We start from the raw sequence: 72,089 nt of genomic DNA, 5'->3' as shown, positions 1-72,089 counted from the left end.
TCCAATTACTACTCAAGCTACCGTTCAGATTACTACCCAAGCCGCAGCTCTGATTCCTACCCAAGCTACAGTTCCAATTCGTACCCGAGCTACAGCTCAGATTCCTACCCAAGCTACAGTTCAGATTACTATCCATGCTACAGTTCAGATTCCTACCCAAGCTACAGCTCCGATTCCTACCCAAGCTACAGTTCAGACTACTACCCACGATACAGCTCCGATTCCTACCCAAGCTACAGTTCAAATTACTACCCAAGCTACAGTTCCGACTACCCAAGCCGCAGCTCTGATTCCTACCCAAACTACAGTTCACATACATACACAAACAACGGCTGCAATAACTACCCAGGCCGCAGTTCGGATTCCTACCCACACTACAGCTCCCATTCCTACCCAAGCTACAGCTCCGATTACTACCCAAGCCCCAGTGCAGATTACCACCCCAGCCCCAGTTCGGATTACCACCCAAACTACAGTTCAAGCTACTATCCCGACTCTAGCCAAGGGGTTTATAACAGTAAGTAATTTTCAGTGTCGGAAATAGTTTCCAACATAATTTTTATATTTTACCCCCCAGAAATGTTACAAATCCGAGCATGAAAACGGGCATACCTTGCTTTTCCCAATGAGAGTGTAAACATTAAATTCAAAATATCGACATGGCAGCTCCATTTTATTAATCAATATTTAACATGTTTAGATTGATTTATTAACTAGTACAAATCATGTTTAGATCTATTTATTAATTGTACATAACATGTGCAGATCCATTTATGTTGTTTTCTTTTATTAATGATGGTCGTCAAATATCTTCGATTATGTAAGTCATAGCTATTAAATAAACTAAAATATTCGGGTTGTATTCGGACTATTAATGTTTGTTGTTGCTTTATCAGGGAACTCGAGCTCCGGATTTGGAATGGTGGGCGTTTTGCAACACGCTCAAGATACGTTACAAGACGCTCAGGAAACAGTTGACGCTATTGAGGAGCAATTACAACTGAAGTAGATGATCATCTATCACTTAAGGAAAGGAATGCTGTACTTCCTGAATAAATATCTAAGCAAATAATTATGTATTTTTTTAAATTATCCCTTCCCTTGACGTGGTAATTCACTTGACGGGACAAGGAGAGAGTTTTAACATTTGTGTTATCTCACCAGCATGGCTTTGCTGGATGGGTCAGTCCTGTATCGTTTTTTAAAGAGTAAAGGGTGATAGAACTTTCTATAATGATCTTCTTTATATACAGTTATCCTAAATTGGAAGGCTTTCTTGGTGGACTAGTAATTGCTTCTGTTTATCTCATGATGTACAAATGTCGCGGATCTTTTTTTTTATCGCAGTTCTCTATCCCTCTTACACTTGTTTTGACTTCCTAGTTTAGAATCGAATACTTTCCATTTTCCGCCAGATTTTGTTAAATATTCACGAATTCAAAGAGAGCGGATTAGGAATTAAACAAACATTAGGGTGATCGCACACTAAAATGGTAGATATAACGTTACAATAAGTACACCCCATACACTTTAGATAAATGAAATGGGGTATAACGTCCCAGAGTTCTGCTCCGACTGGGCTAATGAGAAAGGGCATACGCCATATAGAGTGCTATAGGGGGAGGTTCTGTCCGGACAGCGGCGCTATGGCATACTCTTATATCGAATTTCAACTGCCAATGTGTATACGAGGCCTCAGTGCCATCCGAACCGTATACGCTGTCCCTTGCCAGGAACCACGTCGGAATATTCCGATGAACTTTCTTGGCCAGCGCAGGAATCCAACACGGGACCTCCAGGTTAGTGAGCCACTGTCATTTTTATAATATAAAAAAGGAGAAGTACCCAATTTGATTTTAAAACGACCAGCTGTCGATTTCATAGTATCATGCAGACTTTTTGTCAATGATTCTTTGTACGTGCTCGTCCATATACGTACAAGACTGGAACTCAGTGTCCTCCGAACCAAGATAAAAGAGGTGAGGACGTGTACCATCAAATTATAGTACTATTGAATATATAGTCTATTATTACCAAGTGGAGGAGGGGGGGGGGGCAGTCCAAATTCAGTGTAATATACCTGTGATGACAGACGTCTCTGAATTTTAGAGTTAGCCCAACTTTCAGTTGAGGCGTGGCCTTTCTCTATAGGAATACTTATATAGATCTCTAGCCAGAAGATCATATAAAATCAGTAAACCGTCTTACAAGCTATAATATTTGATGAAAACATAAGTAATTTATTTCTGATTAATAATATACTATTCAAAAAAAGTAGGGGATATTTGATTTTGGGGGCATAATACTAAAATATGCAAATGACTACGAAAAAAGTCACTATAGAACCTAACAGAAGAAACATCTCCAGTTACATGTGACGCCCAAACGCACCAATAGCTACCGCATGGAATGCAGGTGATGCTTGGGATCATCATGGGGGTCCAACCCAAGATTTGCACGACTCTGACTTTGAATGTTACAGTCATTGTGGCATTGAATTCCAGGGTGGAAACATCAGTTTAATTGTTTTAGTGACCAGAAAACAAATTTTGATATGCGTCGGCTTACCAAAAATGAAAGGTTACGTGCCCTTGGCATGCTACAGATCGGCACAACACAGGCGGTTGTGGCGCGGACGATGAATGTTTCTCAGTCTGTCATAAGCAGGCTATGGTCCAGATACCGTGATACACAATCTGTACAGGACAGACCACGCTCAGGTCGACAACTCAAGCCCAGGATCGATTTATCCGTACCTTGGCCTTGAGAAATCGTGTCATTACAGCAAATCAGATCAGCGCTCGTCTTCAAACAGACACTGGTGTGAGAGTGAGTGGCCAGACGATTCGGAATCGACTGCATAGGGGTCACCTTCGCACCCAACGTCCTCGCGTGATCCCTTGTTTGAGAGATCATCACATTCAGGCAAGACGTCGTTGGTGTAGGGATCGTCAACACTGGGATAATCGACGCTGGAGCAATGTGATGTTTTCAGATGAGTCAAGGTTCATTGTTGATTTTTTGGACAGACGTAGGAGGGTGTGGCGTCGTCGAAACGAGCGCTTCCAAGACGTTAACGTCATCAGACATGATCGATTTGGGGGTGGTTCTGTTATGGTGTGGGGAGGCATCACTGTTGCTGGAAGAACGGCTTTACATGTTGTTACAGGGCGTGTTACAGGCCAGTACTACCGGGACAACATCTTGGCAGTCCATGTTGTGCCGTTCGCACGACGTCATGGCCGCCGTTTCATCTTCCAGGATGACAACGCAAGATGTCACAGGGCCAGGATCGTTACAGGTTACCTCCAACAACAGAACTTCACCACATTACCTTGGCCAGCATTGAGTCCCGACCTCTCCCCCATCGAGCATGTCTGGGACATGCTTGGACAGAGGTTACGTCAACGTCAACAACGTCCTGCCAATGTCCAAGAACTTGCTGCTGCGTTGCAACAGGAATGGGACAATCTGGACCCAAATGACCTTAGACGTCTCATTAGGAGTATGCCACGTCGGATCAATGCTTGTTTGGCAAACAGAGGAGGATTTACCCGTTACTGACTTGGTTGTGATGCTGTGGTAACTTTGCTGTTTGACCCCGGGTATCATTTTACCCTTATAATGGTCAGTCTGTGCCTTACTTAGTCTAACGATCATTTGGAATAAATCGATGAATGTGAACTTCATTTCATTTTGTCATTTGTTTCTTCGTCAGTTTCATTAGGTGACTTTAATAACACTTAAAAATCAAATATCCCCTACTTTTTTTGAATAGTATATGTTTAATACAAGGTGCAGTTATGTGTAAATAGTTTAAGGTGATCACAAAAAATTCAAAGATATTTTTTGAGTTCAGTATTTTTTTTCTGTCCGGATCTGAACAGCAGTGTTGTAAAGATATTAGACAGTGCAAAATCTAATTAAATATTAGGATTAGATCCAGTTGGAAATAATAACAGCAGTATTTTAAAAATATAATAAGGGTACAACTGTTATATTAGGAAGGAATCGAATTGACAATAATAACATCTATTCGTGATTCATAGAATATGGCGGTGGAGGCGATTTTCTAGTTGGACCCATGTCGATCCATCTCTGTCTGAAAAAAATAAAAAATAAAATTATCTTTTCATAATTGTCTTCGTCACCAGTTCACATATTATGAAAAAAAACCAACAATAAGTCAAATTGAATGGAATGTCTTTTAAAGTCTCGTAAACAATATTGTTCGGCCGTTTTGAGAGAAATGGTATTTAATCTAAACTGCTTATATTTTTTTATGTACACAGTGCGGGGTGGGGGATGGGTTTTCGTACGACCCGAACAACTAGGTACATTTTCCTTGACAGTCCACACCTGCCAAGTCAGGTCTTGACTTGAACAATCCGAAAGGTTTTTGTCGGCCCAAACCCGGTTTTCGATCAAGACCGCTCGAAAACCCAAACCCCTGTATTACAGTGGATGTATACGTATTCTATAGACCACCAGATGAGCTGGTGAATTATAGTGTAGGTGTTTATGCACATGGTTAAAGGAAATGAACAAACCTTCTGTGTCTGAGAAAAATAAAGGTAGCCAAACAAACTGTAGTTCCCATCAAACACATGGATAGAGCCAAAAGCACAAACGTTACTGGATTCATAGTTGTATCACACGGTATCTGAGAGGAAATAGCTGCAATACAAAGTGGTGAAAGCTTTTAGAAAAACGTACTTGTATATGTTCTAAATGTAATCTACGCATAGCGATAAATTTTTGATTTTGTCGAGTTTTCTTTTCTCATATTAAATTCCAAAATGTATGTTTACTTTTGTTTCAATTCAACGAGAACATTAAATATATTTAGTAATTTGTTGTTATGGTCTTCTATGATCTACAAACCCAACCTGAATATATGGACCATATTAATAAAGTACGTCGTGGGGAAATGGTCCCAACGTGTATTGACTAACACTCAGGTATTTCAAGTCAATGGTGAGGCGGACTACTAAGGTTAACGTGTATACACATTTATCTGACCCCTCAATGTTGTACACGTAACAACATTAATAATAAAATATCTCCCAGTTAGTCTCAAAACCTTAAAATACTTATATTTAGAATTGGGAAACCGGAATAAATTTTTAGATCATTATTTCTTCCCCTCCAAAGGGGAATATATAATTATTTAAAGAACAAAGGTTGAAATTTATGTGGCCTTACTTGTAGTAAAACCTGTGGTAGAAGTTGGATTAATCGTGGATGGAGTAGTTGTGGTAGTCGTTGTGGTGGTAGTAGTTGTTGTTGGACACTGCCTACTGTCACCTTTAAAATACATTAATTGGGTTATTAGTTAAAGATTTTTACATGATTACTCACCGGCTTACAACTAACCGGGTACCGAGTATGGCGTCATCGCAGCCATCTTGGCACTCCGGCAATGGATAAGCAGTTTTTCCAGAAACAAGCATGTCGATCGAGATGAATTCCTGTAGCCTTTGGCGTCTCCCCACAGAAAAATACCAATAAAACAATCAGATAGTTAACGCTTGGGGTCCAGTTCCTGCTTGAAAAATCAAGAACAATCGAGCCAAAGAAATTTAGAACACTGATTGACGGACAGACACATACACATACAGGGAACAGGGTAATAATATTCATCCATACTCACCAAAACAGTAGCGTTCTTGGCATCCATCGGTACGAATAAGATAATCAACGTAGAAGTAAGTACAGTTTTTCACCATAATGTTGTAGGAATGGTCAAAGCAAGAATCTTGTGTCGATACGCAAGCTGTTCTGTTCACAATTCCTTCACTTGCTGTAGGTAGGCTACCTGTGAAGACAAAGAGGAGCATATAACTATCAAAAAAGGTACAAAAATTGGGGCTTTGTTCTGACTAACCCCAAAGATTATCCCAGGTGTTGGCCGAAATAATTTCTCTGGATTATCCAGCATGTGTTACGAGTTGGAGGACCAGACAAGGAGATAGAATACAACGTATGTCCCACAAGTCAATTTACAAATTAGCCGTAAGAGGATATCTGACAATTCAATAAAGTAATTGAATGTCATTATAAGAGAACACGAGAAAAATAGAAATAGTCCGTACATTCCCTTGTTTTTATTCATTCTATACCTTATAAAAACATGGTAATGCACGGACTTTTTTTCTGTTTTTCTTTCTAGTGGCAGTCAATTCTTTTGATGAATTGTCAGATATCCTCTCACAGTCTCGCACAACAACTTTTGGTCTTCGAAGGAATTATTAGTGAGCAGAAATTCGGCCGTGTATCTGTTATCACTCGTCACTTCAGTCAGTTATATAGAGAGATGACTCGTGTTTTCCTTGTTAATAAAGAATAGTTTAGTTGATTATGTTCATAAACATATATTTAAACCATCTGTATTATAGGAATATGTAAATGTGATGAGAATTATGGAGGTATTGATTGTTCTGTGGATATTAGAGATCCACCTATCATGGAACATCTCTCAGAAGATGGTTATTGTGATTTATCAGATGATGAATGTTCGGAGGTTTCTGTGTTTGGTGGAGTTTTCGTAGAAACTGACAACTCATCTTGCAAGATAAACTCGTTTCAGGTCACGCGCAGATTACTTACTCGTGTAATACATAAATGGTTCATACATTTTAGTCCCATATCTTGTATCTTGATTGTAACTTATTATAACTGCATTGTTTTACAAGTTTAGAGTAGAATTGTATAATTTATGTTATGAAATATTTTAGATTTATATCCATAATATTGTTTGTATTCTTTCACACACACTTCAAATATTTTGAGACATTCGCCGATAAGTTAGACAAAAACTGGTTAAGGGGCTTACACATTAGCTGAGAAGTATAGCAGCATCCCTAAATTCAATTATTCGTACTGTTGGTAAAATTACTGAATTGTTGTTGCGAATGTTTTAGATGAATGAAAATGGTACAAAACAGGATGAAGATGAAATGATTCAACCGACCGATGTTGAAAGTTTAGGAGAAACCATTTGTATTCTTCCAAAAACCAGAAATCGTCGTACAACAGCAGCGAAGCCAGAAATGGAATTTGTCAAAGTTTATAAATTATCAGTAGCTAATAATGGTATAGCTTACAGTAATGAAAGTGTGATGGTTATATTTAACTCTAGATGTCAATACTGTACAATAAATGGTCTAGATGTCAGGTGTTCCTTTACTGTAAGTTAATTTAAACTCTTGATGTTACTATTGTTTTGAACTCATTGTTCCCATAATATAAGTAATTTTTAACTCTGGATGTCATTACTGTACACTCTATAGTCTGAAAGGTATGCGTTCCTTTGGTATAAGTTAGGAACTAGATGTCAAGTGGTCCTTACATAAGTTGTTTTAACTGCAGCATGATGTACAATGCAGGGTCTAGATGACAATTGTTCCTTTACAGAAAGTTTGTTTAAATCCAAATGGTTGTATGCTCTACTGTAATGTACAATACTGTACACGTATTTGTACTTATAGATGACCACACTGTGTAATATGTTTGCAACTGGTTATTTTGAACTGTAGATGTCAATATTCTGTAATATTTAATAATAATAATATAATAATGCATAAAAAGATCTGCCATTGAACTGTATCTATTTACTTTAGTAGTTTATAATATCAAATATCACTAAGGCATAATAAACTTTCCAAAACCTTACTTTAAAAACATATTGTGTTGTGCTTGAAATACAGAAATATATCTATCTGTCTATATATCAATTTATATTTAATGTATTTTAGGATGATTTCTGCATGTCTGGTGGTGTTTGTTATGAAAATGGTGAACCACATCGTAGCCACGAATGTTATATTTGTTCTACTACAAACAATTCAAGATCATGGGTGTTTTCTAAAGGTAAATGTTTTATCCCAATTTACCGCCAGCTGTTTTGATTTTTCGTAGTTTATTTTCTGGTGCCGGAGTTACCCTTTTATTATGACCTTGTGACGCCATAGCGGCTACAGTTTCCAACGAACATAATTATTCGTATTCAATTTGTTCTCCACCCGTATCGTTTAGAATATGTATTTTTAAAAATCGACATCTTATTTTCTATATTTATTCAGTTTGTGTGAGACTATGTATCATCTGTTGTATTGTAATTTTATATATAAATTAATTTAGTGGTGTAAGTGGTACAATCAGATCATCTCGTCATTAATATTTGTCTCTTCATATTTTTTTTCTGAGAATGTGTATCGTCTGGGGTATTTGTTCTGCAGAATTCTTGTTTTGTTTATGAATATTACCCACGAGTTAACTTTAAACAACGACTGGTTTATTACTGTCCATGGAACACCTGATGCAATGAGAAGTCCACATAGCTAACAATCTTTGTATTTAATGAACGATTAACGAATGAAATGAAAATGAATGAAATTTCTGCTCCTACGTGCACACATGGAACTTCGGTTGTTCGTTCCATCCAAAAGACTATACGATGTTCATTGCCAGGCCATTTGCCCTGCGTAACTGACAAGGAGGAACGACACCGGAACATCCCTATGAACTTTCTCGGCTAACGCAAGTATCGAACACAGAACTTCCAGGTTAGCGAGTCAACGTCTTACACGCAGAGACACCGTGACTCCCGTCTTTATTTACTCTGTCGGTGTTGAACAGTAGGACGCTAAACCCCATTTGATGTCTTTTTTTCGTTGTGGAATAAAAATGAACCTGCACGTTTTACCCCAAAACGTTGTTTTTTTCACTGAATGTATGCAAGTGTGTCTTATTTTATTACAGACCCAAAGTGTCACACAGAACAACCGTGCCCACGTTTTTTCTTAGTACGTTTATGCTAAGTATTCTATTTTGAGGCATAAATAGTACACCGATCGTTTATTTATTCATATGTTACAGTAAAAGAAAAATCGCATCATCCACTGATGATTCCAAGACAGTTGTAACCGGACCACCACCACCTTACAGTGCAACAAAGGATTAACAAGAACGCTTGAAAACGGTCTTACAATTTGAACTGCAACCAGATTGTTCACAATTTAATACTATTTTTCTAAAATTGACTAATTGCATAGATTGTAATTATTATCTAATTGAACATTATAATCCAACTGCAGAGGCTGTAATCATTAACTAATTGAACATAATAATCTAATTCGGCGCATCGTAGTACAGCAAAAGCTTAACCCAGTCACAATTAAAACTGATTAGGGAGATCCACCTAATTCAATATTTTATTCAGGCCAAATACCTAAATCTCATTTAAATGGTTAAACCCTCTCACACAATCGGTAATTTTTGTTAAAGCAAATAAATCCCACCGGAATTCCAGGACAAAATCAGCACATATAGAGATATATTCGAGCATGTTACTTTATAATGTTTACGACCTAATTTTGTTGTAATCCTCACTAAGAACACGTTTAAGGATCTAAACCTCTAACTCAATATTATCCATAATCTAAATTTAACACACTAAGTAGAATTTAATATGTGTCCATTAAAATTAATATTAATGTTGTTATCTTTAACAAAGAAAATACATGCTACAAGACAACACGGAAGTAATTATTAATGGCTGATTCGTAAACGACAAAATAATAGTTTCAAAATAAAACAAGGAATAGAATGGACTAAACAGCTGTAAATGACTTTCGTTTAATTTGAACTGCTTACGTATTTTACCGAACATATTAAACTAATATACATGTAGACCCATTTCATCTTCCAAAGAATGAAGCCATTTATCCTTTAATAATTCGACTATTTTATTAAGAAATAAAAGGGAGACATTTATTTAATCAGTAATTATCAGTTCCACCCCGATATAAGAAGAACACGTTTAAGGATCTAAACCTCTAACTCAATATTATCCATAATCCAAATTTAACACACTAATTAGAATTTAATATTTGTCCATTAAAATCAATATTAACGTTGTTATCTTTAACAAAGAAAATACATGCTACAAGACAACACGGAAGTAATTAGTAATGGCTGATTCGTAAACGACAAAATAATAGTTTCCAAATAAAACAAGGAATAGAATGGACTAAACAGCTGTAACTGACTGTCGTTTAATTTGAACTGCTTACGTATTTTACCGAACATATTAAACTATTATACATTTAGACCCATTTTCATCTTCCAAAGAATGAAGCCATACACCCTTTAATATAATTCGACTATTTTAATACGAAATAAAAGGGAGGCATTTCTTTAATCAGTAATTATCAGTTCCACCCCGATATTCATGAGGTGTATTATGGATTTATTTAACAGTGCTTTTAATGTATCCGTGTGGCATAATAATTTATTCAGCGATATACATTATTCATAGCCGCTTTCCTGTCTTAATTTATTTAACCTAAACTAAAATTCTGAAACCATTACTGTGTCGTTATCTGAGAATTGGCCACCATTATTGTAATTATAAAAACAGTAGTACGTTCTTATTTGTGATCATGAAATTTAAGTATTTCACATGTGATTATAAAACCATTAATCCGCCCGTATCTATTATTATGAAACCATTATTCCGTCCATATCTGAATATGAAACCATTATTCCGTCCTTATCTGAATATAAAACCATTATTCCGTCAGTATCTGTGATTATGAGACCAATATTCCGTCCATATCTGATTATGAAACCATTATTCCGTCCTTATCTATGATTATGAAAACATTATCGAGTCCATATCTGAATATAATACCTTTATTCCGTCCGTATCTGTGAATATGAAACCATTGAAATAATGCCCCTTTAAGTAGGCCGTGTTAAATACTAATTTCTAGCCAGCAATTTATATAATTATTTATCTAAATTAAAAGTTTTAACCTGAATGTTTTGATTGTGTTATTCAAGAAATGCATTTTACAATATTCGTTTATTAATATAGAACGATTAATCCGTCCTTACCGCATTAATCCTTGTATGCAACAATGTGATACAACGGGGACAGATGTGACTATCTAATCAGGAACTTCAAGAAAACGGTACGGAACACATTTATAGTCAGGACTTCACCTTGTGTATAAAACTTCAAGGATCATTTGACTCTTTGTTAGTTTAACAATGTTTCTACATCTTTATAACAACCATAATACAATGGTTATATACACATCTCCACACACAGCTATGACATTAAATATAAGTTCCTTATCCCCTAACTTGTCTTTTTGCAGCCGTACGCTCTTCTTTCTAGATCTACTTAGTGATCTCCCTCGGTTCCTACGCCAAGGCGGCTCGATGTCCTTCTAGGAACAGCAATGATGTCTGTTTCCCAGACTCTCAGCCGAGGAGGCTGTGGAAATTTCCTGAGAATACTAAATGATGTCTCTCTACGAACTCAATAACAATAACAAAGTAGATATTTAGCAAGATTCAACTTCTTAGACTAACTCACTGACAGTTATGCCAGTATCTATTTCTGGAAGGGGGCTACTATTGACCAGCCATCTGGTGCACAGTTTGGTACAATTAAACAGAATAACTTTGGCGTAAACGGTGCCCATACGAAACACTTATCCAAAAATGGTAATTGTCCCGCCTTAATATAAGAAAGAGCGAGGTTAAATTTCCCTTTAGACATCATTTGGACGTTTAGGTATTGTGTTGGGATTCTCTTTTCCCAAGAACCTAGGGCTTTTCAGTCTTTAATTTCATTACCTAAGTACTATATAATTTAGTTATGACCCAGAAAACATACAGTGATTTATTGGAGTTCTCTCCCTTTATGAACCCTTTATCCTGAACGTTTTTTAACATTATTTTGTTAAGAGAGAGAGAGAGAAAAGGGGTTTATCGTCCATTCGACACAAACTAGGTCATTTCGGGACTAACATATGGTTTAATTTTATTTCAATAATTCGCTAGCGCGTGGGGTCTTTAGCAGTGGGGGGAAACGGAGGACCCAGAGAAAACCCACGAGATTGGACAGGCGATCCTACTCCTCGTCAAGTACAAACGGGGATTCGAAACCACGCCAGTTGACTCAATGACAGGTCTTATGATACAGCGCGTGCATGCTTACCATTCGGCCACCCCCCCCCCCTTTATTTTGTTAAGAGAAATGAAATGAAATGGGGTTTAACGTCCTACTGTTCTGATCCTAAGACGGGCATACGCTATTCAGTGTGATATGAGGGAAATTTTGCCCGGGCAGCGGCCGTACGGCCTACTCTTATATCGAATTCCGACTGCCAGGGGATCTTTTACGTGCACGCCAATGTGTACACGGGACCTCGGTTTTTCGTCCCATCCGAACGACTAGACAGCTGTCCTTGTCAAGCCCTCCATCCTGCATCACTTACAAGGGAAAACCACGCCGGAAAATCTGAATGAACTTCTTGGCCAATGCAAGGATCGAACACCCGACCTCCAGTCAGCGTATTACCCACTTAGCCACGTGATCCCCCTGTGTTAAGCGAAGGAGGTAAAAACGCCCTTTGTGTCATGGGTTTGCAGTTATCCACCATCGTAAGTGTTTGCACCCTCTCTGAAATTGAAAAAATGTAACGTGGTTTTAATACGGTTTTCAATTCTATCTATACCATTGTCATATCTGTTCAATGCGTACAAATCGACTGTATAGCAGTATGCTGAACACAGCTCTAAATTCCTCATCGCGGGGAGGGGGGGGAGGTGAAAAACCCTGACTCACCCACCCCTCATGTTAATACATAGTAGATTTGTACCGTGGTACCTTTTGCCCGGACAGCGCCACTCTTAAATTTCAAATTGTGTATACGGGACTTCGGTTTGTTATCCCACCCGAATGACTAGGCACTATTCCATGTCAGGTAATCCCTCCTTGCTGCAACACTGATAAGGAGAAATTACAACTTAAAATCCTTAAGATCAATCTCCGCCAATACCGAGAACGATAGAATCCGCCAGATAGACAAACACACAATCCAAAAAATTAAGATGGACCCCCTCCCCCGCCCGTCGGACAGCTGAAATTGTCTATAATTGGAAAACATATATTAATTTGTGGTTTCCTGGCAGCTGGGCCCAATGAACACGGTAAAGGCTGTGACTGGGGGACCGGACATAGACGCCTCTTAGTTCAAGGGGATGGTGGACTACTGAAATGAAACCAATAAACGAATATAGAATGAATGGTTAAGATAAGCTTTTTGTGTTTTGAATAACATAAATTTTCGTCCAATAGCTAAACATCACCGGTGGTGGAATCGGTATAAATGTTTGAGAAATTATCCGAATCTACATGTAGAGATGAAAGAAATTAAACAATTTTGTGGATATGCTCAGTGGTTTCACAAAATAAAACAAAACTATACAGTTATGTGGGACAACAATCACTGGTTTATTATACACAAGCACGACGTTTCGATAAGTATTCTCTTATCGTTATCAAGCACAATATAAAAGAAAATATCAATTAAAAAAAAATATCACAAACTTGTATGTATATATAATTAAAAAACAAGAAACGCAAAAACACAAATATACATGTACAATTAAAATTTTCTGTAAAATTATGTCTCTTTTAACAAGTCAAGTAATTTGCAATACAAACCCGGTTGGGCAAACAATTGATGTAAGAAGAACCAACGGTAATGATTTAATCTAATGTCTTTACGATACTAGCACTCAATCAAAATTGTAAAACAGAAGATCAGTATTGTAAATAAACATTGTTTACACCAGGAACAAGAATGTAAATATTAACATTGTTTACATCAGGAACAAGAATTTAAATATTAACATTGTTTACACCAGGAACAAGAATGTATAACAGAAGATAAATATTGTAAATATTAACATTGTTTACACAAGGAAAAAGAATGTAAAACAGGAAGAGAAGCACAGCATGGCATGTATTATATAGATGAACCATAGGTCAACTCCTTTCAATCAATTATTCTGCATCTCTGCCGAATCTAGAGACTGAATCCCGGGTTTTCTCTCGTGTATATACCCTCAAACAAGAGGGGCCTTGGACTTTATCACGTAAGGAACTGAATCTTACCTATACATTAAAATTAGAACGTTGAATGTCATTATTAAATATGGAGTCTTATATACCAAATGTTATTGCATCGCGGTTTGGTTTTATCTTATGACATACCACACGAGTGATAAATATATTGTCATTAACATGTGGTAGTTAGCGCGTCTCTAATTCAATACAATCACTATCGACAGTAGTCAGTATACCCCTGTAATAAATGTTTATACTAACAATACCATGTGAGGTGTAAGGAATCTAATAGATGTTACTACATTATATGAATAGCATATAGACTTAAGTTTTATAAAATAAATGAATTATGAAGCACTGTATCCCACTATCCGTTTGCTTTGCTGACAAGGGTTTTAAAAATTTGTAGTTATACGTATATTATGTAAACCGATGGCGTGGGTATGCTGCAATACATAGCTATTTCATAATACATTCGAATGATAAATGAACTAAATATAATTTCCTTATAGCAGACTGTATGGAGAAAATAAAATGAAATGGGGTTTAACGTCCTACTATTCGGCTCTGAACTTGGCTAATGAAGATGGGCCTACGCCATAGAGTGTGCAATGTGGGTAATTTTGCCCGGACAACGGCACTACGGCCTACTTTTATATCGAATTCCAACTGTCAAGGGATCTTTTTCGACTTTTCGTCCCACCCGGACGACTAGACAGCTGTCCTTGTCAGGCCCTTCATCCTGTGCCACTGAAAAGCGGACACCATGTCGGAAAATCCCTACGAACTTTCTCGGCCAATGCAGGGATCGAACACCCGACCCCCAGGCTAGCGAACCGGCGTCTTACCCACTGTGATCTTGTATGGAGAAAGTCCGTCTTCATTAGTCCATTTGGTGCAGAAAAGTAGGACGTTGATTATATTTCATTGCTTCAAGACTCATTCTACGTAAATATCCAAGGAATAATATAGCTCGTTCGGTTAGCAATGGTAACGCCATTAACCAAACACTGCAGGGAGCCCTTTTGTTTACTATATAATGGGAACTTTACTACATGATAGATCCAGAATATATTCTACAGGATAAACCCTTTTTGTGCGGACCGCTCAATATCTGATAGTAGTATTATTTGATAAATTCCCCTGAAGATCTATTCCCGCTCCAACTTGACTCCCGGCTACAAAAATGTGATGATTGGTAGTCCATTTCATCCAGAACGGCTTAAACTTATCCGTGTTAGATTCCAATAATAATAGTTCATTTGTAGTCCTGTTTAATACCGTGTTCCCCGGTACCATGATCTCTGTCCGTGTGTTCAAATCCTTACCAATCACAACCCGAATCACAGAGAAGCTTTGTATATCTTCAAAAAGGCCTACAACAGCATCGGCGTAACCACGAACTTAAAAGACTTTTTCGTTAAAATCCTCAATGTTTCTATAATATGCATACTGCGTTCCCTTTTCCACAAATATAATCTCCCCATTTAATGAAACAATTAACCATGTCAGAATAACAGAGAACTTGGTATACAGCTTGGCCATGTTCTGGGGTGACTGACATTGTACCCTCTTTCTTGGTTTGTTCTGGGTTTTTTTTCTAAATGTCCTGAAACTATCAGTCGTGTAACGTTGGATACCAGTCAATAACAGACACATCACAACATAATAATATTGTCTGGCACGTACAGGTAACAAAAACATGTACCGTATTTCTTTATATTGACAAAGACATTTCATCAAAAATCAATTTTAAACAAGAATTAATGACACGGAAAAAATTAATTATTTATTATTTACAAATATTCAGTCAAGCGTAAATTAATAAAATTAAACAAGAATTAATGACACGGAACAAATTAATTATTTATTATTTACAAATATTCAGTCGAGCGTAAATTAATAAAATATATAGTTGTTCTTCGACGGGAAATGTTGACGTCATGCTTCACAGTTTATTTTGTTGCCGCGTAAATTTGGTTTTATTTGGGAGCCGCGGTGGCTCTGGGAGTAAGAACCTAGCTCCCTTATCAGGAATTTTCGGGTAAGCTCCATGTGTTGGCCGATAAAGTTTCATGATATTTTCCGGTGCTGTTTGCCTTCTAATCAATTCGTCAGGCGAACGATCGTAAAACAGGTAAATTCCCGTAATCGGGCCCCGAAAGAGGAATTGTGTCACAAATGGTAGAGAAATCAACTCTTTTGTTGGAAGGAAGTCAAGCCCCTTACTTTCTAACAGCTCTTCATAATTTTGCAGAATCACATCTGATATTCACCACTACCTTCTGAACTAGTAAGTATGTATATACGCCCACATCATGTGGTCGTATATTGTAATTACCCTTCGGTTAGTCGAAACTTTCTTTGTCAGCGAAGTAGAGGCTAGAGTTTTAAATGAGTTTTTCCCATCTTTCAGGAAAAATGTATTATGACAAGACGGGGATACCTATTTCTTTCCAGCAAAATTGGATTACATTTTTTTAGAGTTATATCCGTCTTGTCAGTGCATTAGAGTCTACAGTTTAATCAGATTTTTATGAATCTTTCATCTATCAGGATACTAGTATTACGCCAAGATGAGGACCTTCATGTCTCGTCGTCAGAATCGGAAAAATATTCAGCAAGCTATAAGTTTGTCAGATTTAGAAAATGTTCCAACTTGTTCTCCATTTTTCTTTTGCAAGCTCTTTTGACTTGTCAAATGGTTGGCAGGCCACATCCGGGAATTCCCACGCCCGCCTGCTATGAACAGGCCTAAATAATGAGTTGTATTAGTACAATTGGTTTTATAATTGGTTGGCCTTAGCACCGAACTGTTACTTTTGAACGTCGAAAAAGATCTTGCATAACAGAACCAAAACAGAATCAAAATCTGCATAACAGAACCAAAACAGAATCAAAATCTCTCCGATTTAGTTTCACGACCGGCAACTGTTCCAGTTGTTGTCGATCAAGAGAAAGATTCCCCTGTTGGCGCTACAACTGAGCGTTTTTGTACGTTGAGCCGAGAAGACTGACCTCATCGACCTATGGATTAGGTATATATCATTCCACACTCCGAAGGTTTCCCTGACGTGGTTCATCAGCATCTACTTGTATCTCAATAATCGTAACGCGATTAAATCAAGGACAAAGTTGAATTACCGGATCCCATATGTACCCCCACCCTCCAAAGGACAGACAAGAAAACAACAAAAGAAAACAAGCTACAGTTTTTTAACAAATTCGTTTCAAATTCAGTATGAAGCATCGTGTGAAAGTGCGAACTCTGTTATTCCGCTACTTGTTCCCTCTTTTTCAAACCCTGCAGTTTACGACGGATTCTTGTTAAATTGGTATGAAATCCAGATTAGATTTATTTAAGGATCATACCTAGATGCTTATCAAATTTGTTCAACATGAAAGTTTTCACTTCGGATACAAAGCTGCTGCGTGGGCGTATTCCATACTTTGCGTGGCTATATTTAAATTAAATCATTAACCGGCGACCATGTTTCAATCCGCTTAAATCTCCGCCATCAGAGAGTCTAGAGAGTTGCTTATGGGTTTGCCACATTCTAAAAAATATTTATATAATATTTGAATACAAAATAATGACCTGAAATTGGTAGATTTAGCTCGTGCATAATGCATGTTTAACACGTAAGCGTGCCCTACAATTTATATCAACACTGTCCTCCTAAAGTGGAATACTTGGGCATTCCCGTAAGAACGCATTCCTCTACATTGCCATAGACAAACATATATTGACTATATTTAAACTTTCGCTTCCAGCAGAATAGTCATGTAAAAGGTAGCAAAGTGCATATATAAATAAACACTGTCTTTAATAACCAGCTTTGGTACTCCCGTAAGAAGAATTAATTTCCCTAGATGATGGACATTATCTCAATTAATCCTTATAAGACATACAGGAATAGATTACACTAAAATTAATAGACTTATATAGATATACTACTTCTGAATTTTATTAACATGCTGCGTTTCAATACACATATCTGCTAAATGGCTTCCAACGTGTTCATTTATATATTGCTGCACATTTTCGTTAACTAATCATTATTTGTTTGATAACGATACCTGTATGTGTATTGAAACGTAGCAGGTTAATAAAATTCAGAAGTAGTATAACTAGTATATCCATATAAGTGTGTTAATATTATCTTAATTTCAAAACAACGCACTAAGCGAAATAATTATATTCTCTAAATGGAATAATATGCGGGTCGCCACATTTAAACTCATTGCTCATCCAAAGCGGAATAATGAATATTCTGGTATGATATGCAAATTGCCTAAGTGCTGAACGCTACCTTTACACCCATTGCTCATTCAAATAGTAAGATATGATCAACTACCATGGACTACCATGTATAAATGAGAGTACTTGTTCAGATAAGCCAAACTGTACTTGTTCAAACAAGCCAAGGTCTCTGATTTAAGCTCTCTTGTTTGAACAAGTACGATCGTACCATGGACCAGGTTGGATTAAATTCAAACATCTAATTCACCAAATCAATGCAAAAGCGTTATGTCGATCGGACTTGAATTGACACTGAGCCTTGCATGGGCTTTTTCGAGGAGCGTCACCTCAAAAACAAGAAGAACATGATGTGTAGTGGTTAGTCCAAAAAGTATCAAATAAAAGTGCCCCTCCACCACCACCACAGAGGTATTAAATGACATCGTGTCCCCACCCCAGCCCTAAATCATCGACGCTATATTAAGAGTTATTTAATGGGATCGTGCAAAAATTAAAAACACCATAGACCACTAGATTAGGTTGATTGGTTACCATATTAGACAATTATTTATACCTCACAGATAAAGTTCTCAGTGGTGCTGCATGATCTGTCATTCCATCTTAGTTCAGTGTAACTATTTTTCCAGTTGAGAAAACCACATAAGTTCGAACCGTCCAAATTGTTTGGTTCACCAGAACCCCAATATGTAAATGTTGCCACGGATTGCTTGCGTCCATCCACAAACTCAAAATAACCATTAGAATCAATTTTATGTACCCCAAAATGGTAACTGTAACTGTTACCTGTCAATAGACGAAAATAACATGGTAACTTGATAAATAATGCTTTAATCTCTGTTAAGTTCTTTCCTTGATTAATTTTTGGAAGTTATTACATCTGAAGACGTACGAATAATAAGTGACACGTGGAACGTATAATGTTGGCTACATCTGTAATGTAAAATTGAGTAAGATAACTAATAATATGTGTGTGTATGGGACGGGGGGACACAACACACATCCGTACCCCGTAGGACAAGACAAGCAATAAACATCAAATTTATACATCAAATCAAGGGAATGGGTATGGGGGCTAACCGTCAGAGTGACCAACCACCACAATATAAAATAATATACTCCGAACGGGTACCGACAAAGATAGGGAATGTTAATCAAGACAATGTTTTGATTGATGACATTACCCACAGTGACGTCAATGTCAATATTCTCCTATACTGCTGTTAAAACCTATCAATTGTCAGTTATTCCCGCACTATGGGCATGCTATATAACGTCATCTATTCTGCAAGGGCGCCAAGCTATACTGAATACAGCTAATATACAACGAGAGGCAAAAACTCTTTCTACAATCATAAATAACTTACGATACATGCGAAATCATAGCAAGATACCTTTATTTTTCATATAGGAGTTGAAGAAAGTTTGCTTTGAGAGACTGTCTATAACAAGTAGATCCCCGCCATACCTTCGACACGTATTTCTAGCATCAGTCCAGGAACGCCTATTGAAAACAATTAGGAAGCAGTAACCGGAATTAGAGGTAAAATCAGTTGGACAAATTGGGGCTGGTAAAGTCGTAGTTGTGGTGGTGGTCGTCGGTTGTGTTGTGGTCTGTATCGTTGTTTCTGCGTGGGTTGTAGCTACCACTGATGTAATTTGTGTTGTCAGTTTTTCTGTGGTTACGATTGTTGTTGGTACTGAAATTTGGAAAAAGGAAATAAAATGCTGAAGCCAACAAAACAAAAATGTCAGAAATTTAAAATTGGAAAAGAAGGGGTAAATTAAGCTTGCCTAGGCCAGTAAGACTAGTAAAACTCTCCCAAATGACTTTAATGTTAAATATTATCTTCAACAAAAGTAGGGGATATTGAAATACAAATACCTATCCAGGTGTGATATGATAAATAGTCATGGACACATGATATACTTTGAGAGTATGTTCACAGATGAAGACCTTATGATCCCAACAGAACCAATGAGCTGCACATGCGACACACAATAGCGCCATACACGTGGGAGGGGTTCATTGTCATATTTGACAATGTTCTATAAACTATTATTAATTCACATGGCACGCCTGTAATCAATTCTCTAGAACATCGAAGAAGATTCAAACGGATTTCAACACCGTTGACATTTAATGATTTAATTTAAAAATGGCGAATATAGGCTAAGTCTCGAATAACAAGTACCGTAGTTACGAAATAATCAATCTAGGCCACAACTTGTCAAAATTTAAAACAGTGATAACTTCGCTCAGAAAAAAAATAATTTGAAATTGTCAATATATTCCTTTCACATTATTTATTTTTGAACTATTACAGCAAGAACGGCCAGCTCCGTATCTAAATCTTACATAATGTATCTTTATGTATTATTTATCTGTCAAAAAGGCCATTTTTTTATTACAATGACAGTTGTATTTCATTCACAACGGAGTGAATGGTTGCAAAGTTCTCTAAAATATACAACGAAATAGACAATGACGGCAAATGCCCGGCTGGATATGTAAATTGAAATGAGGCATACGTTCATATAACCAAGGGCGGGCTGGGTACGTATTTTATAGGGCTTGAACGAGTGTTCGTTTCAAGAAGATAGTCATATCAAATGACTATGGAAAAGACGAAAATGGAGATGTAGAAATAACTGCTGTAATAAGGTGCATTACATTCTTGACAAGTCCCAGTGACTTTACCATTACTACAAAAAACATGCAGATGTATACTATTTCCACTGCCAAAAAGTTAACCGGACTTCATACGACCAGATTAAAAATTGAAATATAAAGTTGTCCAAGAAACCAGGGAACAATTATACAAACCTCGACTATCACTGACGTAATATCTGGTTGTTGATGGATGTGGCGTGTTTGATGGTGTGTACACATCATCGTGAAGAAAACATGAATAATCCGTGACATCATAGAAAAATGAGTAGCAGTTTGAATGCCTGGAACATATTTGAGCACAAAATGTGTGATATTTTAAACCAGGAACAATCATAAAACTTCCGGATACTATTTTATTCTCCATATTTGAAACTCGTCTCCATTTTATAGTTGAAGTTAAGCTGTTCGATGTGTGGAAAATAATCCCATATATAAATATTGGTGTTATTATTGGAAACATTTCCACGTTTAAAATCCAAACCTTAAAACAGATAATGTTTTAATTAATCTCCTTAAATTTCATGGACGGAAACTCGTTTGTCGGGGCTTTAAGGTGAATTTATGACATAGCGTTACTGAAGTGAATTTTACACACCGAAAATATCTTTTATCGAACGACTATCACATGTCTCTAAGACACTAAACTAAATATAGGGATAAATGTATACATTTCTTAATATTGAGTTAAGGTTTTGAGTGCAAATATAAACCAAAGAAATCGTTTGTGTTTCGGGTAAAAATAAATCGATTTTATAAACACGAATAACCCATGTTTTCATAACGTACTGTGAATTGCAAGTCACACACTCTTCAAATGATCTCAGTTGGTCGTTGGTATTTTATCCTGAATATAAACTATAGTATTAATTGTTCTGGGTGACTGGTTCAGAAAACATAACTGAAGATATGAGAGTATCGTATACAACAGTCCCTAAAAATAACTGAAAATTCTTTAAGGGTGTGCAGGGGGGGGGGGGCATATTGATGGTGTGGAATCCGCCAACAGTAAGATGTAAATCAAAATCTATAGCAAGAAAGAATCGGTTTAAATAGTTTTAAAAAAAATAACCAAAATCTAGTCAGGAATAAAGTTCGTGAAATTCTCAAAGCTACAGAAGAGTGTGCCAGTAGTTATTAGCCTAGTCGGGGTAGACAAGTAAACCCCATTTCATATGCTTTGTTGTTTCAATAAAGAAGCGAAACCAATAGTCATCTTTATTCCTATATCCTTTTGTATTATATCGCCATTGCCATGCTGTTATTGCTCTATGTTTCCTGTTTTTGCGATTGAATTTCTATCATGTCGCCAGTGTAGAATAGTTTGCGCTTTCATGTAATTGACAAGAACTGGATGCTTAGTGGGAGAATATATCGTGTCTTGGAAAATGAACCTTTATCCCAATCCATTACATTCAGTAGTTCTATCTGAAAAGAACTTAAAAAAAAACATCCCTTCCTACCAGAATCCTACTCGACTGTAATGGTATGGGGTTTGTGTGTGTGTGTACATTGTAAATAAATGTCAGCGATTTCCTGTTTAGATTATCGAGTTGTGGCCAGCAATTGAGACAACTTAAAAAACGTAATGAGAGTAAATATTCTTGGAAACCAGTTCTATATTGGACTTACTGGTCTCACTTTTCTTTCACAGATCGGTTGTCAATGTCGTTTTCCGTAACACTATGTTTAATGAAATGGCCAAACCAGTGTTAAACATACATTATTCAAGAGCTAAATCTGCCTATTGCAGGTCTTTCTTTAGGCCCGAAATGTTATCTAAATTATTAATTTGATATTAATTAACTTATCCAGACCATAATTAACTCTCGATGTCATCGCTAGCCTGTGATATTTACTGGATTTGAATCTGATCTGCTACTCACCGCTAATTGGTGTTAAATCCAAAAATGGACAATCGAGGATATCTGTATCTAATCTCCCACAATGCCCCTTTAAGTTCACTGACATTTTGACGAGATTCATACGATGTTAAACCCCCTCAAAACTTTTATATAGTTTACGCTTGCTGGAAATTATTTATGTGAAAAATGGGCAGAATATTTCAAATTGATTTCAAATATCGATTCCTCAAACATGCATCAGTTGTTTCCACTGGCGTTAATTATAAGATCTGCTATTGGGGTTGAAGTATAAGTTTTATCAGTATTAGTCTAATATGTGATAAGTGATGACCCAACCACTTTTATGGCATGCCTTTATACTGTTTTTGGTAACGCGTACAAGAGATTTTGAATAATAGTAGTTTCGCGTTTAAGTCACTTTGTGCTATGGGATTCGAAAATGATATGACACGCGATAGAGAGAGAGAGGGGGGGGGGGGCGTGAATGAAATTGTTTTATGGCGCGCTAGCATCAACCAAATCGTCGAAATATCGGTTAACCTATCTTTATGCGTTTTTATCATTTGTAATTTTTCTGCATTGTCCTTTTGGATGGGTAAGAAATAAGCAAATATCAAATCAAGTGAATGGATCCCGTACGACAGCCTTAAGCCTCCATTGCGCTGTACTGTCAAGGGCCTATAATGATACAGGCTTCACTTAAAATGTAAAAAAACAGTGATTGATTCTCAAAGAATACGTAATAGAAATAATGGGATCGGTCGGAGTTAGGACTTCAAATAGTTATAATCATAAGGGTGATGATCTGGATAGAATTTCGCAAAACTCTAAAAGTAAATAATGTACCATGAGTTTCCCATGAATGTACATGTAATCTATTAATAGCGTGTTTCACTCTTTTGCACGATTGCGTTAAAACATCGAGCCTAATATGTTTTTGAGAAATACCCTGACACACATTGCTCTATCTGTAAAAGTTAATAATGTACCATATATGTACATTTCCCACGAATGTAATCCCTATCTATTAATAGCGTGTTTCACTCTTTTGCACGATTGCGTTAAAACATCAAGCCTTATATGTTTTTGAGAAATACCTTGACACACATTGTTGTGTCTGTAGTAGAAAGACTTTAACCTAGCAAAAATTTTGGGAAAATTTATAGGGCCCATCAACAAAATAACATAGTCAACAGAGAAATCAGTGCTGCACTGTGTTCATTTAAAATACTTTTCTACTCGCTTGCTGTATTATTGTTCCCGTGGAATCGACCCATTAGACAACATTTTAGCGGTTTCTGATATTGAAGTAGAGGTAAAAGAAATATATATGGACAAACAGAGGCGCGAAATCGATGCACAAGCCAACTGATTCCGAACTATACAAATATAAAGATAATGATTTTGCCTGTGGGCGAAAATGACTTCTGTTACAATATATATTACTGTTTATTGACATTTTTTTAAAATTGTTCAAATTTTGTTGACGAAGTTTTCTTTTGATTTAGACGTTGACAAGAACATGATTTGAGACGAGGTCGTGCTGTAATGGACAACATAAATGTACTGGCATTAGTTGTCTTAATCGTAATGGGGACAACTTTTTCGGCAGGTGAGATGAATTAAATAATGTAATTGTTCTGATTTTTTTATGGTTTATTTTTAATTTTTACAAATAACATGTTCAAGCACATATTATTGGTAATTAGATGGGCAGAAACGGTTCTGCGAAACTAGTTAAACGGGATGTAACCTCTCGTAAACAAAATATGTCCATCCATTGGAGGTTAACATTTGGTTGTCATTGGTCTTTTGAGTTCGCACCAATGTGTACAAAGGTGAAACTCGATTTGTATCTAGCCTAGTCAGCACTTCCGATAAAAGGTGTGCAACGTTCATCCATTGGAGATTAACAAATGGTTGTCATGGGGTCTTTTGCGTTCAAACCAATATGTACAGAGGTGAAACTCTATTTCTTTTAGCCTAGTCAGCACTTCCGGTATAAGGTCTAGGATGTTCACCTGCGGCCTCATGCGTCTTAACCAATCGACCAACGCTTTCAATGCAAAATTCCATAAAAATATGACCACCGTAAGACGATTGTCGGCAAGGTTTAGAATTATAAATGTTATATTAATAAATTTTAATTACATCGCGTATTGTGGGCACCGTTTCCAGGCCACAATTTATTCATGTTTATTAACTCGAGTTAACGAAACGAATGAAGTGTTTTGTTTGAGCAAGTTTTTTTAAAGACAATATTTTAGTAATTCCACTATGACAATAGTTATAGTTCGAACAAAATTGGCTGTATTTATGTGTAGTAGATATAAGTAGGAAATTAGAGTATATGGCTGTATTTATATGATGAGTGTATGTAGTAAATCATAGCCTGTGGTTGTATTAATATGGCAAGTGTTGTAGTAAATTATAGACTAGTTGCTTTTATATTATGAGTGTTGTAAATTATAGACCCTGATTTTATTTATATGACACATTATAGTCTGTGGTTTTATTTATATTACAAGTGTTGTAAATTATAGCCTGTAGTTGTGTTTATATTACTAGTGTAGTAAATGATAGCCTGTTGTGTTTATATGACAAGTGTATATGTAGTAAATTATAAACTGTTATTGTATTTATATAACGAGTGTTGTAAATTATAGACTAGTTGTATTTATATAACGAGTGTAGTAAATTATAGACTAGTTGTATTTATATACAGGGTGTAGTAAATTATAGACTATTTGTATTTATATACAGAGTGTAGTAAATTATAGACTATTTGTATTTATATAACGAGTGTAGTAATTTATAGACTGTAGTTGTATTTATATACAGAGTGTAGTAAATTATAGACTATTTGTATTTATATAAGGAGTGTATTAAATTATAGACCGTAGGAAATTATAGATTGCGGTTGTATCTAGACGGCTAATGTAGTAAAATATAGACTATAGTTGTATTTATAACGAGTGTAGTAAATTATACACTAGTTGTATTTATATGGGGAGTGTAGTAAATTATAGACCGTAGAAAATTATAGATTGTAGTTGTATTTATATGGCGAGTGTAGTAAATTATAGACTATGTTGTATTTTTATAACGAGTGTAGTAAATAGATTAGTGTAGTAAATTAAATTATAGACTAATGTAGTAAATTATAGACTGTATTTGTGTTTATATGACGAGTGTATGGGTGGTGAATTGTAATTTGTGGTGATCATGTTATATTATTTAAGTATTGATAATAATAAAACAGACAGAATTATGAACCCTAAATGGGATTCAAACTTGGAAGTCCGTTAATACAAATTGACATAATGGATGGCCGTTATCAGAAGAACATTCGAAAATGACTGGATGTCCGATAACCTGGTGACTAGGGAATATCACTGCAAACCAATGATCAATTAACGATAGTACAACTTCCCCTATTTCACACTTAGTTTCTGGTTAGGTCAATATTGAGAAACAAATTCAAATAGGATGCCGAGTTGTCGTTTTTGACGATTTCTATTCTCTGTATTGTTTGCTATATTCTAAGTGGCTTGTTACAGGTAAATCATTTCTATTCCATTGTGTTAGAGTTATTACAACCTAAAAGGTTTTTTTTCTTCTGAAAATAAAACAAAAGAAAATCATTTAAAGGATAAATCTAGCTAATTATACTTGTCATGCTTGGTGTTTATTTTTATACCCAAATCATTACATTTATGTTTTGATTTCGTACTTTTTGATGTAGATTGTGTAAATACAGAAATAACTAAATACAATATTATTTGATTTCCATCCTTTGTTTTATCAACTTGGTCATCTCCGCCAAGATATCGATATATCCTTTAGGGAAACCATACTCTGCCTCGCACAGGATATCCTTCAATGCTATTGTAACTTAAAAATTGGGAAAATACAGAAGCATCACTGATAGCGAAAGTGAGTGAAATTGATCGGCAATAACAGAATACATCTAATATACTCTTCCAAAAAAGTAGGGGATATTGAAATACAAATACCTATCCAGGTTGTGATATGATAAATAGTCATGGACACATGATATACTTTGAGAGTATGTTCACAGATGAAGAACTTATCGAACCAACAGAACCACTGAGGTGGATGTGCGACACGCAATAGCGCCATACACGTGGGAGGGGTTCATTGTCAAATTTGACACTTCAAGGAAGGGTTGATGAAAACCTCCGCGTGCTGGTTTATGCTATCCATGTTTGCTTTCCTATCGGTTCTTGCATAAGATTTACTGTTAAGCGTATCTTTGATTTAGTGTGTTACGTTTAATTTGCAATGAGACGTCTTCAACATGATGAACGTCTACGTGCTATCGGCATGCTTCAAATGGGTTCTACACAGCGAGCAGTAGCCAGCATGCTTAATGTGTCACAGTCTGTGATCAGCAGTCTGGAACGGGTACCAACAAACACACAATGTTGATGATAGACCTCGTTCAGGTCATCCTAGAGCCACTACACAAGCCCAGGATCGATACATTCGTACACAGGACCTGCGAAATCGAGGACAAACGGCCAATCAGCTTTATGTAAACTTGTACCAAGTTATAGGAATTCGAGTTACCCCCCCCCCCCCAACAATTATATCACCTTTACACCGTAATGTTTGTTGTTTTCAAATTTCATGAAAATCGGACAAAAACTGCCACCCCTCGTACGCAAATACTGTAAGCATTTGATAAATCAATATTGTGGACCCTCTAGAGGTCACAATTTTGATCCGATTTCGATGAAACTTGAAATACATGTTTATAACCCAAAGATATTGGTTCTGTCGATATTCGCGCATATCGGATCGTAACTCCCTGAATTATGGCCCTTGATTGAACAAAAAATCACGTTTTTAGCTTGTCCCTGTAGAGGTCACATTTTTTATCCGATTTAAAAGAAAACGTGTGAGTATATCACCATTACACATTATTATCTTGGTTACTTAAAACATATCTTTATATCCCAAAGATCTCAGTCCCTTTTGATATTTGCACATTTCACACCATAACTTTCTGGATTATTGACCCTGATTGTACAAAAAATCGCGTTTGTTTTTAGCTTGTTCTCTATACATCTCTTGCAAAATGTGGGCGTATCTTGCCTGGCAGCCGCTAGTCAGGTTTGACAGTGTAAAGCTTTGCGAGTGAAATGGGGCCGTCAGATAAGCCGCCCATAATATGAACTGTTTATGTTCATGTGTAGGCAATTTGCCTGTTATTAACATACACTGGTTTACCTCTAATAAAAACAGCAGTGCATTTCCGCAGTTTTGTATTGTTTCTGAATATCCCCTACTTATAATTATTTTTAGCGTATTTAAAATCTTTTGCCCCGTATGAACAAATTACTTAATTATGTTCATCAAAAACTTGATGATCGCGTCTTAGTAATTTGGATGTCTAGTAATATTCCACACACAGTGTAGCGATTTTACATCTGAGCTTCAAACTATTCATCAGGCTTTGGAGTTCTTTCAATCATGTAATTTGAATAATATATCATTTTTACTGATTCTTTGCCCCCCCCCCCCCCTCCCCTCCCCTACAATCAATAAATAATAAACAGCTTGATTGATGACCCATTAGTAGCATCCTTTGAGTTTATCAGCATGGACATTGTCCTTTACTGGCACCACAGTTATATGGATATTAAAGGGGATGATCAAGCAGATTTAGCTGCCAAGTTTGCTTTATATCTTCCCGTATACAAATGTTTAAATCCCATTTAAGGATTTTAAATCCTGCATAAATAAAGACATATGTTTTGACCGTTGGCACCCGCCTTCATTAGCCCAGTAGCACGTTAAACTCCTTGGTGACTGTGTTATATTACAGCAAATAAAAGGAAAAGGGAAAATTTCCGATACCAATTATTTCCTAATTACAAGCAGAGAGCCTTGGTAGTTCGACAAGTAAGGCTTTAACTTGCTAACAGCTAGGTTCCTGGTTTGACCTCGGGATTTTCAGGTGTGGTTTTCCCCTGTCACCGATGCATGAACACAAGAATCCCACGCAAGAGAACTCTTGATAGTTTTTGGAATTCGAAATCAAACCATATTATACATGTCTTCAATAGCCCAGTCGGTGCACAACAGTATACGTCGTTAAACCACAATTTATTTCATTTCTAGATATAAAATAAACAAATAAAAGGTTAATCTACCCACTCTCGAGATTGCATGTTAATATAACTTATTGAAACATGTTTATTTATTTCAGCAGCAGTAGAATGTGATGATCCAGGACCTGTAGTCAATTCGTATAGAAATTATGGTGGTGTTGCGTTTACAGAGAATTCTAGCATTGAGTACGAGTGTTACATAGGTTATATCAAAAGTTATGGCGATTTAATACGGAATTGTACTAATGGCAGTTATTCAGGAGAACCACCTGTCTGTACACGTACGTTTCATTCATTCATTTAATCATTCATTCGGTCAATCATATAGGTCATTTAACATAAAAGTTAAGAGTGCAATTTACCAACTACCATTCATTATTTTCCTCCAATCTAAACATTTTAAATCAAGTCTTATTAGATAAAGATATTTCCCTGTTACATGTACGTGCCAATCGGTATAAGGACGAGCTTAGCTCGATTTGAATAGGAGTTCAAATCCATCCGATTTGCTGTCGCCAGTACAAGAACCGGCAGATGGTTATTGTTTGTATCAAGACGTTTCGGCTATGTTTACCTTACCAACAACATAACTATAAGTATTCGTGGTATTTAAAGAACTGGGCCCTTATTCACGAAATCTTAAACTAAGATACAATCGAAATTCTAAGAAATACTGCAATTCGATTGGCTGACCAATATGCAAATTGTATATATGCAAATTGATTTTACTGGTGAATACTGGTGATTTTACTGGTGAATAAGGGCCCTGAACAAACGCGCCTATTGTTTTCCTTTTTAGTGGTCTGCGGCAGTCCTCGAGAATATTGGGGATCAATCAGGAAAATATTGGATATTCATCCTGGTGCTAAAACTGAATATATACTATTCAAAAAAAGTAGGGGATATTTGATTTGCACGACTCTGACTTTGAATGTTACAGTCATTGTGGCATTGAATTCCAGGGTGGAAACATCAGTTTAATTGTTATAGTGACCAGAAAACAAATTTTGATATGCGTCGGCTTACCCAAAATGAAAGGTTACGTGCCCTTGGCATGCTACAGATCGGCACAACACAGGCGGTTGTGGCGCGGACGATGAATGTTTCTCAGTCTGTCATAAGCAGGCTATGGTCCAGATACCGTGATACACAATCTGTACAGGACAGACCACGCTCAGGTCGACCAAGGGCGACAACTCAAGCCCAGGATCGATTTAACCGTACCTTGGCCTTGAGAAATCGTGTCATCACAGCAAATCAGATCAGCGCTCGTCTTCAAACAGACACTGGTGTGAGAGTGAGTGGCCAGACGATTCGGAATCGACTGCATAGGGGTCACCTTCGCGCCCGACGTCCTCGCGTGATCCCTTGTTTGAGAGATCATCACATTCAGGAAAGACGTCGTTGGTGTAGGGATCGTCAACACTGGGATAATCGACGCTGGAGCAATGTGATGTTTTCAGATGAGTCAAGGTTCACTGTTGATTTTTTGGACAGACGTAGGAGGGTGTGGCGTCGTCGAAACGAGCGCTTCCAAGACGTTAACGTCATCAGACATGATCGATTTGGGGGTGGTTCTGTTATGGTGTGGGGAGGCATCACTGTTGCTGGAAGAACGGCTTTACATGTTGTTGCAGGGCGTGTTACAGGCCAGTACTACAGGGACAACATCTTGGCAGTCCATGTTGTGCCGTTCGCACGACGTCATGGCCGCCGTTTCATCTTCCAGGATGACAACGCAAGATGTCACAGGGCCAGGATCGTTACAGTTTACCTCCAACAACAGAACATCACCAAATTACTCTGGCCGGCACTGAGTCCCGACCTCTCCCCCATCGAGCATGTCTGGGACATGCTTGGACAGAGGTTACGTCAACGTCAACAACGTCCTGCCAATGTCCAAGAACTTGCTGCTGCGTTACAACAGGAATGGGACAATCTGGACCAAAATGACCTTAGACGTCTCATTAGGAGTATGCCACGTCGGATCAATGCTTGTTTGGCAAACAGAGGAGGATTTACCCGTTACTGACTTGGTTGTGATGCTGTGGTAACTTTGCTGTTTGACCCCGGGTATCATTTTACCCTTATAATGGTCAGTCTGTGCCTTACTTAGTCTAACGATCATTTGGAATAAATCGATGAATGTGAACTTCATTTCATTTTGTCATTTGTTTCTTCGTCAGTTTCATTAGGTGACTTTAATAACACTTAAAAATCAAATATCCCCTACTTTTTTTGAATAGTATATATGCGAGTCGAACAACTCGATAACGGCAATAGCTATTTGTAATGATAATGGACATTGGGAGTATTCGGATATATTTCCTTGTCATGGTAAGATAATTTAATTTTCATATTTTAATCAAATTACTAATACATGTATATCTTCTAAAAGCTACTGACTTCCCTTGGTATTATTTGAAAGAAAATTATCTGAGAAGGTCACTTCTAGTTGTGTTTACGGGATGTATCTTTATATTTGTGTTAACGGAATGTAATCACTATATTGGTGTTAATGTAAGGTATTTGTATTAACACAACGCTATATTCATGAGAGGAAATAAAGATACTATATATAGGGTGACCCATGTACTCACAGAAATACAGTCCACCGCTGATAGTTCGAGACTACCACTGAAGCGTGCACATTCGCCGTGCCGAGACCAACTTTCTGACAGTATGATACTATAAATAGCCATGGCACGTGCAATTCTCTACAAATCTATCAACTATTACAGCCGTAAAAAATTTAATGACGATTTTGAATAGCAGTAATATTTAAGCTTCTTGGTTATTACAGCAGATTTAGAAATTACGTTCGTTTCATTTTTTAAATCGCTTTATCATTAACTGTACCGTTAAGAGCGGCATCTTTTGGTTTAGTACAAATAATATCTCTGAATCACTCGGGTTAGACAGGAACATGATACTAGCAGTAGTTTCATTTTACTTTTACAAGCTTCTTAAAACGATTGTTGAGCTACCTAACGTGCTTTTTTCTAAATTCAATTTCTTGTTCTAGCTTTCTGTTATGTTTCGTAAAAAAAGTAGTCTTGATTATCCCGACCTGTCAATCAGACGTAGAATGGTCGATAGACTGGTTAAGCGAGACTAATTTCAAAACAAGGGCACGTAACCTATCTTTTACTCAAAAGTGTCTGGATGTTATGGACGACTCTTGGAACCAGTTTTCAGTCTATTATTTATACGTGATTAATGGTCATAGCTTATTAAGTACAATATGATCGTGTATTTAGTGACTATAATTGTGTGGAACTGATTTGAGGCTTGGCATATATATAAATATTGTGGCGTAATTGTCGAGATATATGGAGATATTTATTTATGGTGGGTCACCCTACTATATAAGGACATTCTATTTTCAGATACTATTAACTTGGCCTTCAGAAAACCGTACGATCCTGCTACTGATACGAGAATAGCTATATTACTGGACGATGATCATGACACTAGTACCAACCTGGGATATTCAAACGTCACAAGGTTTGCTATTGACATAGCCGAAGAAAATGATTTTTATGATGTTTAAAACGTCATCATTTTTTTTGATAAATACGGTGGTAAGTATAAGCAAACGATTTTTAATATTTATGCGATTAAAAGAGCCGATTATAGTAAAATCTTACAAATGTTTTGCATTTTATGTTCATAAACGTTTTATTATAACTACATGTACTTGTCAATGAAGAATAGGTCATCCCATTCCCTAATCCCAACCCAGGTGTTCTGCTCCGACTGGGCTAATGAAAACGGGCATACGCCTTACAGTGTGCTATGAGGGAAATGTTGCCCGGACAGCGGCACTACGGCCTACTCTTATATCGAATTCCAACTGTCAAGGGATCTTTTACGTGCACGCCAATTTGTACACGAGACCTCGGTTTTCGTCCCATCCGAACGACTAGACAGCTGTCCTCGTCAAGCCATTCGCCCTGCATCACCGACAAGGGGGATACTCGCCGGAAAATCTTGTTTTTTCATTTTAATGAAACAGCGTCTTACACTAGGTCCGTCATGTTTCTAAGCATCCAAAGCAGCATGAAATGAAATGGGGTTTAACGTTCTAATGTTCTGCTCCGACTGGGCTAATGAAGACGGACATACGCTATACAGTGTGATATGAGGGTAATTTTGCCCGGCCAGCGGCACTATGGTCTACTCTTATATCGAATTCAAACTGCCTAGATAGCTGCCTTTGTCAGACCATCCTTCCTGCACCACTGAAAATCCCTATGAATTTTTTCGGCCAATGCAGGGATCGAACACCCGACCTCCAGTCTAGCGAGCCAGCGTCTTACCCACTGTAACACCCCCTCCGCCCCCTCCAACGCCATTACGAAATGTCAAATTCCAACTTCTATTATATTAGCGTATAGTTTACACCCAATAACTTATTCTCATGAAAAACAGAGACGTGGTCTTTCTGAAGTAGCAACAATGGATTTGCAATATTACACGTCGCATTTCACAACGCGAATATCATCAAATATACATTATGTAAGATTTAGATAAAAAGCTAGCCATTCTTGCTATAATAGTTCGAAAATAAATAATGTAAAATGAATAATGTGCAATAATTTCAACCACCGTACTGGTTGTTCGAAGCAAAGCCTCTCTCCTCCATTTTTAGCTTAAATCAAAATATAGCTGAACTGTTCTAATCTATTTAATATCGGAGAAATCCGATACCATCGAGAGTTTATTATGGCCTGAATAAGTTAATTAATGTCTAGTTAATAATTTAGAAAACATTTCAGGTCTAAAAAAGGACCTGCAATAGGCAGATTTGCCTCTTGCATAATGTATGTTTAATCAGAGGGCCATTTGTGCTTCTAATTTTAGAGAAAAACTTAACCAAACTAAAGGTATGTTTAAATCGCCAGTTCAAACATGGTAACTTGGATCAGACCTGTCTTGAGACAATTCTACCCGGGGGAGTTGTAGCGAATTATATCTGGGATATACCACTTGCTGGTCAGTTCGCAAACCAGATCGAAATATTCGGCATTATGGAGCCCGGAACACTCGGCTGGTTTGGTGCATACGAAGTGAGTGTGTACGGTCGAAAACGTATACGTAAGTCTTCTATTTATATTTAGCTATATTGGGCAAATAATATTACATAATTACTGTGAACAGAGCTAACGGGATACTAAGTTTAAAATAAAAGAACTTGACCTCCTTTCTCATGAGAATTTATTTAAATCAGATTAAATTTGACATGTCATACTCAAGGTCTCGCAAACAGCACAGAAGCCAATTTGATACCTAGCTCCCTCATTCTATTTGAAATTCTGGAATCCAAAACCTTACTGACCTTATTTTAGATGCATTACTTGAATCCAGCTAAGCACGATTCCGTACAGAATGATCCCTAGTTAACCTTAAGGACACTATTTCTGAAATTAATCTCCATCTTGATGACGAGCGGAATTTAGAAACATCGTATTGTTACTTGCAGTTGCTACATACTACTCAAAATATATTCGTTGTCAATATGGAGTTGAGGCAGTGAAATTAAGAAATTATTTAGTAAATTAGACGGTAAATATATTAAAGCAATTAATCTGTTACGGTGTCGCGATAAGAACACCACGCCTAAGGAATAATGGTTAATTAGGTGTTACTTGTTTCTGTTTATAAACCTTTATATTATAATTTTCATCATCATTGGCTTGAAAACGCCGAGAGAACTATCAACGAAACGTCGCTTTTATTAATATAGTAATTGTTTTCCATATCTATAGATTTAAAACAGTTTCAAAGTTCGGTGAAAATACTGCGCGCCAGAAAATCCTTACCTACTGAGCCATCGCAGTTCGCCAAGCATTTAACAAAAAGAGTATTATATTGTAATAGCTGCTGACATTACTGATAAAAACATGCATTAGATGACGCACTTCCACAATATTCCCCCACCAATGCCTCTACTTCGTTTGTTACTAAATGCTAATTTATATTTTATCGTTTAGTTGATTGTGGAGAACCATTGTTTATTTACGGAGCGGAAGTAACAACAGGCGTGGAAGATCAACTACCAGTTGGTCATTATAGATGTCGCGATGGGTTTTACCAGAATAAACAGTTCGACTTTTCATTTTGTAATCCATTCTTTCAGTGGGTTTCCCGACCTCAACAAATATCTTGTACAGGTATGTCGGCCATTTATGTAGTGTGTCCACCGCTTAAGATAAAACATAATACATTACAATGGAAACGAGGCTAATTGAGATGACGTCACGCGCTGGGTGGAAATTCTTGGGTGAAAATTATAAGAATCAAATTATATTAAAATTGACTTGGGTGAAAATTATAAAAAACAAATTATATTAAAATTGACTTGGGTGAAAATTATAAAAAAAAACAAATTATATTAAAATTGACTTGGGTGAAAATTAAAATTGACTTCGGTGAAAATTATAAAAAACAAATTATATTATTTTTCATGTCCCTTATCAGCCACCGTAATAGGCTTCTTCGTCACATGACCTACACTGTGTATATAAAGTCAATCGGATATTAACTTTAGCCGTATATTAAATGGCTTGTGGGCGACAGACAAGGGTGACAACAATATACAACTATATTTTAACGTGAGCGTATAAAAATCATTGAAAAGTAACATACTTTATAGTCCAGGCATTTTAACTCAATTTCGCACCATTCCGGGCAGTTGCCGCAATAGAAATGCCGACCACTTTTTATGGTCGGTCTAGCCGTATATTATCCCAAGAAATAAGTCCCAGTCCGAAATCCTTGCCCAAATGGATCAAATTGGCAAAAATCCAAAATGGCCGCCAGTTTTGACTGGGAAATGCCAGTTTTATCCACTTATCATAATATGATCGAGTTTGGTATCAAAATATATCCTTTCAGGGTAGCTGGATCCATTTCCATACACATTTTGGTGATTAGTTATACCGCGGAGTCAATATTGGGAAATAATTCCAGATGGCGGTCAGGTTTGGCGGGAAAATTCGAATTTTACAAAATTATCACATTTGGTGTCAAAATATATGTTTTGGAGGCAGCTGATCTATTTTCGACACATTTTTTCATCTTGGTAATTAACTGGTTCCCCTGGGTCAAAATATGTGGAAATCCCATTGGAGATTTGGAGGTTACGAGTGGTCGAGTCCGCCTCAGATGGCATTCATCAATACGATGGCATTCATCAAGCATCAACTAAATTTCATTTAGACGCTCTGATCGACCACTGCTCACTGCGGAAGCAGTGTAGCAGGCATGACTAAAGGGGTCACTCTTAGCCCACTGTGGACGCAGTGTCGTGGGCGTGTTTGATTTCGATCACCAACCTCGAAAATTGAGCCAATATGATGGCCTAACCTATTGAAGCACGTGGCGAATTTATTTCACAAAATGATTCAAATGTTGAGACACAGATGGATACAGTATCGCCTGTTTGTCATATAGATATGCAGTGAACTGCCTATCGTCATTCCAAAAATGACGGAAAGATAACGGGTATTGGAGGCCGACAATAATGAGCCGATTAAGAATCCTGGCTTACGTTCAATAATGAGCGGAAATATCAATTTCAATGGCAGAGAATTTAGGACAGAATAAAACTTGGTGTAAAGTCATGACTAAGTTCAACAATGAGCCAGGGGCGTGCTAGGGCCTCCGAGGGTAGGCAGACCAAAGTTTAGGAGGGGGGTTAGGAAAATTTGAGTTCTGTGGCACACGGTAGAACCGATTTGACGTATATGTGAGCCATGAAATACTATACATTGACACTTGGTGAAGGGATTATGATAAAGTAACAAAGATCCGAACATGAACATAGTTAGCTGCAGTCAAGAACTAAACGACCTGTGAGTAAAGAAACAAGCATCAAAAGGGACTGGTATTCCTTACAAAGGAACCCCAAGACTGACAACCCCAAGAACGAGAAGACGGTCAAAATACACTTTAAGCCAGGCCAAGGACGTTACTGGTGACAGATCAAATGTCATTAGAGCTCGTTGCGACGGTTAGCGTATTGACCCTGAGTATTCTAACCGGCAAAAACGTTCCCGTCGCCCGTGTTGGAGTTTTCCTAAATTCATTTAGATAAATAAATAAAACTAAGACAAATTAGTTGATTCTGAATATTATGGAAATATTAATCCGTCTGTGAAATCTATTCTGGAAGTCATGCGTGGAAATCATGTTCTGATTGAGCTTGTATGGGGCCCTTACATCAATGAAAAACGGACATTGAGTGCGATTGGTTTGTAGTATCTCTGGAGTTGTTTGGAACAAAGGCAGGGCAGCAGAAAAAGGGAGCGCAATATTCGATGGCACATTTTCGGAAGCGAAGGCACATAGCCACCCCCGCTCTATCCCCTTAACCTTGTTAGGAAATCTCATCGGATTCGAGCGTTATCAATTATTTCCAGTTTCTTTTGTTTTGGCATTTATGAGGGCAGGGTAGGCGGTTGACTACCTGGCCAGCATGCCTCTGCAATTAGATTTTTTGCTTAGATTGCACAGAGTGAAGAACAATTTCAGTGCTAGATGTTTTATAAATAAGTTAGATGTGCAAGTAATTAATGAGTGTTATCTATTTAGGAACACAAGCCCCAATGTTGATTTACTAAATAAAATTAGAATAATGTCCAGTCGTCATTTGTCCTGTCTTGGCTTGTCCAAAAAATAGGCATTGCGATTTCTACTGTTTACTGTTGTAAAAGCGGTCACCGATTATATATGTTGTAATGGACCGTCTTCTAGTCTTTCCTACAGACCATGTAAAAGATAACGGTCCGCAAAAATGAATTTTGACACCTCTTCATTAACCCTAAAACATTGACCAATAACTGTGGGTTGTTCATTATTAAATGGTTCACTGCATATCTGACAAACGGACGATACTGTATCCATGTGTATCTCAACATCTGAATCATTTTGTGCCACGTGTTTCAAAAGGCACGACCAGCTTCCGCAGTGACCTGAGAGTGGCCCTAGTCGACATACCCCTATGCCGCTACCGCAGTGAACTGGGAGACACTCCAAATGAAATTTAGTTGATACTGGATGAAAGTCATTGTATTAGGTCTAAGGTAGGAGTATCATTAATCTCCAATCCCTAATCGGAATTTCTCCTATATTGACACAGGGAATCACTTAATCACTAAACTATGTGCAAAAATAGATTCAGCTACCTCAAAAACATTTTCCCGCCAAACTTGACCACCATCTTGAATAACCCTTAATATTGACTCAGCGGTATGGAAATGGATTCAGTTACCCCGAAAACGTATATTTTGATACCAAACTCGATCATATTGTGATAATTGAGTGGAAATTGGAATTTACAAGCCAAAACCGGTGGTCATTTTGGATTTTGGCCAATTTGACCCATTTGGGCACGGATTTCGGACTGGGACTTTTTTTTGGTAATAAAATACGTCTAAACCGACCATAAACCGTTGTTGGCATTTCTATTGCAGCAACTGACCGCACTTTTGCTATCTTGCCTGGACTATTATTGTATCAAGACTTAAACAACTGTGTATCAATCTAATAATTTCTTTAGCTTACAGAGCATCCGCATCATATTTCGAAGTAATCAGGGGTCATAATTCTGGCAGTATTTATTAATTATCGGAAATTGTTGAAAATCAATAAGCATAACCAATATTTATAAATTGAGTCAATCATATATTAACTTTAGCTTCTAGAGCGTCCAAAAGATATATCAAAGTGATCAAGTGAGCCGTAACTCTGGCAGCAATTATTTCCATTCAAGTCTATGGCAGGACCAGGCTTGTTTACATTTATTTTAATGCACCATATTATGGTTGTTCTTAACAAGCTTTATTAGAAGTATTAATTTCTATTAGAGTAACCAGTCCATTTAAGTATAGGAAAGTTGGTCGGGGTTTTCCAGAGACCAAACTTTCACAGACGAAAAGTCAATACACTTGGTTTACTGTTTTTACTTTCAGCGCTTAAAAATAAATAATATAGCTTGCAATTGTTGCACAGGCTTAATCATAAATGTAGAGGTTTACAGGGAATTTTCACACAAAATTAAACAGATTTATCTTCCAAAAATTATGTGGGACCTTCATTTTAACTGTGCAATGCAGAGAAAAGTCTGCGTGGCTTTTTTCTGATGAACTGCCCAACGATATTCTCGACATTTAGCTGGAGCTTTCTGTTAACGTTGATGAGCACCAGGGCACTCGGGCGTTCTTATCAACGCTGCCGATAAAATTAAAAAGCAAACACAACAATATTCAACGTCAACAGGCGAACGGCGTTAATAAAACTCTAAATTTCAATAAACTTATATTTTCATACAGTACGGTATTTAAAAAAAGTTGCCGTCGTCAATAGGCGATTTGCCGTGGGGTCAATCGGCCCGGATGGCAATTTATGCTGTCGACGTTTTTGGCTAATTGCCAGAGCTGTATGTGACTATTTGTTTTTTCCCACAATGGAAGAATGACTCAACTCAATGTATGCAAATTCGCAATTTTTGGGTCAGATTCAGGCTTTTAGATTTAAGTTCCTCGGACCCTTCAAATTTTCAAGTCTGCAATAACCTTCCTTCTAATTGAGGTAGAATGTTCAAACTTGGTGTAGGCGTCCATTACCTTGACTAAGGTCGATGGTGAGAATTTTCTGCTTAGGTTCAGAAACGATAAGCAATTTGATTGGTCAAGACTTTGGAACATAATATCTCTGCTTTTAATTGAGGTAGAATGTTTAACCTTGATGTAGATGTTCATTAAGTGAATGTCTTGACTGTGTTCAATGATTAAGATTTCGAGCTGAAGCTAAGCAGAGCTAATCAATTTCATTGGTCGATGGTTTGGGACACGATAATCTTGATTCTATCTGATAGGGAATGATGAAACTTAGTGTATAGTTTGATTGCTCGATACTTTTGAAAAAAATAAAAATGCGATTAATTAATATGTGTCATTTATTTATTTCGGGATTTCGGCGGGAGATAGCAGCCTCACTGTGGGCTTGTTTTAACTTATAAATGTCTTAATCACATGGCACCTTCTTATTAGAGCAACCTATTAGAATTAGATACTTCTAATCGTATTTTACGGTCATCCTCTGGTAATCTCTTAATTAAAAGACCTGTTCGACTTGTGAACTATGGTGAACGATCGTTTGCCTTCCAGGATCCTTACTTGTGGAACAGTTTACCACTGAGTGTCCGTAATTCACCGTCCTTTTCAACATTTAAAACACGTCTCAAAACGCATCTTTGTATTAATATTGCTAGACTTTTTGTTCTGATAATTAATGATAGCATTATATTGTATTAATTAATATCTTTGGCAAGTTATTAGATTCACATATATGTAGTATTTACATAAATCAACTTAGTGAATAAGTGACAGGTTAACACATAAAAAGAGTTACAGAACCAAAACATAGCTGGTTGTATATGTCAATAAAATACCACGAGATTACACGTGCTTGGAAATTTGGCTAAAGTAACCAATCATAATAAGTAATTGCACAGGTTCAGTGTCACGACTAGCTTACTCTGTGCGTGATATCCATGAGTCTTATAAACGAAATCATGGTAAAGTTTTAAGACAAACTTTCATTTGATTCCGGAGAGTTTATCATCTGAGTTCCTAGATAGCAGCTTGATTCCAGAAGGTGAAAGATGTAACAGTTTCTATCAGCAGGCTCGTCAGCTAATTTGGCTAGTGTTTGTAATCTATACTATGCTTGTATCAATGTGTAAGCAGCTATGACATATAAAACGTAAAAATGAACTATTGCATTGTTATAACTACTGAGAAGAAAAACGTCTTAAGAAATAGTAAGAAGTAAATGTAAAACGTGAAGCAAAAGCAAAGACGGCTAGAGCCAAATTCTAGACGATCACAAGGCTACTAAGATATGTAGTAAGAAAAGATGCATGGGTCGTACGTAGGATGTGGAGATCGGTCTTAGGAAATAGTAAGAAGTAAATATACAACGTGGAGCTAAAGCAAAGACGGCTAGAGACAAATTCTAGACGATCACAAGGCTACTAAGATATGTAGTAAGAAAAGATGCATGGGTCGTACGTAGGATGTGGAGATCGGTTTAGCAACTCCCGCTCTCCACGTCAGACAGAAGGCCCATGGTGCTACATCTTTTTAATGAAGCATTTGAATAATTTTATTGTATTTACACCAAACGATGTTAAAATATAGCTGTGATAATTATTTTTATTTTTTGTCTTTCCTTTGTTTTACTAATTATCTAACTTTTATTTTAATAAATTTTTAATATTGTATACACATGTCTATACTATGATGTTTTAAGAATTTTAAATGTACGTGCCTTTCCTATTGTATGTTGTACCTTACCTGTATATCCTTTTTGTATTTATGTTTTTTTCTATATTCATATTTGCTTGTATATCTATATTGTAAAGCGCACTGGAGCACAGTACCGTGGAAGTGGCGCTTTATAAATCCATAATAATAATAATAATGGCGGTGGTCACGTGACAACCATACTTGAAATTGCTTTAAAATAAAACTTCCGTACGATTATGATATAGCCTTCAATAAAAACAATATTTTTTAAATTAAGCCTTTGTCAGAATGTGTATAAAATAAAAAAGCGTTGGGCTGAAGTCAACGGACGTTACGCCGAGGAGACGTTTTATGACCTTGACCCTCAAAGCAGCGGTTAACAAAACACAATGTTTAGCCGTTGAAGTGAGCGTACGGAATGAATAACAAATGTCCGCTCTACTATTTAAACCATTGAAGACACACAATAATTGGAATGAAATGAAACAATCTTTATCCCCCATTTCTGTGGAACCACAGATTATTTGTAGTCTTTGTCTATCAGGTAACTCGCCACGTAACTTGGCAAAAGTTTTTATTCATTCGTCAATTGATAGACACACGTACGGCACAATTGTCACGTGACAACCATACTTGAAATTGCTTTAAAATAAAACTTCCGTACGATTATGATATAGCCTTCAATAAAAACAATATTTTTTAAATTAAGCCTTTGTCAGAATGTGTATAAAATAAAAAAGCGTTGGGCTGAAGTCAACGGACGTTACGCCGAGGAGACGTTTTATGACCTTGACCCTCAAAGCAGCGGTTAACAAAACACAATGTTTAGCCGTTGAAGTGAGCGTACGGAATGAATAACAAATGTCCGCTCTACTATTTAAACCATTGAAGACACACAATAATTGGAATGAAATGAAACAATCTTTATCCCCCATTTCTGTGGAACCACAGATTATTTCTGAAAGTCACTGGAATACACCGCAAAACAGGTGGAATTAATAACCGGTTAAATCGCAAAACACCGGAATATACTGATCTCCTTTTTCTATCGATTTTCATTTACCAAACATAAATGTTTCTTTTTTTTCCTGAGCCAACCAATACATTTCATGGCACCATCGAATATTCCACGAAATAGTTTGAAATCCGTCCCGAAAGAGCACTAACCCTCCCCCCCCCTCCTTCCACCCACACGCTTTTTTGTCAATTGTTATTTACCAAACGCCCTCTGCTATTTCATTGAGCTACATAATAACTGACATTGAATGAACTATGTTTGGTAAATGAAAATCGAAAAAAAAGGAGATCAGTATATTGGGTTTTGCGGTTTAACCGGTAATTAATTCCACCTGTTTTGCGGTGTATTCCAGTGACTTTCAGAAATCATCTTTGGTGCCACAGAAATGGGGGATAAAGATTGTTTCATTTCATTCAAATTATTGTGTGTCTTCTAGGGCTGTGTCGATACGACAACCCGATACGCGATACGTATCGCGATATGATGACATCACGAATTATGCCCAAAATAATCTCAAACTACATTCTGTTTCAATATGTTTGAGATGGGTAAGCATCAGGGTTCTTAATCCATTTTGAAACAAACTGGCCAGAATTGAGGTCCCGTAAGATATGGGTTAATTATAAGTTTCATTTCCTTTAATATAACTAGACTTCAAGAAATATAGTTCTTGGTAATTTGTTGTGGAGAATGTCGTATTTTAATGTATGTGATTACCACAAAAATAACGACAGGTATATTTAATTCACGTACCATCTTGAAGTTCGAGTAATATTCCAGAATAAATTAATTACTGTCGTCGATGATCTAAAATATTAGCATTTTTCAACTATTGCCAGTATCAAAAAATGCCGTACGTACACAAAATAAGCTGATACGGCACCATGGCATTTCTTCATAACACAATTTGTAGTCTTTGTCTATCAGGTAACTCGCCACGTAACTTGGCAAAAGTTTTTATTCATTCGTCAATTGATAGACACACGTACGGCACAATTGTCACGTGACAACCATACTTGAAATTGCTTTAAAATAAAACTTCCGTACGATTATGATATAGCCTTCAATAAAAACAATATTTTTTAAATTAAGCCTTTGTCAGAATGTGTATAAAATAAAAAAAAATCATAACGGTAAGCGCTATTTAGAACTGGTTTATTGACCTAATTCGAAACGATATGTCACGTGTCATTGGAATTCTATCAGGAAAATATATTAATAAATGACTGTTATTCGGTGTTCTATCAGGCAATTAATTATATTCAATGAAGATTTAAATTTACCTAACAACTGGTCAGTGAATCCATCAATGTATGATCCAGTTATTATTTTAATATCTACCGGTACCTGGAATTCATACGGAGCGCGGAAGACGCTCGATTGGCAAACCATGCCGAGATCGTCTTCTTTCGCCGCGTGGGTTTCGTGGTCTTTCTTAACTGAGGAATTTTTTCAACAATACGGCTATATTACGTATCGATATAAATATCGCTGGAACGTATCGATACATATCGGTGTATCGATATAATGGTTTAAATAGTAGCGCTGACATTTGTTATTCATTCCTTACGCTCACTTCAACGGCTAAACATTGTGTTTTGTTAACCGCAGCTTTCGACGATGAGGGTCAAGGTCATAAAACGTCCGCTCAGCGTATCGTCCGCTGACTTCAGCCCAAAGCGATGAAAATAACTATCTGCTTCGTTTTGTTATGTTTGGTAGAAATTACAACACAAGATCCAGTGCCTGTTGTCATCTGGCATGGCATTGGTACAGATAATATATCAATTTACAACAATTGGATGCCTTTAGTTTCACCTGGCTAAATTATTTTTTTTTATTAAATTAATGCATGTAACATGTTAAAAGTAAACAAACCAACCAAGCGGCGCGAATGCACTTTCGTACACCTTGTACTACTTCCCGTGGACGTACAGACTTGACATTTGCTGGGGGTGGTAAGGGGGACTAGCGATGATCTCAGACCAAATCTCAGCCGAATCGACCAATAACTGACCTTTTAGGGTCTGACGAGAGATACTTTTTCATACCGACCGCCATTTTCCTTGTTGACTATTTAGACTCGAATACCAAGACACTAATATGACTTGCTGAACACCAAGCAACTTTCCTTCTAACACTGATCATATAAAATAATAATTTTCGTCATTTTATTTAGTATCTGTTCTTACGAATATAACGGGGCGCGGTAGCTAAATGACAAAGCGCTATACGATCACGGAAAGTTCTAGTACCAGGTGTACGAAAATACTTTAGCCACGCCTAATGTCGTGAAACAACTTTCGTTTATCTGCAAATATTATCAGAAACGTAAATCATGTCATATCAAGCGGCGTTTTTAACAGAACTGATAAGATCATTCTTGCGACCTATAAAGGTTATCCTGAAATGAAATGAAATGGAGTTTAACGTCCTACTGTTCTGCTCCTAACCTGGGCTAATGAAGACGGACATACGCCATACAATGTACTATGAGGGAAATTTTGCCCGGACAGCGGCACTACGGCCTACTCTTATATCGAATTCCAACTGCCAAGGGATCTTTTACGTGCACGCCAATGTGTACACGTGACCTCGGTTTTTCGTCCCATCCGAACGACTAGACAGCTTTCCTTGTCAGCCCCTCCGTCCTGCATTACTGACAAGGGAGAACCACGCCGGGAAATCTGGATAAACTTTCTCGGCCAATGCAGGGATCGAACACCCGACCTCCAGGCTAGTGAGCTAGCGTCTTACCCACATAGCCACGTGATCCCCAAAAGGTTATCCTACTTTTCGCTTATATTGATTGGCTGTTGTCACACGCCATATCTTTAGCCCCGCCTTCATGACGTAAAGACCGCCAGCTATTATTGCTTCGATTTAAAAGAGATGGTTTGTACTCGTGTCAGGTAGAATTATATGCTTAAATTGTAGTTGGATGTGACAGAAATATAATAATAAATAACAATAATGAATCGTTATTTGGAAGATAACTGTTTTGCTTATTGAAGTACTATTTGATACGCATCGTATTTCTCCTGGTGAATCTATATAGTACCATCTCTTATCTCAAAATACGCAGGGTTGAGAGATGAGGTTGCTTATCTAGGTCAACCATGATTGTCGAATTTATATAAATATTTACCTTGTTCGTGTCGCGCAGATAAGTTTCAAAAGTAATTGTGTAATATAAAATTCAAAATAAAAAAAATTTTAAAATTTCAAGACATAGATCTGGAAGATTATGAGACATCAACCAAAATAGTCTGAATTAAAATAATTATTTGTTATATAATACCATATTAATCATAACAGTTATCAAGTCCACTTTTAAAAACAATACACCATTTAAACCCCGTGAGTTTCTTTGACCCCCCCCCCCCCCCGCTAACGACCCATACACGCAAGTTAATTGTTGAAATGAAATTGATTATGAAACATCAACGAAAAAAAATCTGAATTAAAATAATTATTTGTTATATAATACCATATTAATCATAACAGTTTAAAAATAATACACCATATAAACTTCGTGGGTTTCTTTGACCCTCCCCGCCCGCTAACGACCCATACACGCAAGTTAATTATTGAAATAAAATTGATGAAATATTATAATCCACAAATGACCTGCTTTGCGTCGAGTGGATGTTAAACCCCATTTCTTTCTCATTAAATCATATGGGAATTAGTTAAGATTAGATAATGAGCTTACAGTTATCGCTGTAATAGTTACAAAATCGATAATGAAAAGAGAATATACTGAAATTGTCAGTCAAATTGCTTAACTCTGAACCGAGATATATATTTGTCGCTATAATAGTTACAAAATCGATAATGAAAAGAGAATATACTGAAATTGTTAGTCAAATTGCTTAACTCTGAACCGAGATATATATTTTAGGCTAGCCTCGATCGTCATTGCTAAGGTTGGTACGATAATAAACAAAGTATCGATTGTCCATTTCTACGTCGCCTGCTAATGGCGGCATCGAGAGTTGATTATGGTCTGGATAAGTTAGTTAATGTCTATTTAATAATTTAGGTAACATTTCAGGCCTAAAGAAAGGCCTGGAATGGGCAGCTTTAGTTCTTGTATAATGCATGTTTAAGTACACATTTCTGGGACCCATTTCACTAAAAGGGTGTAAGTATTGTACACGTATTTGTAATTTCTAGCTGTAATCGTGTTAGCTTTTGTCTCCTACTGAGCTGAGTTCCCTTCCAATGCAAAATTCTTTACAACTAATGTCAAATGAAGACTGAAATTGTGACGAAAGTTTAGTACCTGTGTAGATTTGGTAGGGTCAAATGAAGACTGAAGTTGTGACGAAAGTTTAGTACCTGTGTAGATTTGGTAGGGTTAGTAACTTGGTATGCTTTGCCAGAAAAAAATAGAACATTTGCTATTATTTGTATACAGGAGACAGTTTCTACAGTCGACTAATCGCCTTGCTTACTTATTTACAGGAGACAGTTGCTGTGGGCGAAGTATTGGATCAATCAAAAGTTTAATAGAGGAACAAGTTCAAGGAATATATGTTAAATCTCTTGAAATTGGTAATAATACTACTGAGGTAATAATACATATTTTTGAAATTTTAAGATCATTTGCCTGGTTAAAGTAGCTAAGTCTCTAACTCAATATCATCCAAAATCTTCGACATTAAAAACACGATTTATTTGTTGGTTTAAATCAACATTGATGTTGTGATCTTACCGGGAAAAGATGGCCTTCTGATATCCACTATTTAAGACAAAATAAACACTTTCAATTGGTACACGAATCATGTACCATAATACTTTTTAGCGCTATTTGTAATAAGGGACTCGCAAAACGAGGCGAGGCATATTCCACAAGTCATGTCAAACGGTGACGCTATATTCTTATCTGGAGAGCATGCCTAATAAATACTATCGGCGTATGTTGGAATAACCAGTCGCTAAAGATTGAAATTCGATTGAGAATACTGGCGTATTTCGCCGAACCTAACTGATTAGAAGTTACAGTAAAAACAGAAACGATTGAATGTAAATCAATTTATATACATTCATATTTCATTATTGTATGCGTTGCAACCCATTTGTGTCAATTTCTGGGTCCCAAATATTAGCGACTTAGCTCCTTTAACAAAAGGCACTCTGTTACAAATGATGTTGATATATTCTGTATGAGATATAAACAAATTCCTTTGTAATATGAAAAAGAAATTCTGTAGTTTAGGACCTAGTTTATATCTTTCAATAAACGTAGAATATTCAGTAAGTATATTTACTGAGAAAGAAAAAGGGTATCATTTGTCCGTACACTGAATTATACTATGCTAATACCATTAGTCTGAAAAATTTGAAATTTCTCACATAAAACAACATGTTAGATGAGAATGTTTGAGTTCACAGATTTCTTAATAGTGAAATGAAATGGGGTTTAACGCCCTACTGTTCTACTCCGAACTGGGCTAATGAAGACGGGTTTACGCCATACAGTGTGCTATGAGGGAAATTTTGCCCGGACAGCAGCATTACGGCATACTTTTATATCGAATTCCAACAGTCAAGGGATCTTTTACGTGCACGCCAATGTGTACACGGGACTTCAAGTTTTCATCCCATGTGAACGACTGGACAGCTGTCCTTGTCAGACCCTCCATCATGCATCACTGACAAGGGGGAACCACGTCGGAAAATCTGGATGAACTTTCTCAGCCAATGCAGGGATCGAACACCCGACCCCCAGGCTAGCGAGCCAGCGTCTTACCTACTTAGCCACCGTGACCCCCGATTGTTTAATAGAATCATTATTGTATTTTAGGATGTGAATAATGGATATTTAATGAACGTCAACGATCAGGTTACCATGGCTTGTAAATTAATTAGTAATGATTCTAAATTACAAAATGGTTACAACGCACTTGGGTTCTCTCAGGGCGGACAGTTTATGTAAGTTTTAATCAGTGACAGTGTTATAAATACATATTCAAATCTTCATCTGTTTCCGTTCTTTTTCATTATGTATGTTGATGGTGTTTTATGGGTTGATGATGGAAATATAGAAAAAGTTGACATTTAGAATCTTCAATTATATTAGGGAATCTCGTGGCTAAGTGGGTAAGACGCTGGCTCGCTAGCCTGGAGGTCGGGTGTTCGATCCCTGCATTGGCCGAGAAAGTTCATCCAGATTTTCCGGCGTGGTTCCCCCTTGTCAGTGATGCAGGACGGAGGGCCTGACAAGGAAAGCTGTCTAGTCCTTCGGATGAGACGAAAAAGCGAGGTCCCGTGTATACATTAGAATGCACGTAAAAGATCACTTGGCAGTTGGAATTCGATATAAGAGTAGGCGATAGTGCCGCTGCCCGGGCAAAATTTCCCTCACAGCACACTGTATGGCGTATGCCCGTCTTCATTAGCCCAGCATAGGAGAAGAACAGTAGGACGTTAAACCCCATTTCATTTCATTTTTCAATTATATAAGATTGATGAAACTATAATTACTTAAAGGGCCATTAAGGGAAATTAGATAAAGAGCTGGCTGACAGTTCTTGCTATAATAGTTAAGAATAGATAACGGGAAGAGAATATGCTGAAACCTTCAGTCAGATATTAACGATTGCAATTTAGGCCAAACCTCGATCATCATTACTAAAGTCAGTACGATAAAAAATAAATTTTCGATTATCCACTTTGACGTTAAATCATCAATCACAAAATGTATTTAAATCAAGTAAATATCGCAGGCTAGCGATGGCATCGAGGGTTGATTATTGCCTTGATAAGTTAATCAATGTCTAATTAATAATTTAAATAACATTTCAGGTCTAAAGAAAGACCTGCAATAAGCAGATTTAGCTCTTGCATAATGTGTTTAAATTTTTGTATCTTTGTTTTTTTAAAGAATGGGTTAAAATCATTTTTTATAAAAATTATATAAATGAATAATTACATTTCTTTGATTAGGCGAGCTGTGGTCCAGAGATGTCCGACACCACGCATCTTCAATTTCGTTTCTGTTGGCGGCCAGCATCAAGGTAAGAACTCTAACATTGTACTTCATAAATAGAATACTTCAAGTAGGACATGGTTTCAAATATATGTGTAATGTGTACAATCAGGTAAAAATAAAGTTCTAAATTTTGTTTTGCCCTTTATGCATGCCCCCAGGCCTCCACTCCTCATAGATCTGGATCATCAGAGTGCGAAGTCATATCCCCATCACCATTTTATGTTCATTGAACAAGATCTAATATCAACTGCATTGAAATTGATCAGCTGTAACAATACAGGTATTTAAAGGAATGTATTGCCAAATTATACACGAAGTTTACCTTGGAAGAAAAATCTGACACTATTAGCTATCATTGCCCCAAATATAGAAAGTCTATACATTGCATTTATAGTTTTTTCGTCATTATGCGATTGATTGAAGCCATTAGTTCATCGGGATTTACCGGCGTGGTTTCCCCTTGTCAGTGGTGAAGGACGGAGGGCCTGACAAGGACAGCTGTCTAGTCGTGCAGATGGGACGAAATACCGAGGCCCCATGTACGCCGCTGTCCGGGCGAAATAAATTTCCCTATACCCGTCATTATCCCAGTCGGAGCAGAACAGTAGGACGTTAAACCCCATGTCATTTCATTTCAGAAGCCCTTGGTGTCGACTTTATACTGATTAATATTTTGCCCATAACTTTTGCAACCGGGGTGGTGGGGGGGGCGAACGGTTAGCACGTGCTGTTTCATAAGGTCTGTCATTGAGTCAACTGGCGTGGTTTCGATTCCGCGGTTGTACGTGACAAAGAGTAAGGTCGCCTGTCCAACCTCGCGGGTTTTCTCCCGGTCCTCCGGTTTCCTCCCACGACTAAAAGGAAATGAAATGAAATGAGGTTTAACGCCCTACTGTTCTGCTCCGACTGGCTAATGAGAGACGAACTAGGTCATTTCGGGACTAACATATGGTTCAGCTTTATTTCAATAATTCGCTTGCGCGTAGGGGTCTTTAGCAGTAGGAGGAAACCGGAGTACCCGGAGAAAACCCACGAGGTTGGACAGGCGACCCTACTCCTTTTCACGTACAACCGGGTAATCGAAACCACGCCAGTTGACTCAATGGGTCTTTAACGTGTAAGCCAATGTGAACACGGGACCTCGTTTTTTCGTCCCATCCGAATGACTATGCGTTTTCCTTTGCCAGGCCATCGGTCGTGCACTACTGACAAGGATACGGGATCGAATACGGGACCTCCAGGTTGGTGAGCCAATGTCTTCACCACTGAGCCACCGTGGCTCCCAAAATCCCTAAAGTTCACCAAATTAAGCAATTCCCCTTTAAACATTTCTTCAACAAATATTATTATTTGATATGCTATTTATTTTATTATCAGGTGTGTATGGTTTTCCCAAATGTCCAGGTGACAATAACACGCTATGTGATATTGTTAGAAAACTTCTCAGCTATGGTGCGTATGTAAGGTAGGTAAAGAGTCTTAAAAGAGAACAGTTGTCTTAATCAATAGTTTGATCAAATCAGATCTAATACCATTTAACATATTATGAACACAATGAGGTTTTCACGGTTCGGCCGAATCATTTACTAAATTCCAAATTCAATCAAGGTATCATAGCAACTAAACAGTTGTAGGAGTGACGATTTCCGTTTTTTTTTGTTTTATTTCAACAAAACGTTATGTTATAATGGGTTTTGCTTTTTATTTCCAGCTTTGTACAAGATCAGTAAGTTAATAAAACATTTATTATAATACAGTAACCTTCTTTTTAATCCCGACTACTACATTTTCTCGTGTAAATGTATCCAAAGACGACCTGATGAAATAATCTTACAGCCATCGAAGCTCTGGAAAAGTTATTATGCTTAAAAAAATTTACTGCAAGATACTGACCTTGCGGGCCTGTTCATGTTGTTGTTTATTACAAATCTAACGTCCAATACATTATGATATAATATTATGGACAGGTTTATTTAATTAAGTTATTTGCATATCAAGGTGTAATATTTAAAAAAAGAAAATGGGTAAAACATAGAGGAAAAAAAATAAGCTCTTGTATATCAAAATGTCACTTTAAAACATGGTGTTGAAAGTTCGCACACGAGAAGAGAAGGCGGGTCATCGTTTCCCTTTTCATAATAAAAACAAGTTAAAACAGGTGGTCCGACTGACTGATGTTTGGTATATTCAGTGCGGATAGACAAAAAAACGTGGGGAAAAAAATCCGCTTGCTTTATGTGGAAAAGCGAAATTCTCGCGGTAAAAATACGTAGCTGGACCCGTGGATTATTTACATATTAAAATCTGCCCGTGCGATTATTTCCAGTTCGTTAACAATTCCAAGTCTTTAAAAACAGTTCACCACTTCAACGATTTAAAATCATAGCCTGTAGTTCATTAAAAGTTTTCCTTGTTGTAGATGACTCTTCCCAGATAAATACCTGAAAAGGGAAAGAAGAGTCAGCAAGACAGATCAATTTAAACATTCAGTCGATTAAACACATACGATATAGATTTAAGACTGTCAGTAATAATAAATGGTTGTACAGGTCCCTTTTTCTTTAGTCTATATTTTCCCTAATACATTATTATGTTACATCAATAATCTTTAAACAATAATCTATTTTCTATGAAAATTAAACAAATTGAATAATGTAAATAAAAGAAACAATGATATAATAAGTCTTGTATATATCTTATTTTGATAGTTTAGTACCAGCTGAATATTGGCAGGATCCACTGAATCTAGATGAATATCGAAATAAAAGTGTTTTTCTGGCCGACATCAACCAGGAGAGAGTATGCTCTTTTTTTTTCTTTTTTAATTGATAATTTCATTTTATTAAAAAATGTTAAGGCTATTTAACTGGAAACAAGTACACAGATTCTAAGGACCAGAAACCGAGTATGACGTCATCGATGTCATATGAAAATGAAGTCTGTCTATCTATGTGCAATTGTCCAAAAAACAAGCATGCCAAGTTTCATGTCGATCGTGCTTGAATTGGCGGAACTTTAGGCTTCGGGTTTCATGTCGATTGTACTTGAATTGGTGGAAATTTGGGCTTCGGCTGTTTTCTAAAAGCTTTGCTCCCACGAAGAATATAATGAGTAGTGTTTGGGTTCAGTTCCTGTTTCAAAAACAAGCTCCAATGTCCATTTATAGATCTTGTTTGGACATATATTGGTTGGTGTACAATACTCGCTGCCCATCAGCACCCTCTCGGTCTGATATTCGGGGGATGAAACAGAGTGGATCAAGGGTTAAGGACAGAGAACATTTACACCAGGATCACCAGCATATAAAATCAGTATTTACCATAGCAAAATGTTTAGTACTATGGGGGTATATTTTCCTAATTCGGTGCTTCGGGCGTATAACTTTCTAATTTTTTAAGATGTACTTAATGTTATATTTTATATTTGTTTTCATTTTAGACCAAGAATCCTGTGTATAAAGAAAATTTACTGAAACTGAAAAATTTGGTGTTGGTTAAATTTCTTCAAGATACCACTGTTGAACCTAGAGAGAGCGAGGTGAGAAATAAAATATTTTACATCTGGTATTGAATGTAAATTATCATCATAATTGAATAACTGTAAATGTTTGATCAGTAGCATTGCTTAGAGTGCCACTGACTTCAGATCATAATGAAAGTGAAATGGATTGCACTGAACCATGGATGCTGTTGTGCCCGTATATTCCAGACATGTCCTACGTGATTTTCCAAACGTCCGACCAGGAATATGCCCAATCGAACATCATAATATTCAATATTCCGAAATATGTTGACTGCACTTAGTGTATAGCTACTTCTCATCTCAATTATCGTAGATAATATGCAGGATTGATTAAGTGATCAACCTATTTATCGTGTTATACAGTCACTTACCTTGATTAACTACTTAATCCGCCTTTATTGACTGACTTAATGCTTTGTTGGACTATTCATCAAACCAATCCCGAAAAAAGTCGTTGGTAGGACTATTTATCAATCCAATAACAGTGGTTAAAAAAACTTAATCTACATGATTACCTCGTGGTTTCCTCATTGTCGGCCATTTTAATCTGCTGATGTCAGCTGACAGCAGGAAAAAACTGGTCATATATGTCACATATCATAATAGTATATAACATCCCAAATCAATGGACAGTCATAAAAAGCTGAGTCAAGCCTATTTTATGGCTTCCTCTGGCAAGTTTCTCAGGAAACACTTGTCTGCGATATCACACTTGGTGGAAGTGGACGTAAAACTCCAGGCATGAACGAATGGGCAGTCATTATAACATTCAAAATGTTTCGATCCTTATCTACTGCCAAGTTCTCCGCTAAGTATGAACGTGGCGATGCTGACACCCTACCCCTCCATCACCCCGTGTCCGCTGGTTCTACTTCAATTTGCGATGTGAGCATGCTATTGTCCATGACAAATTTAATGTGTTTGACCGATAGGTTATACTTGTCTTGAGTTTCTGAATAGCATACGTTTTTATATGCAACTTATTTTCAGTGGTTTGGATTCTATGAACCAGGTCAAGCTAAGAAACTGTTAACTGTATTTGAAACACCTTTATATCAACAGGTGGGTTGTTTGATCACATCGTAATTTTTTTAAAACTTTTAAACCTGGGCCCTCTTTCACGAAATTTTAACTAAAGATACAATTCAGATTTTAGTAGATACTTCAATTTTGATTGGCTAAGCACTAAAATCAATCTAATATTATCCAATCAAATTACTAAAATTTGGATTTTATCTTAGTTAAAATTTCGTGAAACAGGCCCCTGTTTTATACCTCCACAGTGAAATGTGGGATTTATAGAATACAATATCAAAAAGAAACAACATTGTTTTATTCAATATTTAGTCATTAAAAGTAACAAACTGTTTCAGAAATACATAACTAATAGTTACCCTATCCGTCAGTTTATGTCGAGGCTATATATATTATCCAAATTTCTTTCAATTTAAACACGAATAGGCTTATTGATTTCAAATGATTTCCGATAAATATGCCCTTGATCACTTCGAAAAATAAAATCTTGTGGACGATATGGAAGTTAAAGTTATCACCTGATTGTCTGTAAATTATACACAGTATTTATGCTTATGAGACACATAATCTTTCTGATTTTCAACAATTTTGGATATCGTTGACAGAGATATGACCGTTGATTATTTGGAAAATGTTGCGGAGTCTTAAGTTAACATCAGACTGACTTCAAATTTAAAAAAAACGAATAACTTTTAAAATTTACCATCTAATAATTGGTACATGTTTTGTATAATAAATGCCTGTATTGGGAAGGACTAAAGTCCACCAAATTTTAATTATTTATGATAATTACTCAAAGGGTTGTTACTCTCGATCAGTTTTTAGTGTCTTGTTTTGTGGCAACCCTCGTTGACTGTCCAGGCAACTTAGCTGCTGTGGGCATACATACTTGTCATTGCATGACAACCGAGCTTTTACTACCATAATCCTGATCAATGAAATAATCATAATTGAAAAGTAAGTCTGATTGTTACTTAGCCTCTGTTTGTGTATTTCAGGATTGGTTGGGATTAAAGAAATTAAATGATACAGGACGGCTTCATTTCTTAAGTTCTGACACAGATCATCAGATATTCACCCACGAGTGGTTCATCAGCAACATCATTAATAAATTCTTTAAATAAATCAACAATGTTATTACTGCTTAAACTCTCACTTTAATGCTCAACAGATAATATGTGTTTCTTGTTTTTAGAACAACAAATATCTAAGTAACGCGGAACATTAGGGTTTTTTTTTGTTAGAACTACAGTGTAGTCATGTCTACAAGATTTTTGTCAAATGTATTGCTGTATGTAACAAATCATTTTACATCCACAGAATCGAGATAATTCTTATGTAAAAAAAAATATAGCGCCATGATAACTGGTCGGATGTGAAGAAAGGTTTCTGTTTTTTGGGTTTTTTTTCAAAAAAAGAAGATATAACCGTAAAGAACAATTACGTCCGTAAATACAAAGGTACACATTGATGTACCTTACTACCTTACTATGCTTATCAATGCTACTCTGGTTGAAAATATTTCATGTCAATATGACAGCGTCATTGACCTAGGCGTTTCCAAAATCATCCCCAAATCAGAATGCGCATTAAAATGTGTATTCCTGTAGTAACCCGGCACAAATACACTGTACAAACACAGTACAAACATGGCGGTGGATCCAACATAGGTAGCCGATGGTCGCGGATCTTCGATACTAATATGTTTACGAACATAAGACGATAATGTAGCAGTTTTGACAACCAAGGCTTTTGTTACATTTTTCATACGATCTTTCAGTACATCCTGACTAATGTTCCAATCACCTTGCTTGTAACATCTACAATTACAACTATCCTGTAGTGTGGCGTTAGGTGGCGCTTCAGTGACATCAGGTAGAATTGCCGTGACGTGAAAGTGGGTTGAAGTGGCGTCAGATAGAGTTGATGTAACGTGAAGCTGCGTTGAAGTAACGTCGTGATGATTTGACGAAGAAGAAAAGTCTGAGGTAGATGATGTCAAACACGACTCGAGTGTTAAATATTCAGGAACAACCATTGTTGTTACATATAAAGCTGAAGACAATTCGTGAAGTTCTGTCGACGAATGAAATATATCTGTTGATATGTCAAGAGATGTTGTGGATAAGTCATCTAAGGGTGCTGGTGTCAAATCATAATATAGCGTGTTTTCTAAAGTTGTTGACGTACTATCAGACATGGGTGTTGTTGGTGCTTCTATTAATGTGGAGCTAATATTAGATTGTATAGATGATGACGTCATACAGTAAGATGTATTTACTTGTGATGGAATCAAATCTTCACTTACTAGAAAATAGACAGGAAAATATTTTTCACCAAGTCATAGTCTGAATTTTGTTAAAACAAATAAAGCGTTAATGATTTTCTCATTTGATGGTATAAAATAAAACGTGATTATATTTTCACATGAAAGCTATTGTATTTACTATGATGGTAACCAAGGCATTGTCTATACTTCCATGGTAAGCAAGGCTCGCTCTGTAGATGATAATATTAAGCTTTGATACGTTGGCAACCTGATAGGTGTTAGAAAGATAGTAACTTCGATTTTAACGTACCAGAAAACTATTCAGTTTAAGCTGTTCGCGAATCTTCAGCTGAGCGACTACATGGTACGGAAATCCTTTATAACCTTATTCTGCATTTTTAAGCGATATATAACCATGAACCTGAACTAAGTTAATGTTCTTACCGCATGATATCTGTATCTGGATCCAATTTGGGTAATGAGTCGAAGTATAACCATATATATCATATCGTAGCGTCTGCTGACAGTACTGCTGTATATAATCGTAGTCCAGTGTCAAATTATAAACAAACTTGACTTCATCCCTAAACATAGAATCTTGATAATATGCTATCTGTAATACCATGGGTTGTAAACCAGAGCAGTTCATCAGATATACAGTCTCAAATCCATCAGCTACAAATATATTAAATATAAATACATTTGGTGTAATACTAAAGATTATGAAGTAGAACAGTTCATCGTGGAGACGATTTGTAACACGGGCGATTTAATATTCCCATACGCCAAAGAATCGACATTGGACTAGGCAAATTTAAATGTCACAACCACTAATATACATGTATATATGTTCAGGTGAATGAATGTAAAGTAAGTTTACAGACAATTCGTACTTAGTTTGTGTAATTTGCCTTGTCCACAGGTTTGTCTTATCGGTTTTGTTTTGCGTGTAAGGTGGTGTTCTCCTGCACTTATTATTAGAGTAGAGTTTTAGCCCTTTGTACTGTTGAATATTCTCGGTGTTGGGCCTTGCTCTTGTTTGTTCACTACACTTTATTTCTTAATTTTTAGCATTTTCCAAAATTGTATTTGGGTTATCGCCCTTATTATTTTTAAATTGTTAGACCTTCTCGTGCATAACGGACGTTCTCGTGTATAACTTCAACTGACATACTACATTGCTATTCAGAAGACGACCACCATCAAGACGAGTTCCATCACGTCTTTCTAATAAATCAATTTTTTTTTCATTTTCAGCAACGCCTGTATTATTTCGGCTGGCTCCCGGATCGATTCACTTGATTTGATATGTGTTGTTTATTGCTTGCAGTGTCTGTGTAGATTTGTGTTGCTTGCAATCTGATTAAAATACAGATCTATATTTCGTTTCGTTTTTTTATACTTTCGATGGCCTACACTACATGAAGATCTGACAAGTTATAGCGATAGGTCACGTCAGGGGTCAAAAGACCGACTTGTGACCCTATGACATCAGACATTTGATTTGCCAATCAGAATTGATGTTACTAGTGGATTACCCACAGTTCCGTGCAAAACACGACCAAAAGCTCGCCGTAATAGACCGTTTCATTTGCTTATCCCTGACACCATTCAGAACACGAGTTAAATAACAACTCTTCCAGATCCAAGTGTAGTAAAGACAAGTAAAACGAAATTTTGAACTATAAAAACGAAACGAAATAGGATCTCTGTTTTAACCAGATTGTGTTGCTTGTATAATGTCAGTGTCATGAGACGACTATATAACAGAAATACTTACGACAGCTTGGAATTGAACAGAATTCAAAATCATCATTCACCCCTTTTGTGTAACACCATGGTCTGCTCTGACCGCTTCCTGGATTTCGACAAAAGGAATGGTTTCGATCACCATCAGGAAAAGATAACTCCGTGAAGACTTGTCCGTAAATGTCAGATATATTCCAATTACGACATTCAAGTCCTGACTCCGTCAACGGTGTTTGACCTTTATAATCGAACCCATCAGCTAGCAGTTTACACAAGTATTCTGAAGGGAAAATGGCATATCATTTGGTGTCATTTATATTCTAATTTCTACAGTTAATTTACAATGGTTTTATCCAAATCGACAGTATTAAGAAGTAGCTCTTTCCAAAAAATTGTTCTGTGTTAAAGTAGGTAAGTCTCTAAGTCAATATCATCAAAAATATTCGACATTGAAACCACGAATTATTTGTCAATTCAAATCAACATTGGTCCCGTTATCTTACAGGGAAAAGATGGGCTTCCATGATATCCAAAATTCAAGACAAAATAAACATCTTACCATTGGTACACGAATCGTATACCATAATGCGTTTCAACGCCATTTGGAACAAGGGACCCAAAGGACGCGACTAGACATATTCCACAAGTCATGTGAAATGGTGACGCTATATTCTTATCTAGAAAGCATGCACAACAACTACCATCGGTGGAGACTGGAATAACCAGACGCCAATGATTGCCATTCAGTAGAGACTTCTGGCGTATTTCGCCGAACATAACTGATTAGAAATTACAGTAAAAACAGAAACGTTTGAATGTAAATCAGTTTATATACATTCATATTACATTATTATATGCGTTGCGACCCGTTTGTGTCAATTTCTAGATCCCAAATTTAAACAAAAAAGCCAATGCATTATTTCACGTCAACAAATGGCCAGTTTAATTTAGCTATGTATATTGACCGATGTCGTGCGCCATAAAGGTAATGTTTACTCTTTCTAGAAATTCGATAGCACTTTTCATTTGAATATTTTCATATGGGTAACTAATTTTTGTAATTATTATCTTGATTTTTTGACAATTACTAATAATTATTTAGAAAAAAGTTGGTTGTTTACATTTGATCGGTTGCAATTTTTAAATCTTATTTACAGCTTTTGTTTGTTTCGAATTACTAAAAATTATTTACATTTGATTGTTTACAATAACTAAATAGTATTTACAAGAGTTGGTTGTTCACATTTGATTGTTTCGAATTACTAAGAATTAATTAGCACATTGATTAGTTACAATTACTAAAGATTATTTACCAAAGTGGTTTTTTTTTTCAATTACTAAACATTATTTACCACATTCGGTTGTTCACAATTACTAATGATAAGTTACGAGGGTTGGTTGTTTATAATTACTAAATACCATTTACTACATGGCTTACAATTTCTGAAAATTAGTTACCACATTTGGTTGTTATCTAATGTGTTACCAGATATGGGTGTTTACAATTAGTAAAGATTATTAGCTGGAGTTGGTTTTTATAATTACGCGATATTTGTTGGAGTATGAACCGATTTCCTTCTCGATTTAACAATTAAATGGATAATCGAGACTATGATTTTTGTCGTACCGACTTTAGTAATGATGGACGAGGCTATACGGAACATTCGATCGCTTATTTCTCCGTTCATAGTGGATCAATTTGACTGGAATTTTCAGCAAATTGCCTTAACATCATCTAGTTTTAACTATTTTAGTGGGAACTGCCAACTCGTTATGTAATTTCCCATAATGAATCTTTAAATAGTTTTTATTTGCATTCAAATTTGACAACTGAAAAACAACTAAATTATTATACAAAAACATTTTAGTGGCATTTGGAAAAGATTTAATAATTCTCACAAAATTGCTACTCTGTGTACTATGTGGTAAAGAGGTAAAATGGCAATTCACGTTTGATACAAAAACCATTGAATATTTGGAATTCATCATTTAATTTTTGGTATTTGTAACATGCATATGTTAAAAGAGAGAATACTCTGGCATACGCAATATGGTATTAGGCAGCAAATACATTAGCAAAATCCCTACTGTGAGTTGTAAGTTAGGGGTCCGATTGGACCGCTTGTTCTCTTCAAGCGTTGGGCCTGATTTGCATGTAACAGAACTCTGCATGTGGGAAGCAGATGAATACCGAACTCTTCGCTACGTGTAAAAATGTATAGGAGACAAAGTCACTAAAATTCAGAAAGCAGTGCCCAGTAGTTATTACAAAACACTATAAAACATGTGCATGGGGTCCACTGAGACGTGAAGAATACTCAAAAAACCCACATGGAAATTATAATTTGAGCTCTGTACTTAAAAACTAATAACTCACCCAATGAACTGTCTTTTGCATAAAGGATTTCACCAGTAGAACTACATTCATTAACGACTGCAAAATAATCTATATCAATTTCAGTATCATCAGTTGTTGTAACACTAAATTGTCCTGTTCAATATTCATCTTCCTACAGACTAACACACAGAAAATAAGTTCTGAATGCGAAGCTACTGAAGTGCAGATCAGGGGCAGATCTAATATGAAACTAATGAAGCTTAAACTTCGGGGCCCCTAATCCCCGTGGAGCCCCAAAGTGATTTTGTCCACACAGCTTAAAATGTTTTAGGTCAACTGTAATGGCAGGACAATTACTACATGGAATATTGCCTTGTGTCTTGGTAATATACAATAGAAGAAGATAACGATGGTTACCCAGACCTCATTGTTGTTTGCAAACAGCTCCCGTAACAGGTTAATCTCCAGGGCTCCTAAATATGTAGGTATGCCACTCTCTGAGATTAAAATGGATTCAATTAAGTGTCTGTGATAATGTGTCTTCCTAGTTATTTTGAATATACTATATAGGTTTAATTATAAATATGAAAGATGAATTACCATTTGAGCAAAATTCGTTAAAATCTAAAGTTTTCGGGATAGCTACTTTTCGCCCGTTGAAAACAACTTTAACAAAATTCCCACTCATTTTGAAAATGAAAATAGAACGAAAACGGGGGGGGGGGGGGAACATTTGTTTTTCTCTCCCTCCAAAAGTCAAAGCTAAAACAAATCATGCATATCATAAACAAGTGATTGCCATTCCAGATATGCCCACATTTTACAAAAGATGGACAGAGAATAAGCTAAAAAAAAAAAGCGATTTTTCGTATAATCTGGGGTCATAATCCAGGAAGTTACGGTCCGATGTGCGTGAATATCTGCAGGAACGTAGATCTTCGGGATATTTTAATTTTCATCAAAATCAGATAAGGAGCGGCCATTTTGTCCCGCAGTTTCTGTCAGATTTTTACGAAGTTCAAACTCAACCTTATGTAAAGGTGGTATAATTAAAAAAAATTAAAATGGAATACAAATTGTGGCAGCTTCGGTCTGATTTTCACGAAATTCAAATTCAACCATGATCAGGATGTAACGGTGATATATTCAAACGTTTCTTTAAATCGGATAAAAATTGTGACTACAAAAAGGGTCACAAGCGAAAAACACGACCTTTCGTACAATCAGGGGCCATAATTCAGGATGTTCCAGTCCAATATGCACGACAGGAATCAAGATCTTTGGGTTATGAACATATATTTCAGGTTTCATCAAAATTGAATAAAATTGTGGCCTCTAGAGGATCCATAAGTTTGATATTCAATATCTTTACACTATTTTCGTATGAGGGGGCCTTTTTGTCAGGCAGTTTTGGTTCGATTTTCACGAAATTCGAACTCAGTCATCATTAGGATGTAACGGTTATATATTCAAATGTTGTTTTTTTTCTAAATCGGATAAAAATTTGACATCTTGAGGGACCACAATCTAAAAACACGATTTTTCATGGAGTGTCCACAAACAAATTGTGGACAGATGGATGGACGGACAGGGGCAACACCAATATATGTCCACATGGAAATGTGGGCGTATGAAAAAATACATTAAGTAAAGGCCTTCTTCAAACAAAGTCTTTTGTTATAATCACTTTTTCACACAGACGGTTTCTCCAATTTGAATAATAAATCACAGCGAAATATACAATTAAAAAAAAGTAGGGGATATTTGATTTTTAAGTGTTATTAAAGTCACCTAATGAAACTGACGAAGAAACAAATGACAAAATGAAATGAAGTTCACATTCATCGATTTATTCCAAATGATCGTTAGACTAAGTAAGGCACAGACTGACCATTATAAGGGTAAAATGATACCCGGGGTCAAACAGCAAAGTTACCACAGCATCACAACCAAGTCAGTAACGGGTAAATCCTCCTCTGTTTGCCAAACAAGCATTGATCCGACGTGGAATACTCATTTTGGTCCAGATTGTCCCATTCCTGTTGCAACGCAGCAGCAAGTTCTTGGACATTGGCAGGACGTTGTTGACGTTGACGTAACCTCTGTCCAAGCATGTCCCAGACATGCTCGATGGGGGAGAGGTCTGGACTCAGTGCTGGCCTAGGTAATGTGGTGATGTTCTGTTGTTGGAGGTAACCTGTAACGATCCTGGCCCTGTGACATCTTGCGTTGTCATCCTAGAAGATGATACGGCGACCATGACGTCGTGCGAACGGCACAACATGGACTGCCAAGATGTTGTCCCGGTAGTACTGGCCTGTAATACGCCCTGCAACAACATGTAAAGCCGTTCTTCCAGCAACAGTGATGCCTCCCCACACCATAACAGAACCACCCCCAAATCGATCATGTCTGATGACGTTAACGTCTTGGAAGCGCTCGTTTCGACGACGCCACACCCTCCTACGTCTGTCCAAAAAATCAACAGTGAACCTTGACTCATCTGAAAACATCACATTGCTCCAGCGTCGAATACCCCAGTGTTGACGATCCCTACACCAACGACGTCTTGCCTGAATGTGATGATCTCTCAAACAAGGGATCACGCGAGGACGTCGGGCGCGAAGGTGACCCCTATGCAGTCGATTCCGAATCGTCTGGTCACTCACTCTCACACCAGTGTCTGTTTGAAGACGAGCGCTGATCTGATTTGCTGTGATTACATGATTTCTCAAGGCCAAGGTACGGATAAATCGATCCTGGGCTTGAGTTGTCGACCTGAGCGTGGTCTGTCCTGTACAGATTGTGTATCACGGTATCTGGACCATAGCCTGCTTATGACAGACTGAGAAACATCCACGTCCGCGCCACAACCGCCTGTGTTGTGCCGATCTGTAGCATGCCAAGGGCACGTAACCTTTCATTTTGGGTAAGCCGACGCATATCAAAATTTGTTTTCTGGTCACTAAAACAATTAAACTGATGTTTCCACCCTGGAATTCAATGCCACAATGACTGTAACATTCAAAGTCAGAGTCGTGCAAATCTTGGGTTGGACCCCCATGATGATCCCAAGCATCACCTGCATTCCATGCGGTAGCTATTGGTGCGTTTGGGCGTCACATGTAACTGGAAATGTTTCTTCTGTTAGGTTCTATAGTGACTTTTTTCGTAGTCATTTGCATATTTTAGTATTATGCCCCCAAAATCAAATATTCCCTACTTTTTTTGAATAGTATAATTCGCTTTCAATACAAATTTCACAAATTACCAAAACATTTTCTATCATCTTGTTGTCCAACGGCAACATTAATAGGTAATGCATAGAAATCAAAAACTTCATGTGTGAAAGGGAGGAGTTTCATTCTCGAATCATTTGAACATAGCTTATGAACCCCGTAGGATGGCATGGGAACAAATTCAAACAGCTGCACAATGCAGTATGGTTTATTGTCTTTGGAAAGCAATAAAACTACTTTGCCCATTTGGAAAAGTTCAGAGTTATCCAACAAAAGTAGACAACTCCCCTTTGTATATGTAGTGTTATGCGTTGAAATTGTGCTGTTGGTGTCCAAACCTGTCTGGCTTTCAAAAACACATTTCTGAACTGATACATTATAATCATTTAGATAGAATGGAATTGCATCATCAATTTCAAAACCACTACAAAATAACCTTCCACAGGAATAGAATGATTGCACATATTGGTGCTGTTCTGCTAAAGTCTGCCCGACATTTTTGAAATTTTGAAATCTGCGAATACATCGTTTAAAGTAAGAATGCTTGGATTCCATTCTCATAGTCCATGTCCAAATGAGAGGTCCGAGTTGTAATGTTAACTTAGGATAGTGCATAACGTAATGATGTTTTGGCTTTAACTTGGTATCTGGAAAGAGATTGATGCGTTCTGTCATGTAAGATGAAATTAATTCTTCCATAAAGGCAACCTGCCCATAACTTATAGCAGGTGCACAAACATATTGTACTAATTCCTTTAAAGACAGGAGTAATTTTCAGACCCTATCTTCTATATTTTGGACGCTTCCCCCAAATATAAATGGGAAGATTCTCAATAAACACCGTATTTGCATAGCATTTCCAGGGATCTTTATCTTGTTAGGTTTAAGGGGACATGGTTTGTCTTTGACATCATTATTTTGAAATGAAAATTCACTTAGTATCTGATTAATGTGATCATATGATTTTAACCATTAATTTTTGTTTAATAAAATAGTTAATAATAAGCTGTAAATCATATGAAATAACATCCTCAAAAAGATCATGTGCAACACATGGCGGGAATCCAGACACAGTATGGAAACTGATCAGTTCATTAAAAACGCATTCATTTTTGACACCTTTAATTGTAGGATGAAATATCAGGATTTTTTCTGAGAGTTTTAATTATTTCATCATAATTGCTTTCATTGCGTGATTCTTTCGGTTCATTTATTGTGTGATGCTTTGTTTATAAGCAATAACGACACCAAAAATCCCCTGAAAATTTTTGAACCATTCCCCTAATAGCATGAGAGCCTAAATTATCCCCTAAACAAAAGACAATAGTACCTTTCAATGCCACAACCACACCATTTATATTGGGAAATCCTGAAGTTTCAAACCTTTTACACAGTCATCTAAAAACGGTTTGAAAACTGCTAATGGTCCAAACGCCGATAGGCTCTTTTCATGACAAAGTAAACATAATTGAATTGTATCGTTGCCATGGGCAAAACTTTCCAAGCGTAAAATAAACACCTATCATTTTATGTTTAGCTTTAGCTGTTCCAATGGTGTTGACAATTTCGAATCCATCTTGATATAATATTAACTTTATTGTGGATGGATTACTCAAGAAAGTATTATTTGTCACGTGGAAACCATCGTGTATATCATGTATTTCATTCTTATTCCTGATAATAGGATTGTTATATTGATGCAGAACGGATTCATCCTGAAATAGACTTGCTATTGTTTCCTCTAATGGGATATAATACCCATATTTTGGGCCAGAACTGTTACGGCCAATTTCAAACTTTACTGGCGATATATGCCTAAAATTTGACTTATAATACATATAACGTTTGTAAGAAGAACAGAAGGGACCGGATTTGGAATCGCTTAATCTTGAAAATAAATCATTTTTTTCCATTTCTAATAAATTCTGTGATACTACACTTTGATTTAACCCTGAATTTAGTAGTGATTTTTGTAAAGTCTCGCGCATTAAAAGCAGCCCCATTGAATATAACAAATTTGTCTCATTAAGAATATATTGTATTGTAGACTGTGGAACTAAATGTTTGGCTTGTAGTTTTAATAAAAACAAAGCCAAGTTTAAAGTGAGATCATTTGGAAAATCATCTAATAAATTAACGGTTTCTATTGTTTGAGAATGATCCAAATCTTCCGTAGCACTGAGGACTGGGTTAATGTCATCTGAACTTGAAGACATTGTGACTGAATATAAATCTTCGAAAGTGGTAGCACCTTCATTTAGGACTTTGCTTTTATCCTTATTATGGGGTAACTGGAAAATTTCAGCTCTGTGTTTTCCACTCAAATGGGACGAAAAGGAAAATTTTACATTGAATGATCCAACGCAACCCACATATGGGCAAACTATTTCCTTCCCATCAATAATATGTTCCTTTAAATGACTTATAAGTAAGTACTGGTCGCTTATACGCTGCTACAACCAGACACTGAGCATTTTACTTCATCGGAGCTTCGATTTGTCTCTGAGTCAATAACATGCCGCTCATCTCTATGGTGACGCGACACATGAGTTTGCAAAGCGCTATAATTAGCACAAGATTTGGAACAAGTTGAAAGGGGACATGTTAAATTTACATTAGCTCTATTTCTATGAAGGACTTGGTGATAACAATAAATTCTGACAGATCCACGCTGCCGACTACAAACTTTACACTGATATATTTTATTGGACAGACATACTTTCACGTCTTATTCTTCACTTCAGTTCCCTCCTCTATTCATTTCACCGGCACACCTTCACCGCCAAACTGTAAAGACTGTCGACGCGCATGCGTTAACTGAATGCAACAGTAAAATTTTGTGAATTAACAGAATAGTGCCGTTAATACCCAGGTACCTTCTGGAATATTACAGGTCTTTTGATTAAAGGACAATGCGTGTAAGAAAGGTTAACAATATTACCTTGGCTTGAGCTGACAAGCAGAGAATGGTAAATCTGCCAAGGGTAATAATAGTTTTTGTTTCTTAAACAGATAAACCTACTATAGCTTTAGATGAAGCTTTGGTGCCTGTTGAACTGTTAGACGGCGATGATACTACTTGTATCACATTAGACACCGGTACAGCAGTGGGTACCTTCATAACATTTAAAGACTCACAATATATTGAAGTGGATGATGTGCATATTAAATTTAACAGTAAGCTTGTTTAAGATTAGTTTATTAGTTATATACTCATTTACCGTAATATATTATAGATACAAAAGGACGTCATTTGTTTTATTGAAGAGCAACTTAAGCAAGTCAGAATAATTGCCACCAATAATCTGCCTATAGCCATACTAATAACTATTAAACATATAATAACATATGTACTGAGAAATGCCATCCCAATTTTTATTTTACTGTGTTGCCTGTCCAACCTCGATGGTTTTATCCGGGTCCTTCGGCTTTCTCCCACTGATAAAGACGCGTACGCACAAGCGAATCCCTCACCCCGACATTATGACACAATGGAATGGATTGTGAATAAATGGCGGAATTTCTCTGTCAGATTTAAACACACATTATGCAAGAGCTAAATATGCCTATTGCAGGTCTTTCTTTAGACCTGAAATGTTATCTAAATTATTAAGTAACTTATCCAGATCATAATCAACTCTCGATGGCATCGCTAGCCTGCGATATTTTCTGGATTTGAATACGATTTGCTGCTGTTGGGTAATTGAGACTATGTTTTTTTATCGTAACAACTTTAGTAATGATGATCCAGGATAGGCCTAAAATTCAAATGCTAATATCTCGGTTCAGAGTGGATCAATTGAACTGAAATTTTCAGCATATTCCCTTTACATTATCTAGGTTTTCTTTAACTATTATAGTGAGAACTGTCAGTTCTTTATCTAATCTCCCATAATGCCCCTTTAATGTATGGATAATTACTAAAAATGACGATCTCGTTTACCGTATTCTCGTTAGATTTTTTGTGTTTTTTAATTTGCAGATGGTGACAATTTTGAACGCGTTTCAATTTATGGCGAACTAGATGGGAACTACTTTCTCTGTGACCCAGGCTCTAGTTTCAATATTAAGCAATCTACTAATATATTCAACTGTAAATTTTCTAAAGTTGGTGGAATTGTGTTTAGCAGGGCCGATCCAGTTGGAACGATATCAGTCTGTGAATTCAGGGTTACCGGAAGACATTTTAATACAGGTATGGTTTGACTTTCCCACGTTTAATCAATTATTGATAATGTTTTTACCAACTGTGACGTAATTACCTGCTGTAGATAATTATTTATTTTGTAATTTCAAGATGAAAATAATTGTACATGATTTACGAGGGATATTCCATGCCATGAGTTGGAATTATAATATTTAAACATACATTACGCAAGAGCTAAATCTGATTATTGCAAATCTTTATTTAGGCTTCAGATGGCCATAGAAATTATAAATTAGATCTTTATTTACACAACAAGCACAAAATCAACTCTGTAGATCCACGGATGGCTTGGATTCGGCTTGGATTTAAACAGGATTTTATTGATCGATTAAATTTTTAAATGACGTCGTAAGCGGAGATTAACCGTTACTACGTTGACGTCATACTCCCGGAAATTTTAGATCGAGGCTAAATGATAGAGTGTACAAGGCGAGGCCGCTGTTGAGCGAGGCCGCATATCAGGCAATTTGATTGGAAGTTCGATATATACGGCCTTGATATTATGTTTAGTTGTGGTTAAAATGAGAGTTTGGATGTCGGTATTATACGCTCTTTTGTCACTTGTGTTTACAGAAAATTTTATGGAAATTGATAAACATCGCAGCTAACGTCACCCCAGTTAAATTGCAGCCCCATTGGATCACTGTTTCCTATTCGTCTGCTTTGGGAGTTACAGTACAAGAGTACACGCAGGCTAACAAGAAGTCGGCTATATTTATGCCTCATTGATTTGGTCCATTCCTTTCAAACTTTCGCTTCTTATCTATCTATTAAAAGTCTTATTTTTAGTTTGTAGTAAAAATAACTGTGATCCGAATTGAATTGCAACCCCGTCTCAAACCGAATATGCTAACGGTACCACAGCCATTGAAAACGTTACATGATAATCGGAATTATGTACGTGGAGTTAACGCCTGTCAATCAAACGATCGGCCATTCTCGGAGACGGTGAAGAGAGAGTTGACTCCTATTTTTAGTCAAAAATTACAATGGTGATAACTTTGTTCAGAATAAAGTAATTTGAATATATTCTTCTTTCGTCATCTATTTTTGAACTGTTATAGCAAGAATGGCCAACTCTCTATTCAAATCTCCCATAATGTATCTTTAATTTAAAGGTCAATCAATCGAAGGTGGGGGGTAAAAATCGCACGTAGTGTATTACACTACGGCTCGTTTCCATGTACACGTTCTGCGCAAGTTTTCGTCAATCTAAAGCAAATGGGACTGTTTCTGCGAGCGAGAAAAACAACATCCTTAATGCATTCCCAACCGGATATTTATGTCCAACTTGTTGCTACCTGTTCAGCTTGACAGTGACAGATGTTTTGGCCATGGTGTGTGTTAATGTTATTTCCAAAGGTGCTGATTGAATGTTGGCCTCCACACTGTAAAGAGAATCACTTATGACATCATTGGAATATAAAAAAAAAGTCGCGCACAGAACGCACCAGTCTTCCGAAATGGGCCCTTCGTGTTGAGTAATCTATACTTTATCATAACATAACGGCCGCAAAGTCCTCTATATAAACATCCCTAGTCTGTCTAATTGTCTGCTTTGCCTCTTTTAGCTTTAGAATGTTTTAGACTGGATGATGCCAGTGATTATAAAGGAACAATCAATAGAAGTTTTATCTGGAAAATATTGTCAACCATGGGCAGGCCAGACTACTTATGAAGCCCCGGATAATTACTGCCGTTCCTTCACATACAAGAAACCCTGGTGTTTTGTAGACGACTACTTACATTGGGAATATTGTCCAGTTGTCAAATGTGGTAAATGGGTTTTAGTAATTATAAAAACCAACTCCAGCTAATAATCTTTACTAATTGTAAACACCCATATCTGGTAACACATCTGTAAACAACCAAATGTGGTAACTAATTTTCAGTAATTGTAAGCCATGTAGTAAATGGTGTTTAGTAATTATAAACAACCAACCCTCGTAACTTATATTTAGTAATTGTGAACAACCGTATGTGGTAAATAATGTTTAGTAATTGAAAATAAAACACTTTGGTAAATAATATTTAGTAATTGTTACTAATCAAATGTGCTAACTAATTCATAGTAATTCGAAACAATCAAATGTGAACAACCAACCCTTGTAAATACTTTTTAGTTATTGTAAACAATCAAATGTTTCAGTAATTCGAAACAAACAAAAGCTGTAAATAAGATCTAAAAATTGCAACCGATCAAATGTAAACAACCAACTTTTTTCTAAATAATTATTAGTAATTGTCAAAAAATGAAGATACTAATTACAAAAATTAGTTACCCATATGAAAATATTCAAATGAAAAGTGGTATCGAATTTCTAGAAAGAGTAAACATTTCCTTTATCGCGCACGACATCGGTCAATATACATACATAGCTGAATTAAACTGGCCATTTGTTGGCGTGAAATAATGCATTGGGTTTTTGTTTAAAATTTTCATTAGTAAAATTAAACTATTATATTTGTATATTTTAACACAGACCAAATTGTTTTTGGAAAGAGCTACTTAATACTGTCGATTTAGATAAAACAATTGTAAATTAACTAGAAATTAGAATATAAATTACACCAAATGATATGCCATTTTCACTTTAGAATACTTGTGTAAACTGCGAGCTGATGGGTTCGATTATAAAGGTCAAACATCGTTGACGGAGTCAGAACTTGAATGTCGTAATTGGAATATATCTGACATTTACGGACAAGTCTTCACGGAGTTATCTTTTCCTGATGGTGATCGAAACCATTCGTTTTGTCGAAATCCAGGAAGCAGTCAGAGCAGACCATGGTGTTACACAAAAGGGATGAATGATGATTTTGAATTCTGTTCAATTCCAAGCTGTCGTAAGTATTTCTTTTATATATTCGTCTCATGACACTGACATTATACACGCAACACAAATCTACACAGACACTGCAAGCAATAAACAACACGTATCAAATCAAGTGAATCGATCCGGGAGCCAGCCGAAATAATACAAGCGTTGCTGAAAATGAAAAAAAAAATGATTTATTAGAAAGACGTAATGCTACTCGTCTTGATGGTGGTCGTCTTTTGAATAGCAATGTAGTCTGTCAGTTGAAGTTATGCACAAGAACGTCTGTTATGCACGATAAGGTCTAACAACTTAACAATAATAAGGGCGGTAACCCAGATACAATTTTGGAAAACGCTAAAAATTAAGAAATAAAGTGTAATGAACAAACAAGAGAAAGGCCCAACAACGAGAATATTGAACAGTACAAAGGGCTAAACTCTACTCTAATAATAAGTGCAGGAGGACCACCTTACACGCAAAACAAAACCTATAAGACAAACCTGTGGAAAAGGCAAAATACACAAACTATAAGTACGAGAGAGAAATGGGGTTTAACGTCCACTCGACACAAACTAGGTCATTTCGGGACTAACATATGGTTTAATTTTATTTCAATAATTCGCTTGCGCATAGGGGTCTTTAGCAGTGGGAGGAAACCGGAGGACCCGGAGAAAACCCACGAGGTTGGACAGGCGACCGTACTCCTTGTCACGTACAACCGGGGATTCGAAACCACGCCAGTCGACTCAATGACAGACTTAATGATACAGCGCGCGCACGCTAACCATTCAGCCATTCAGCCATCCAACCCCCCCAAAACTAAGTACGAATTGTCTGTAAACTTCCTTTACATTCATTCACCTGAACATATATACATGTATATAAGTGGTTGTGACATTTAAATTTGCCTATTCCAATGTCGATTCTTTGGCGTATAGGAATATTAAATCGCCCGTATGTTACAAATCGTCTCCATGATGAACTGTTCTACTTCAGAATCTTTAGTATTACACCAAATGTATTTATATTTAATATTTCTAGATGATGGATTTCAGACTGTATATCTGATGAACTGCTCTGGTTTACAACCCACGATATTACAGACATCATATTATCAAGATTCTATGTTTAGGGATGAAGTCAAGTTTGTTTATAATTTGACACTGGACTACGATTATATACAGCAGTACTGTCAGCAGGCGCTACGATATGCTATATATGGTTACACTTCGACTCATTACCCAAATTGGATCCAGATACAGATAGCATGCGGTAAGAACATTAACTTAGTTCAGGTTCATGGTTATATATCGCTTAAACATGCAGAATAAGGTTATAAAGGATTTCCGTACCATGTAGTCGCTCAGCTGAAGATTCACGAACAGCTTAAACTGAATAGTTTTTCTGGTACGTTAAAATCGAAGTTACTATCATTCTAACACCTATCAGGTTGCCAACGTATCAAAGCTTAATATTGTTATCTACAGAGCTAGCCTGGCTTACCATGGAAGTATAGACAATGCCTTGGTTACCATCATAGTAAATACAATAGCTTTCATGTGAAAATATAATCTCGTTTTATTTTATGCCATCAAATGAGAAAATCATTAGCGCTTTATTTGTTTTAACAAGATTCAGACTATGACGTGGTGAAAAATATAACATTTTCCTATCTATTTTCTAGTAAGTGAAGATTTGATTCC

At 36.7% G+C, this 72,089-nt stretch overlaps 1 protein-coding gene across 1 annotated transcript; it reads left to right on the top strand.

Moving 5' to 3' along the window:
- The first annotated feature begins 43,852 nt into the window (after window positions 1–43,852).
- Window positions 43,853–56,095, top strand: LOC126822508 (palmitoyl-protein thioesterase 1). The gene is made up of 10 exons (XM_050551478.2): window positions 43,853–43,975; window positions 46,676–46,782; window positions 48,018–48,145; window positions 49,160–49,230; window positions 50,583–50,670; window positions 50,917–50,931; window positions 51,914–52,004; window positions 52,644–52,742; window positions 53,718–53,789; window positions 54,761–56,095. Exons 1-10 carry the CDS (start codon window positions 43,888–43,890, stop codon window positions 54,884–54,886), a joined length of 885 nt encoding a protein of 294 aa, XP_050407435.1. The 5' UTR covers window positions 43,853–43,887; the 3' UTR covers window positions 54,887–56,095.
- The last annotated feature ends 15,994 nt before the right edge of the window (window positions 56,096–72,089 follow it).

The sequence above is a fragment of the Patella vulgata genome, chromosome 1, assembly GCF_932274485.2.
Source record: "Patella vulgata chromosome 1, xgPatVulg1.2, whole genome shotgun sequence".
Classification (NCBI taxonomy): Eukaryota; Metazoa; Mollusca; class Gastropoda; family Patellidae; genus Patella; species Patella vulgata.
Note: the sequence above shows the minus strand (reverse complement) of the source record. Positions and strands in the feature narration are given on the sequence as shown.

Bases quoted from the DNA above. Each gene is read 5' to 3' on its own strand.
- LOC126822508 (XM_050551478.2), top strand. From the start codon at position 43,888: ATGAAAATAACTATCTGCTTCGTTTTGTTATGTTTGGTAGAAATTACA. The intron at 46,783-48,017 runs GTAATAATACAT...ATTGTATTTTAG, and splicing joins TTGGTAATAATACTACTGAG to GATGTGAATAATGGATATTT. The intron at 53,790-54,760 runs GTGGGTTGTTTG...TGTGTATTTCAG, and splicing joins AAACACCTTTATATCAACAG to GATTGGTTGGGATTAAAGAA.